Source organism: Strongylocentrotus purpuratus, unplaced genomic scaffold (genome assembly GCF_000002235.5).
Source record: "Strongylocentrotus purpuratus isolate Spur 01 unplaced genomic scaffold, Spur_5.0 spur5_scaffold_20, whole genome shotgun sequence".
Lineage (NCBI taxonomy): Eukaryota > Metazoa > Echinodermata > Echinoidea > Camarodonta > Strongylocentrotidae > Strongylocentrotus > Strongylocentrotus purpuratus.
Genome location: NW_022145606.1, coordinates 47,530,547 through 47,602,635, shown reverse-complemented (window position 1 = coordinate 47,602,635; position 72,089 = coordinate 47,530,547). Strand labels below are relative to the sequence as shown.

The 72,089-nt window shown below is 37.6% G+C and overlaps 4 protein-coding genes across 6 annotated transcripts in view; 1 reads left to right on the top strand and 3 right to left on the bottom strand.

The window, feature by feature from the left end:
- LOC583336 (cubilin-like) overlaps positions 1-2,606 on the top strand; it is a 13,596-nt gene extending 10,990 nt beyond the window's left edge. Inside the window, exons 6-8 of the mRNA XM_030994013.1 lie at positions 752-1,117; positions 1,638-1,748; positions 2,256-2,606. Of these exons, the coding sequence (XP_030849873.1) occupies positions 752-1,117; positions 1,638-1,711 (440 nt within the window). The 3' untranslated portion in view covers positions 1,712-1,748; positions 2,256-2,606. The remainder of the gene's footprint in view (positions 1-751; positions 1,118-1,637; positions 1,749-2,255) is intronic.
- A 10,000-nt stretch (positions 2,607-12,606) lies between these two features.
- Positions 12,607-34,260, bottom strand: LOC591455 (cleavage and polyadenylation specificity factor subunit 3). Its single transcript, XM_030993514.1, is given in 17 exon segments — positions 12,607-12,727; positions 14,188-14,351; positions 14,693-14,780; positions 16,229-16,428; positions 17,222-17,330; positions 18,167-18,319; positions 19,298-19,444; positions 19,786-19,992; positions 21,131-21,258; positions 21,986-22,136; positions 23,504-23,593; positions 24,136-24,176; positions 24,179-24,312; positions 25,322-25,450; positions 27,306-27,403; positions 28,484-28,547; positions 34,089-34,260. Coding segments are annotated over 17 exon segments (2,070 nt in total). The 5' UTR covers positions 34,160-34,260; the 3' UTR covers positions 12,607-12,631.
- Positions 34,261-36,923: 2,663 nt separating this feature from the next.
- On the bottom strand, positions 36,924-56,925 carry LOC100889398 (tyrosine-protein phosphatase Lar). 3 transcript variants are annotated; one of them, XM_003730823.3, is made up of 9 exons: positions 56,561-56,924; positions 55,977-56,012; positions 45,228-45,539; positions 43,058-43,390; positions 41,797-42,135; positions 40,439-40,771; positions 39,178-39,519; positions 38,380-38,506; positions 36,924-37,471 (listed from the first exon to the last, which is right to left on the bottom strand). In XM_003730823.3, exons 1-9 carry the CDS (start codon positions 56,634-56,636, stop codon positions 37,444-37,446), a joined length of 1,926 nt encoding a protein of 641 aa, XP_003730871.2. In that variant the 5' UTR covers positions 56,637-56,924; the 3' UTR covers positions 36,924-37,443. The 3 variants fall into 3 exon arrangements, with proteins under 3 accessions (XP_003730871.2, XP_011669662.2, XP_030849373.1); XM_011671360.2 differs by having other exon boundaries at positions 38,380-38,503; XM_030993513.1 differs by lacking the exon at positions 39,178-39,519 and having other exon boundaries at positions 56,561-56,925.
- Positions 56,926-58,426: 1,501 nt separating this feature from the next.
- LOC115927504 lies at positions 58,427-65,800 on the bottom strand. The gene is made up of 7 exons (XM_030993511.1): positions 65,580-65,800; positions 63,756-63,791; positions 62,994-63,338; positions 62,324-62,665; positions 61,447-61,779; positions 60,333-60,459; positions 58,427-59,443 (listed from the first exon to the last, which is right to left on the bottom strand). Exons 1-7 carry the CDS (start codon positions 65,653-65,655, stop codon positions 59,416-59,418), a joined length of 1,287 nt encoding a protein of 428 aa, XP_030849371.1. The 5' UTR covers positions 65,656-65,800; the 3' UTR covers positions 58,427-59,415.
- Between the last annotated feature and the right edge of the window lie 6,289 nt (positions 65,801-72,089).

Sequence of the window (72,089 nt, the reverse complement as noted above, 5' to 3'; positions counted from 1 at the left end):
GCTGCATTTTAATCTGTTATTTATATTTTCCTCTCATTCTATCTTGATTATACTGTTATTTCATTGCTTTTTTTTCCTTCATTATTACAAACGGAACGGGACAAAATCAAGCTTACCTCAATATCATGTCATGTATATACAGTGGTTAATTGTTTTTAACAAACTTGAGACCAATGAAATGACCTTGTTCCAGTGAAACCTTCTTATACCCGGTCCAGGGCTAGAAACAACAAAAAACAAATAGCTGGGATCGACAAATCACCTTGACCTTGTTTATAACGAGGGTTTGTTATTCTTCACTTTGAGGATTGGCACACTATTATATACAGCAACCACGCAAGCTATATGCATATACACTTCTCATTATTTGAATTTTTTAGAGGGCTTTTCTTTCTGTTTCATGGTAACAACTTCTTAAAGGCACACCATCGGCAGCTTCCATATATAATGTTGTTATGTCATAATTTAAAATAACACCTTACTTGTAGGAATAATATGTGTCTAGCCTACAAAGGCCTACAAGTATCCCACACAGGAAAATTGGATGTCCCACCAATAATTTACTTAACCCCAGTCTGCAAGGGAAATTTATGATGATGAGCTTTCCTTATGTGGCGGTTGGTGAAGGATAAAGTGCTTTACACAGGCCTGTTGGTCGGAAAATGCAGGCGACTCTCACTATTGGTTGGTAACGCCCGAATGTTTTCAAATTCCTAACGAGAAACCATGTTATGATTACTTTCATCTTCAGATTGCAGTGGTCACCTCTCCATCCCACCCGAAGGCTCCATCACAATCGGTTCGCCAAACTTCCCCAACAACTACAACAATGGAGAGACATGTTACTATCATATCATCGGTGCCCCTGGTAAAAGGATACTGGTCAATTTTCTGGAGTTTAACACGGAACGAGATTTCCAAGACGTTATGAACATCGGAGACGGATGCTTCCTGGAGAGCGGGGATATCATTGTCAGAAACCACAGTGGCCATGGCTTACCAGATCCTGGTAGATACTTCTCCCGCAAAAACGCAGTATGGATGACTTTCCAAACCAGTGAGTTTAGCGATGACAAGGGATGGCTCATCAACTTTGCCGACGCCGGAACCCCCGTTTGTAAGAACAAGACTGTCTTTCTATCTTTCGTCCTACATTCTCTTCCTATTTCTCCTCCTCCTCCTCCTACTCCTTCCCCTACTTCTTTTTCTCTAGTGTGTTGACTTCACAATTAATCGTTGTTGATATTTAAACTCATTTTCTTTCTTTCTTTTCCGTATTGTTCTGAAACTTTGCTCATATTATCTTAATCTTACGATTGTGGATTGTCGATATCCCCTGCGCATACCATGCATAAATGATCGCGTGTATGCCTATATCGCCATTGAATATGAGAGTTTATTCATTTTTCCATATGAAACGTATTCAAGTTATTTTGTCATTGTAGTGTTCGCACATTTAAAACAGTGACGTCAAAGTACAGTGAAATTGCATGAGGTTGATTTTTTAAATAGTTGCAATCTTACCTTAGTAGTTCTTCGTTCAACTTGTGTCTTTATGCTCAATGAAATTTTCATCTTTTAAATCCCTTTTTTGTTATGTTTGTTTTCTATTAAATATTCGTGGCCTTTTCCTTCAGATGACGTTGGCGCTCCCTGCGAGGGGTTCGTGCGTGTGGCTGAGGAACGCGTCATTGAGGGCAGTGTCCCGTAAAGATAGGAAGAAACAGAAACTGTTTGCGATAAACAGGGTGAGTTTGGAAAAGAGTCATCTTAATTTTATTCTTTATGACTTAACGATAATAACAACGATGATAATGATAACAATGATTGTGATGATAATCATCATCATCATCATCATCATTATTATTATAATGGTAATACAAAATAATGATTTTATTGTTACTAAGGATAATAATAGTACTACTACTACTACTAATTATAATAATAATAATAATCATCATCATCATTACCATCACCATCGGCTCACCACTCATAAAGCAGTTCTCCCCATGCAAGGGGGATAGTAAAAAAAATTGTCACCCTCTGACGTCACATAGGGCCTTCAAAAAGTAGAAAAGGGGTCGCTGTTTTAGTTAAAAAACATGTATGTTTGATTTCATGATGTGTCCTTAACCGATCCATAAACAAGAAAAAAGGCCCATGCGGAATATGGGATTGGACTTATCGTGGGCCAATCCTTGTTATTCTCGTTAACCATTTTGTTCTTCCGTTATTTTCATTCTGTCCTTATTTAGGGTCACTTCAATCATAGAGACACAAATGTCCATCGGTCGATGTATAGAAAATCAAGGAAGAAACAAAAGCGTTTTGTAAAAACCAGCTACACATTCTCATTGGTTTGTATGATTCCGTGCATGGAGATATTTTATTTAGAGGTTCCGACGTACGTAGTTAGTTTTAGTGGTTTCAAAGCACAGCTCGACAGGAGCTTTGTAGATGCAGTTTCCTTTATTCTTGCATTACGAACATTTCAGACTAGGTAACATGAGTCTGAGTTACCGACTGCCTCTTTTCATTGATAATTTGCAATCTTGTAATATTATTGCTTGACACATTAAAATACAAACACAAAAAAGGGATCGTTTAAGAACATTGTACCAGGATGAGGAGGAGAATAATGTATTAACTGCTCATGCCAATTGAGATTATATCCTAAAATCAGAATTCTAATTCAAAGAACAAACTTCCAATGACGTAAGCAAATGGTTGGCAAATCTTTTCGTAGAAATATCATGTGTAAAAAAGCCTTTTCTCACATGAGTGTATATGTGACTCATTGAGGATTGGCCCTAGAAAATGTAAATCATATCGATAAGCTTAGACTTCTTTTTTATTTTGTGTATTTCTAAGGTAGTTCTCGTTGTTTTTGCTCACATGTATGTTCCTCTTTTAGTTGGTTATTAGACATATTTTTTTAATGTTCTGGGGACCATAGTAGCGAAGTTGCTCAAATATTTTCATGATGAAAAAGAATCTGTTGTAGATACTTAGTCTTTGAGATTGAGACACAAGCTGTTTTGAGGGTATATGTTTCTAATATAGGAACATTTAAAAGCATTGGCATATTCATCTTTTGAAATTTTAACACAAAAAGAAACATTTCAAAATTCTGGTCCATTCTTAAATATTTTTTATATTTTTGTAGTGTGTAACATAGTTGTATTTGTTTTATTTAATAAAATCATTTTTATTCAATATTGCTTTCGACTTTGCATAACATAACAAAACATAGATATATACATATATATATATATATATATACATATATACATATATACATATATATATACATACATACATACATAATATAGCCAATGGAATCAACAACAATCATATAACTGATTATATAGGACATGGTGGTACAGATTTTTTGTAAATTCTTTTTAAAGCAACAACATGTTTTTCCACCTATTATCAAAATATACAAATTTGTTATTGTTAACATAAATGTACTGTGTAAGAGAATTATAATACTTTAGCATGCATTTAAAAGAATTTAGTGATAGTACGCTATTTCTGCATTTGTTTTTGAAAATATATAGTGTTTGACATATAAAATAATACAATTAAATTGAATTCCAACGTTTCCATAAAGTCCAAATAAGAAATTAATTTTATTCAAAGTAACTTTATCCTGTAAAAATGAAATGTTGGACATCCGCAATAAACCTTCTAATGATTGGGCAATCCCAAGGTAAATGTTCTATAGATTCCACGGAGTTATAACAAAATGAACATAAGTCTGACTTTGAAATATTAAAAAAATTAAGATATTTATTAACATCAAATTGTGGTCCATTAATAACTATATATACACTGAACAAATATATTGTTGAATCGTGTACTATAAACAAATTACTTGTGTATTTGTTTTATGTAATTGCTCGTATTTTGATGGTTAGATAGGCTGTTACTTAAGATTCGTGTAAGTAATATTTTTGATTATCTTGTTGTTGATTAGATTAAATTGTGGTATTTTTCCTTTTATTTTCTAAATATTTGTATTCGTCTGAAAAACAGCAAGGAAGTTTATGAACAATAACTCTACTCTTAATGAAGAAAATAAAACGATTATAGGAAATGTAACCAAAATATTGGTAATCAAGATTTTATATTTTGTGTAATCTTTCAATAAAATCGGCCTCACAGCTGAGTACCATGTGTAACGTTGTTTGTGTCTGCTTGTTAAATAGATGTATTCAAAAAACGTGATGATAACTTGCCGGGGGCACACGTTTTTAAAACCTCCCACTTGCAATCAAAACATGATCGTAAAGGTTTCGAAGAATCAAGGCGATGTCAATCGCCGCCTTGTCGATTACCTTTTAGTTTTGAAATATATGTCGCAAACACTACAATGACATTATACCGTAGTCCGATCCTGTTTGCTAAGGCAATACTACATGGTATTTAAAAGCCCAAAATTTGATTTCATGTTCAAAAGGCAACAGAGAAGAACAAAATATGGAATAAAAGGAAAATTGTATCAAACTTTGGGGGTTTTCCTCGAAAATTCTAATGCAAGCAAGCCAAAGAAGTTGGGTCATCACATTTTAAGCAGGAGCCGTGATGACTCCATGGTTTGAAACCAGTCCGATGAGCTGAGCTAGTGCCCTTAGGCTTAGGTAGGACATTATTCCTCATTACCAAGGATTTATGCCGTAAGTCCCCTGGTTGCCTACCTATACACTTGCTCACTTAGCAGTCAGGGTAAACAAAAACTATACAAAACACCCCCAAAAACCCCAGAGATCTTAATTACTCCCAGCCCCTAGATCCGACAACCAATGGTGTATACATGTATTATGGGCTTGGGGTTTTCCAGGAAAGAAAATATCGTCCTTTCCATCTTCTTCTACATCTATTTCTTTCCTTTTTCTTTGTTACTTCTGCTTCTTCTACTTCTTCTTCTTCTTCTTCTTCTTCTTCTTCTTCTTCTTCTTCTTCATTTCGTCTTCTACTTCTTCTTCTTCTTCTTCTTCTTCTTTTTAGTCTTTTTTTCTTCTTTTTCTCTTCTTTTTTTTTTCTTCTTCTTCTTCTTCTTCTTCTTCTTCTTCTTTGTATTCTCCTTCTTCTTCTACTTCTTCTAATTCATCTTCCTCTTCTTCTTCTTCTAATTCTTCTTCTTCTTCTACTACTTCTTCTAATTCTCCTTCTTCTTCTTCTTCTTTTTTTCTTCTAATTCTTCTTCTTCTTCTACTTCTTCTTCTTCTTTTCTTCTTCTTTTTCCTCTTCTTCTTTTTCCTCTTCTTCTTTACCCATGTTACTTTCTTTCGTTACAATGGTTCCACTGGTTCTATCAAGAGTTTGCACCTTTGGCTGGAGCTATTATTAAGCTAGGGCATATTAGTTTTTGTTTGGGGTCTATCAATAACGAACTCAGAATATATAAAGAACGCACATGAATGCATAAGATCCACTCGCTTGAGGCATATTATGTTTGGAAGATTTACATAAAACAACATGTAAATGTACGTAGAATTACATGAGGGCTACGTGTTTTTAAATTTAATTCAGTTCAATTTATTCTCTCATTAAAACCACATAAAATACAAATACAAAAAAGAGTAAAAAATATAAAATTACAAACATCATGACAATAAATACAAATAAAGCTTGGTTTTAAACGAGTTGGGACAAAAGAAAGATTACAAATCTTGTAAATTTCATCCCTACATTGAAAAAGAGACATTTATAAATTAGTTTACTCTCTGAAAATCGAGGAAAAATTACAACTCCAATATCAGTTATTTGGCACAAAAGACAGCTTAGACGGTACAACGGCGACAATATAATGAAAAGGTAAGTAGAGAAAGGGGATAAAGGAAGGGCAAGGAAGTGCAAGAATGAGATATATATATATAGAGAGAGAGAGAGACAGACAGAGAAAGAGACAGAGAGAGACAGAGAGGGGGAGAGAGGGAGAGAGGGAGAGGGATATATGCAGAGAGTGAGCAAGAGAGAACATGGAAGAAAACAGATGGGCAAGAGAATATGATGAATGAACATGAGGAATCAAGATTATTTTCATCACAATGTTCTTATAACAGGATGGGACCTCCTTTCCTCTAATACCCCAACCAGCTCCTTAATATGTTACTATCATGAAATTTCTTTCAAAACTGAGGGAAGACATTTGAAAATAAAGCCCTGCAATCATGAATGGCTCTTCCAGAAGAATCGTGAAATTTCTTTCAAACCTTAGGAAAGCTTTTGGAAATACATTGTATAGTATTGCATTTAGGGGCGGCAATTATGGGGGGCATTCTTTCAAAAATGAGGGAAGACGTGTGAAAATCTAGCAGGGCGGCAATTCCGGGGGAACCAATATTGATGCCAGTAATGGTAGAAGAAATACCAGTGATGGAGAAAAAAAGGGGTATTTTTTTGTTATAGCTGGAATTGAATGTGGGTGATAAAAATAACTGGACGACAAATAAAGCTCCACCGAAAATTCTCCAATGTTATTGAAAAAGAACGTAGCTTTCACGTCTGCCCAACAGTGCAGCAAGTGTGTGTGGGGTATGGGGGCAGCTGCCCCAGAAATTCGCTCTAGCGTTGATACATAGAGTACACACAGCCCCCCCCCCCAACGTCGATGGGCATCAACGATTGTGCTCCCCACCCCCCCCCCCCTCCTCCCCATCCAACCTGGCACGATTTGTGTATACACGGATAGACAAAAATGACAAACCGCGATGACGAAATCGCGCACTTGGATCAAATGTCGCAGGGGTAATTGACCGCAGACAGCAAGAAATTGTGTAAATAATTTGCCTTTGCAGGGAGTCTTGGGGCGGAGCCCCAGGAAGTATTTGAATTTTGTTTAAATTAGGAAATTCGTAATAGTCGTCACGAGCGATATAAATTGTAATTTCCTCCTTTCATTTCATTTTAGAAATAACCTCTTTTTCTCTCTTAAAGGTACTATGTCCCTTTTGCAGCCAACCTCAAATTCTGTAGAACTTTGCAGGAATTATGAATATGACGTGTATGTCCTATCTGTGAAATTTAACCTGTTTACTTGCTAGACTTCACAGTCAGACACTATTGAGTGACTGACTGGCTTTTTTTCTTCTTTGGTAATAACATACATGAAAAGAGTTGTAAAGGGTACATGAGCATTTGTCTACATCAATAACCCACTTCTTGTGATGGCCAAGATTAAACTGATTAAATCTTTGCGCAGCATAAAACGTATGACCATTCTGTACAATTGTCTGAAAATCAAGACTATTACTTTTGGGCTCTATAGCCCTAAAGTCGATTTGACAACTAATAGTCATTATTTTCCCACTTGAAGACATTTTCAAGCCCCACCTTTTTTAGGGAAGTTCTAAATAAGTATTATCTTTCAAATGCAGTTGGAATTTAACTTTTTCATTGTTTTGGCCTGCAAATGGGACATAGTACCTTTAAAGACAATTTTTATATAACTTCTGTTTTCTTTTTGTTGTATACTTTCGTCCGCAGACTTGGGCACATTTCGAGCCAACTCAGTCGGAAATTTACTATTTAGGCCTTCCTCTCTCTGAAAGCCGCCTTTCTCGGAAGGCCGCCTTTGCTAATAAGTGTCTTAATTTATCCCTTTCGATAAATGTCCCCTTTTTCTCTCATCATTAAACGTGCCCCTATAATTTAAAGCGACTAAGAGCAACTTCCCCCAAGGCTCGCTCGCTACGCTCGCTCGCATTTATAAATGATATAATTATATTACTGGCTTATCAAAAGTCATTTCAGTCTTCCGTTATGAGAATGTGTTTATAACCCCATCAGGATTGGGTTTGTTCCTCTTTATAAGATGTAATTTTTCGCACTGCGACCTCACGAATGTTCAAACATCACACCCAACTGCAAAGTAAAATGCTTTATTAAAAGCAATATATGTATAAAGAGAAACAAATATTAAAATCATTCCTGATAATGTAATTACAATGTAGGGGGTATATACCAATGTAAAAAAAAAGGATATTTTCGCTTTGAGATTTCCCATTGTAGGTGCCCTTTTTCCCCAAAAGTGCCCTTTTTTGTTGGTGCCCCCCCCCCCTTTGGAAGTCGCTCGGCCGCCCCTAGTCTGATCTACTACGGAGAGTGACGAGCCGAGCTGCCATGTTCTGAACTCGTTGCAGACGGGCTAATGATTTTGAAGAAGGCCAATATACAACGAATTAGGCCTACACATATCCAAACGACATGTAATAAAAGAATAAACAATCTGCTCAAATATTGTGAAAATGGAATGATGCTGAACTAACAATATTTGAAGTCTGAGACTTCACGGTCATTCCAGCGTCAAACAAAACTCCAAGATTACGAACCTGATTAACACATTTTATTTCTGAATTGTCAATGATGATCTTTTGTGTAGAAAAAATACTTAACTACCTGGCAGATCCTATCAACATTTACTAAGTAACATTTGGAAAAGGCGCTATATAAATCCAATTATTATTATTATTATCATTATTATTAAGTTTTATCTTCATTTAACTTCAGAAAGGTATCATTTATCCACTAACTAACCGACCTAAGGCATGATTCAAGAGTTTTGATAACTATATCAACATTACATTGGGATGGTTTTAACCAAGTACAATTAAGTGTCATGTGCGTAAAAATCGTAATGTACATTGTGCTCCATTATCACATCAAGCAGAGGACTCGTCAATAAGATCCAAAAAAGATCCTTTGGGGAACAGAATAATCTTGATACACAGGTTTAGATAGATAGATAGATGGATAGATAAATGGTATTTATTGATTCATTTCCATGTATCGCAGTTACAAATAACTGAATTGCTCATGAATGAAACATTGATGGCAAATACAATTACACATTTCAAGAGATATCACAGTAGCAAGCAAATGAATTGCACATAAATTGATGGAAGAAAAAACAAGTATATATTTCAAGATATCACACTACAAGGTACATAATTATGAATAGCGTGTATATGTATACTATATATCATTAATCTTTTAAAATATTTTAATTAAAACAATTTGAGTTTTAAAAACAGAGAGATGGGAAAACAGGAGAGAGAGAGACAGGACAGATAGAAAGAGGGGGAACCAATTATGTGCATGCTGATAAAATAAAAAGATACATTGCAAAACAAATATGAATATTATAAGGTGAATACTAGAAATATATTAATATAAATATGCATCGCATACTTCATGTCATAAAATAATACATTGACTTACTTTGTAAAATATCAGACCTCAGATTTATGAATTAATTATATACTAAGGAATATGAAATTGTAATAAAAAAGAAATTTGATAATTTAATTTGTTTCAAAGTATAATACAATCATACAAAACTTATGTTAAACATGCGGATCAAATCTGGGTTGGGGCTATTCTGCATACGTTTACTTTTGCACCTGGGTTCATGGATGTTGTTGGTCCTTCGCAAAGTTCTAGAGATTTAGAGATTAGAGTTTAGAGCTACCGATACGGACATGTGCGCTGAGGGCGATATGATAAATATGATTTAAACCATTTCAAAGCTTGTCCATCTATTCCCAGGTGACTCTTGAGACATGAAAGGAGGAGTTTATGATCTACCGTGTCGCAGGCTAGCCGGGCTGAGATCTAGGAGCACTAGAGCTGATACGTCATCATTATCGAAAGCACACATAATGTCGTTGGAAACACGTAGAAGTAGAAGTGCTTTCTCACAGCCTAGTCAACCGAGTCTTATATGGGTCACAGCCTAGTCAACCGAGTCTTATATGGGTCGATCTTGATATGATGGCAAGGCGGTGATCGTTGTAACAGACGCCAACACAGGTAAGTATTGGTTCTAGAAATTGCCTGAATCGTTAAATGTCTCTGTAATGTTATGTAGTGGCTGACAACTTTCCCATTTGTTCCAAGATACAAAATAACTCAAATTGCAATTTTTCGAAAATGTACGACTCGGCATGGTCGTTTCTTTTTTTGGAGGACCTGGGGGTGTTTCACAAAACTTGTCATCAGTAACAAATGACATTTTTTGTTATAAGCTAATGAAATCCTTGCTTCTGATTGGTCATCAACAGATTTGTCACCGATTTTTGTCATTTGTCACTGAAAAAGGGCTTTGTGAAACGGGCCCCGTACTAGCATACTCTCCATAATATATTTTGAGTGGTTAATGATATTTTTCACACAACAAACGGGAACGTTATCCGTCAGGACGTCACAATCTACTGACAAAATTGCCAATTTGAGATTTGCATAGCTGTAGTGATCTCATATTGCAAACATTCATAACTTTCGCTATCTGGTATTGTTTTTTCTTTCTTCCTCTGCTTCTCTCGTCTCTCTTTTCATCTCCCAACACAAATACACACACCCATATACTTCATCTCTCGCTCTCTACATACTTTGTACTCTTACATTATATTTCTTGTTTTCCCTATTGATTCCTGATTCTCCATATCTCCCTCTCTCTTTCACAAGCCAATGTCAAAGCTACTTCATATGCAGTCAAACCCATCTTATAGGGCGTTGCAAGAAAGTTACGTTTAAACGCAATCCCTTAAATCAAAGGCCGTCTTTCTACAGGGCCACTCTTTGTATTTCCTGTAGGTGGCCTCAATAGACATGTTTGTGTGTGTGTGTGTGTGTGTGTGTGTGTGTGTATACATAAGTCGAACCTGCCTTAGTGACCACCTCTCTTGTCTATAGTAGTAACCCACATGGCCTTCCTTGAGAAGGAAGTGTTTGTTGAAGAACCTGTTCAGAAAGGCCACCTGTCTACAGGACCCACACCCGTAGGGGGCCTTCATAGAAAGGTTTGACTGAACATGTACACACTGTATTTAAAAAAGGGTTGTGGACTATCAAAATTGAAACACATCAAAGCAAAATGTACCTTTTATACTTATTTCATTTATTTGAAGAAAAAAAGTTAATTTACATTTGCCATGAGCATATACAGTGTATGTACAGTACACATTATTGTACAATGATTCATGCAACAAGGTATTCTTAAATACTGTTTTGCAAGATATGTTTTAAAACATAAATGGAATGAGATTTACAGCCTTCTCTGAATCTCTCTCTCTCTCTCCTTTTCTCTGTCTGTCTGTCTCTCTCTCTCTCTCTCTCTCCTTTTCTCTGTCTGTCTGTCTCTCTCTATCTACTTCTCTCTCTCTCTCTCTCTCTCTCTTCTCTCTCTCTCTCTCTTTCCTTCTCTCTCCCTCTCTTCACGCCCCTCATTTTTGCTTCCTCTCCTCTTCTTTCCTAGCTGAACATATGTACAGGGTCAATGACCTAATAATATCTTCCTACCAGGATTAAGCCAGGGGCCTGTTTCATGAAACTTGTTATCTATAACAACTGCTAAATTTCTATGACAAATTTGCTCTCAGCCAATCAAATGCCATGATTTCAGTAGCTTGTAACAGTAGCTGGTAACTTGTTATTGATATCAAGTTTGCTCTCAGTCAATCAGACGCCATGATTTCAGTAGCTTATAACAGTAGCTTGTAACTTGTTATTGATATCAAGTTTGCTCTCAGTCAATCAGACGCCATGATTTCAGTAGCTTATAACAGTAGCTTGTAACTTGTTATTGATATCAAGTTTGCTCTCAGCCAATCAGATGCCTGATTTCAGTAGCTTATAACAGTAGCTGGTAACTTGTTATTGATATCAAGTTTGCTCTCAGCCAATCAGATGCCATGATTTCAGTAGCTTATAACAGTAGCTGGTAACTTGTTATTGATATCAAGTTTGCTCTCAGCCAATCAGATGCCTGATTTCAGTAGCTTATAACAGTAGCTGGTAACTTGTTATTGATATCAAGTTTCATGAAACAGGGCCCAGTCATACGTAGCATTTTGCATGGCTAAGTTAAAGGTAGGCGTTACTACTGCAACTAGAAGGGATTAGACCACACAGCGAGCCAACAAGGTCACTGTGACAGGTGGCTATCTCATTAACTCAGCTCTCATTTAACATAAGAAAAAGAGGATCATGGGGGACCAACAGGCACCGATTTGGGAAGTTTTCTATATAGAGGGAGCAAGTAGCTACAAGTAGGACAGTGTGCCTTTAAAGGGACAAGGTTACAGGTCTTTGATACTAGCTGATTCCTATCTGACGAAAGCAGTAGGGTCGATTGCTTCATGTAATCTCTTCATGGCAGTTGTTACCATGAATCTTGGTACATGGCTCTAAGAGTTTGACGATTCCTTAGTCTAGTTAACGATGGCTACAGGGTCAATTGCTTCATGTAGTCTTTTCATAGCCGTTGTTACCATGAATCTTGGTACATGGCTCTAAGAGTTTGACGATTCCTAAGACTAGTTAACGATGGCTACAGGGTTGATTGCTTCATGCAATCCCTTCATAGCAATCTTCATGAATCTTGGTACATGGTTCTACAAGTTTGACGATTGGCGATTCCTAGTTGACGATAGCAACAGAGTTGATTGCTTCATGTAATCTCTTTGTAGTAGTTAAACAAGAATCTTGGTATATCGTTCTAAGAGTTAGAAGATTGGTGATTCTGGTTGACAATAGCAACATGGCTGATAGCGTCATGTTATCTCTTCACATTAGTCAACGCAAATCCTGTTACGTGGCTCTAAGAGTTTGATGATTGGCGATCCTAGTTAACGATGGCTACAGGGTCGATTGCTTCATGTAATCGCTTCATAGCAGTTGTTACCATGGCTGTCAGCTGCTTGTCTTCACTTTTCACCTCCTGAAACAAAAAATAGTATACACAACATTAAAAGAGAAGGTCGAGTTCTGGAAAGAGGAGGGGGGGGGGGGGGTACATCATACAGTAAAAGGTATAGACCAGTTATGGAAACGCCCCCTTCTCAAAAAATTAAATGGAAGCTCTGATTACCAATCATGTGAAAGAATATGTTTTGACTAATACGTGATGATACAAAATTTGCCGGGAAACCACTACGTATTGACATGTTTGGTAAATGATCATATTTGTCCGGCCTGGATAGATATTGGGTAGTCCCATATACATCTTGTAACTTTACCAAGACTGGGCCAAATATCTTATCATTTTGATGATTCCAGAACCTTGCAGTACACACCAATACTTATATGCTAGATGATCAACCTTTTCTGATCGATTCCACAACGTTTCTTTCACAATGCAATCACATGACCAGAACTGGTCTATACCATTTAAAACTAAATTATTCATACCCTTTGTAAATCTGATGTTTTGTGTTTTTCGTAACTCTAGAATGAAAGGTTGACTGGTTAGATTAGGGCCTTTGTTGAATACTTCTAGATGTACGCTTCAATAAGTCATATTCTCAAGAAACATAATCTATCGGGACAAATAAATTTGTCACATACCCGGTATACAAATTCACCAAAACTTAGTAAGGGTATGAATAATTTAGTTGCTAAGTGTATGTGTGCTTAATTAATTGCTTTTATATTAGTGTGCAAGAGTATAGTAGACAAAATGTCCCCTGAAAAGGATGGCTCTTCAAATGCCCTCCTATTAAAAATATGACAACTACGAGCTAAGGGTCATAGACCAGACCTATTATTGGGTAAACTCCCCAAAACTGTGTCAAATTCCCTTTAGGTCTGCTTCATCAGACCGAAGTTGCAAAATAACCCATTATTTTCACATTTAAGACCGATACGCTCATCACAAACGGGTGCAAATTAGCCTGCTAATCCCCAAATAGCGGGCTATTTTGGAAACAAGACCAATATTTCTCGGGATAATTTTCTCGACCGAATAGCCTGCTAATTACAACTGCGGGCTGATGAAGACTCAAAATAGCTGGCTAATTTGAGATCTTGGGGGTGTTTCACAAAGATCCGAAGTCCAACTTTACTCTAAGTTGGACCTAACAATTATGGAAAGCCATTAGCATCCTTGAAAATATTTTGTATAAGTTATTTTAAAAGGCACAAAATGTTTATTCAAATTATTCATATTTTCTATTATCAAGGAGATTGTATGTTCTTGATGTCAAATTTATAAAAAGTCTAAAATACTTGATTTTTCGATTTTGAATATATTTGTTTTTAAGGCTACAAATGGCTCTCCATAATTTTTAAGTCCAAGTTAGAGTTAAGTTTGACTTAGGATCTTTGTGAAACACCCCCCAGGTTAGTTAAAATAGCGGGTTATTTTGCAACTTTGATGTATGAACTGATGTATGAACTGACCAGTGATTCAATGTTGACCCTGGCCTCTTTGCCGTCCATACAGACGAGGAGGTCATCGGTATCTGCAAAGTTCTTGACCGTACTCTGACCGAACATGTCCCTTAGTAAGACCATGAGGCGCTCGCTGAACACCTGGGCATCGTTCTTCGCTGGTAGCTGCTTGACTACGAAAAGATTAACAAAAAGACAAGAATGTAATACTGGGACTGTTACAGTTAAAACTAAATTATTCATATTCTTATTAAGTTTGTGACGATTTACATTCACCTCAAATGTAATTAAATTGTAATAATATAGGTGGGAGAATTACGGAATTGATCAGCTATAAGTTTATCCCTATTTTTATCATTGATAATAGTCTGTTTTCACTCAAAATTTCAGTTTATCTTTAATTGTACATCTAGCAATGAAGTCACTACATTAGCACCATTTTCTCTCATCTGAACAATGTTACCAAGTCTCTTTAAGCTTGCCATTGCAAATCACTAAATGAGAATAGACTCACATTTCTGTGCGTCCGGATCTGAAGCTACTCTCACTACCACCGTCATCACAGCATCAGCGTACATGTCGTTCTCTGCGTTAGCCACCCACTGTAACAGAAACAAAGTAATAATAATAATAATAATAATAATAATGGTCACATATGTACAGCACTTAAAGATAAAGTTGAGTTCTGGTCATGCGATTGCATTGTGAAAGAAACAGAAAAAGTTGATCATGTAGCATGTAAGTATTGGTGTGCACTTCAAGGTTCTGGAGTCATCAAAATCATAATAAATTTGGCCCAGTCTTGGTAAAGTAACAAGCAACTGTACACAGAAAGATGTATATTGGACTACACAAACATGTGGCACAAAAAGTCAGGCCTCATTTTTAAAAGCTGCTAACTGTCAAATTTAGAATATGAGGGCATTTGAAGAACCATTCTTTTCAGGGGACATTTTACTCTAATGTTCTTCCACACTTGCATAATAACAAAGATAACTATCAAAAATTATTTTTCACCTCTCCCCAGAACTCAACCTTCTCTTTAAAACTGTGTTTGTAAGCGATTTACATTGTAATTATTATCACCCCGATCATTGGATTCAATTGCAAAGCCACACATGATAGCAGACACTTTTCTTTCTCTGGGTAGTATTCCAACCAGGAGCTGTTTTAGAAGTGCACATGTGCCAATCCAGCCACTTTAACTTTCGCATCTTACCGGGTACTCATTAAATACCAGGGTGGAGAGTGGAATATGTAGATTGATGTCTTGCCATAGGACATAAATGCCGCACCAGGGGGGTGTTTCACAAAGATCCTAAGTTGAACTTATCTCTAAGTTGGACTTAAAAGTTATGGAGACCCATTTGTAGCCTTAAAATAAAATAAATTCAAAAAGCAAAAATTGAAGAATTTTTGACTTTTCATTAATTCCACATCAAGAACATGAAATCTCCTTGGCAATAGAAAACATGAATGATTTGAATCATCATTTTGTGCCCTTTGAAATAAATTTTACAAAATATTTTCAAAGATGCTAATGGCTTTCCATAATTGTTAGTCCAACTTAGAGTTAAGTTCAACTTAGGATCTCTTTGAAACACCCCCCAGGACTCCAACCACGAACCATGTGATCCACAGTCCAGCGATGTATCCACTAGACCACGACACGTCTATCAACAGCACTTTCATGTCTTGATGTAACATTTATGTAGAGGTGGTGTGGTTTAGTGGATACATCTTCAAACTGTGGATGACAAGGTTCACGGTTCAATTCCCGCTGCAGCACTTACGTATTATGGCAAGACATCAATCTATACTTGCCACTCTCCACCCAGGTTTTAAATGGGTACCGGTATTTTTAATTTTATGAACAATAATATACATAGAAATCTCTCACTTTTGGATTAACTCTCTTGTGTTTCTGCATTGGTCTAGGTGTCTTTCTCTTCATATCTCTCTACTAGTCTGTCAAATCGTATTTCACTTTCACAAATAATTAATATAGAATAAATATATATCGCCTAAATTAAATCTTAACGACCCTCACCTCGAGTGTGACCAATCTCGCAGGAGGGTCGTGGATGATGTTGATCTCCCCGAAGATGCGCAGAGCCGGCTTGTCGTTGATCTCGGTGTACTCGATGTCGGTGGATAGCTGAGTGAGGTAGTGCGTGAGTAGCGAGAGGGGGGCGTGGTACGCGATGCTCTGGCGCTGGGTCACGTTGCTTACTGCTAGGTCAGTGTACTCTGGAATGATCAAATGGAGAAAGACATTTTTGAGAATGGGAGCAGTGCCAAAGAGATAGCTGGGAAAATAGAGAGAGAGAGAGAGAGAAAGAGGGAGAGAGAAAGAGAGAGAGAGAAAGAGAGAGTAAGAAAGAGAAAGAGAAAGAGAGAAAGAGAGAGAAAGAGAGAGAGAGAGAGAGATAAAACAAGAGAGAAAGAGAAAGTGAGAGAGAGAGAGAGAGAAGAGAGAAAGAGAAAGAGAGAAAGAGAGAGAAGAGAGAGAGAGAGAGAGAGAAGGTGTAAACAAAAAAGGGGGAGGGTGCTTGTATTATGTAATCACGATATATGTAGGTATGTTGATACGCAACTAAAGACTAAAAGAGAGACACATAGAGAAAGACAACAAGATAAACGGGTGGGGGGGGGGGAGGAGAAAGATGGAGAGTTTTACAAAGAGAAAGAAAGAGAGAGAGAGAGAGGAGGGGATACTAAAAAAAGAGGCAAATATAAATTGACAAAGGCCGATAGAGGATCGGGAAACAAGAAGCGAGAGAAACAACAAAAAAGACATAGTACAAATAAAGAGATATGAATAGATGAAGGCATAGAGAGAGAGAGACAGTGGGTGAGACAGAAAGACAGATTCAGAATAAAAGCAGAGAGAAGAAAGTGAAACTAGAATTTTATTTCCATTATTATATCATTAATATTACTCCTTCTGTTGTTTAAGGCGGGGGGGGGGGGGGGGGGGGGGGGGGGTAAAAATATAAGAAAATAAAGAGAAAAATAAGAATTCAAGAGAATGCTTCCATACCTGAGAGATCGGACGGCGCCATGATGTGGTAATTGAAGTTTCTCTTGACGAGGATCCCTGATATCTTGCTGTTATGTCTCGGTCTTTCAGATGCGAGGCTGCCCATTACCTGCAAGAACAACACACATTTAGACAACCTGTCAACCTAATAGTCAACCTGTTTGAAATGTCGAGCCACTCCTACCACCCATCCTCTCAGCCAGCGCTATAGAACTACAAGCCAAGAAAGATAACCAACAGTCCTTTTCAGGACTACACACACTCAAAAAAAAAGATTACAGAGAGTCCTTTTCAGGACTCCCCAATCTTCCCCCCTTTCTCACATGGTGCAACCGCAAGCCTACTGTATAACACACATTTAATTAGGACTAATTAGGGACTGGCATGTTAGAAATGAAGGAATAATGCACATACACGTACTAAGTAAAAGTAATTGTTATTGTGGTCATTGCCATTGTCACTATAATATTATTACCATCATTATCCTCCTCATCAAACCCCATCATTATCATCATCATCATCTTCATCTCTGTCATTTCTGTCGTGATTGCCATGTCAACATCATATCATTATCATTATCATCATTACCATCATCACTATCATCATTGGCACTATTTTTACCCTCATCATCACCACCACACACCAGCACCACCACCGTCACCACCACCACCACCACCATCAACATTATAACCATCTTCCCCACCACTACCACCACCACCACCATGTATCTTCCATACGTTTGCCATTTTCTCTCCTCTGAAGTACAGTTCTACCGCCTGTGTTGTTCGTGGGTTATGAACCTGTATGTATACTCATCATCACCACCACCACCACCACCACCACCACCACCACCACCACCACACCACCACCATCATCATCATCATCATCATCATCACCATCTTCCCCACCACTACCAACCCCACCACCACCATGTATCTTTCATACCTTTGCCATTTTCTCTCCTCTGAAGTACAGTTCTACCGCCTGTGTTGTCCTTGGATTATGAACCTGTATGTTATACTCGTCATCATCCTCGTACTCTCTCAGCACAGCAGCCTTCAGTCTGCTCATCTCATTCGCCTCACCATGAACAAGTACCTTGAAAAAAGAAAAAAAAAAAAAAGAAAAAAAAAAACGGTCATTCATCCGGGATGAAGTTTATTGCATGTCAGAGGATGAAATTGCCGTATACATTATAAAGGACAAATGCAACTGCGTCTCCTATATGCCTCCACCTTCAATTTAGTGTGGGAAATGGATGGAATTATTCATGAAATATCACAATAAAATCAAAAAGTCTATAATCAATTATCAACTGACGACTATAATCTTGACCTACTAGCCCAAAATGTAATTCTTGCTATCGCCAATACCCCCAAACCTCTTGGACATAATATTGAACTAGCTCTGGTACTTACATGCTTGGGTGTATATGGTGCCTTCATGTGACGTGCGCACTTTAGACATATTATGCGTATCCATTTTACGTATCTGAAAGCTCTTGTTGGTTGCTACTGACTTCCTTGTTTTTTGTACAAGTCCATGATTGTTTCAGAAGTATACTTAGGGAATATCACTATATGTCCATCATTTGTAATTGTTCTTTGTTACAATCGTGAAGTGATTTCAAACCTGGCTTGCCTTCTGAGCAAATGTTTCCATGTTGTGCGCTGTGTAGGGTTTGTGGAAATTTTACCCAAATCACATCTCTCATCCAGGGATATCTCTGAATTTTTTTTGGTATATTATCGTAAGATCGTAAGAAATTTATTTCTTACGGCCTCATTAACTCGTTCATTTAAAAATCGACAAAGTGGCCTGGATGTTGTGACCGAGATTTACGTAAGAGCCCTTCTGCTGAGGACGCTGAGGGCTGTAGGTATTATTCTTCATCTTACTTACTATCTGTGGTGGTTTGAGCGATCTGATAAACTCTGACGTCTGCGCGTAGTCAGCATGAGCAGAGAAAGAGAGATAGAGAGAGAGAGAGAGAGAGAGAGAGAGAAAGAGAGATAGAGAGGGAAAGAGAGATAGAGAGAGAGATAGGATGTAGGTAGTATGTTTCATGTTACTTACTATCTGTGGTGGTTTAAGCGATCTGATAAACTCTGATGTCTGCTCATAGTCGGCATGGGCAGAGAAGGAGATGTAATCTACCGTCATCTTCAAAGCAATCTTCTGACCGCTCAGAGTCTGCACTTCCTCTGGGGATGACATCACATGCTATAAATAGAACCAAGGGGATTGATAAATGAAGTATACAACTGTGTATAAAGCTGAAGAGAGATTGTAAACTGGCATCTTCACCAAACTTTTTAAACATTTTCACTGTCACCCTAATCATGACCAATGGCAGAACTTTGTGGACACAATCATCAAAATCAGCACTATCCCTGTAACCATAACCATCATCATCAATATCATAATCCTCCTCCTCCTCATCATAATCCTCCTCCTCCTCATCATCATCATCATCTTCATCACTACCACCATCACCATTTTCATCATCATCACCATCATCACCATCATCACCACCATCATCACCATCATCATCATCTCTGTACCTTTGCCATGGTGCCTTCCACACTGTAACCAGCGATGATGAGACCGTTGCGTCGATCCGTGCACCAGTTCTCAAACAGCTCCCTCGACAGACCAGACTGCATCATACCGGGGCTCGCCATGACGACGGAAGGACCAACGTCATCAAAATGGTCCATGCCGCGAAGATTTGAAATGTGCTTGAATACAAATGGATTGCTGACATTGATCTGAGGAGGGAAAGGAAATAAGGATATTTATTGACACTTCACAGGTTTTTTTTTTCAAGAACAGATACAGTAGTTCCAGAGGTACTCATACCTTTGATCTTAAAATATGGTTTTCATTAAATCTTCCCTCTATCCCATTTACTTTTTATTCTTTTATCTTTACTTCTGGGTGTTTCTAATGCATTCAACGTCCCCTCCCTCTCTCCCTCCATCTCCACTCCCCCTCCCCCCCACCTGTTGTCCCCCTCCTCATCCCTTCCTTCCCTCTCTCTTCTGTCTCCCTCTCTCTCTCTCTCCTGCTTCTCATCTCTCTGCTTCTCACCTCCCTTTCTATCTCTTTCTCACCCGATGTCTGCCTCCCATTCTGTGAACGTTTGGTAGACTGTCATGCAGTTCTCCCCCCCCCCCTCCCGCTTCAACCACCCCCTTCTGTCTACTCTCTCTCTCTCTCTCTCACACACACTGTCTGCCCCCCCCCCTCCTTCTCACTGTCTATTTTTCACCTTATCTTCTCATTCATAGTATCTATGTATGTTTGGTGGACTGCCATGCATTTCTACCCCCTCCCCCCCCCCCCCCCCCCCCCCCCCCCCCCCCCATCCCTCCCCCTCCCCCTCTCTCTGTCAACGTCTCACCTGTCTTCTGATCTTCTCATTCATAGCATCTATGTATGTTTGGTGGACGGCCATGCATTTCTACCCCCCCCCCCCATCCCCTTTCCCCTCCCCCTCTCTCTGTCAACGTCTCACCTGTCTTCTAATCTTCTCATTCATAGCATCTATGTATGTTTGGTGGACTGCCATGCATTTCTACCCCCTCCCCCCCCCCCCCCCCCCCCCCCCCCCATCCCCCCTTCCCCCTCCCCCTCTCTCTGTCAACATCTCACCTGTCTTCTGATCTTCTCATTCATAGCATCTATGTATGTTTGGTGGACTGCCATGCATTTCTACCCCCTCCCCCCCCCCCCCCCCATCCCCTTCCCCCTCCCCCTCTCTCTGTCAACATCTCACCTGTCTTCTGATCTTCTCATTCATAGCATCTATGTATGTTTGGTGGACTGCCATGCATTTCTACCCCCCCCCCCCCCCCCCCCCCCCCCCCATCCCCTTCCCCTCCCCTCTCTCTGTCAACGTCTCACCTGTCTTCTGATTTTCTCATTCATAGCATCTATGTAGGTTTGGTAGACTGCCATGCACTTCTTAGCCAGCGATGAGGCATAGTAGATTGGTATATCATGAAGCTCGGGATGGTTGGACCAATACTCATCTACAGAACAAACCACAAAGAACTGATCACCAGTCTGAACAATGTTACAACCTCTTTTCACTCATGTGCATTTCACAGCTCTACTATAACCATGTTTACAAACTTTGTTCGGACGCTCGTATTATTTTAGCAATTATCCCGGTATAACCGGTTGGCAATAAGCCACCGTTACCTTAGACAGCCAATCAGAGCTCGTTATATTCGTGCCTTGTTCGTTTTAGTTTCCGTTTATATTGATCGATTTTAGTTTTCTGTTTCATTCCTGCGCTTTACTCTGATGTGCAAGTCGAAAAGCTTTAGTATGGCTCTTTTCAACACTATTCTGCGAAAAAGTAAATACAAATTACGGGTAGATTCAGGGCATTTTGTGGTGTTGTGGACTAGCGGATACGTCACACGACTGTCGATCACACGATTCGCGGTTCCAGTCCTGCCGCTGAGCTATTGTCCTTTAGCAAGACATAATCTTCATTTGTCCCCCTCGACTCAGGTGAGGTAAATGGGGTTTTACAATACCTGTTTTGGCTTTTAATAACCAATTTTCAATTCAATTTCAATTTCAATTTATTTATGTTTCCAACAAAACATTACAAATCAATCATGAACATTTACAACAAATGTAGAAATACATATTGGAAACAAAGGGGTCCACTAAAAAGCAATGCTTGTACAGACACCTCAAATGGTACTTAGGAATTATGAGTAATTAGATTTAACAAGACCTTACCAAGAATCAGAAGTAGCTCTTGCGCTCGTCCCAGAGCAAAAACAGGAATCAAACAGCGCCCCCCTCTGTTGACGATATCATGAACCGTGCTGGTGAACCGGGCCTCTCTGTCCTCACGTTTCTCATGTATGTGAGTGCCATAGGTGGCTTCCTATAAGACATGGATGACAATGTATGTGTATGTAATGGCTGGTCTTCAACCAGTTCTTCTGCTACCAGGGGGTGTTTCACAAAGATCCTAAGTTGAACTTATCTCTACGTTGGACTTAACAATTATGGAAAGCCGTTAGCATCTTTAAAAATATTTTGTAAAAGTTATTTTAAAAGGCATAAAAATTTGATTCAAATCAATCATATTTTCTATTATCATGGAGATTTCATGTGGAATTTATGAAAAGTGTAAAACACTTGAATTTTTGCTTTTGAATATTTTTTTTATTAAGGCTACAAATGGCTCTCCATAATTGTTAAGTCCAACTTAAGAGTTAAGTTTGACTTAGGATCTTTGTGAAACACCCCCCTGATTCCCATATGGTCTACACTCAGACCGTCTACTACCCACATGGACTCATGGATGTGAGTGCCATAGGTGCATGTAGCTTCCTGGAAGGCAAGGATGACAATGTACATGTAAAGATACACAGACAGGTGAATTGCCATTTGGTCTACAAGTTCCTCTACTACCCAATTAGGCTATTCCCGTTTGGTCTAAACCCAGCCTGTCCACTATCCACATGGACTCATAACAATTTAATCATCTCTCTGTCTTCACACTTCTCATGGATGTGGGTGCCATAGGTGGCTTCCTAGAAGGCAAGGATGACAGGGTACATGTACGTAATGGCAGGTACAAGACAGGTGTATTGCTGTTTGGTCTACTACCCAATTAGGCTATTACCGTTTGGTCTAAACCCAGCCTGTCCACTATCCACATGGACTCATAATAATTCAATTATGGATAATAATAATCATCAATATCAGAACCTTATGGATGGTAGATAAAATGATTATTTGATCATATGGATGGTAGTATGAAACAGACCATCTTTCTGTGTACAGTGCTTGTAACTTTACGAAGACTGGGCCAAATTTCTTATCATTTTGATGATTCCAGAACCTTGCAGTACACACCAATACTTGTATGCTAGTTGATCAACCTCTCCTGATCGATTCCACAACGTTTCTTTCACAATGCAATCGCATGACCAGAACTGGTCTTTAACTTTAAGCAGAAAAATGGGAGAAACAGATCAGTGAAAGTTTGATTAAAATCCGATGAAAAATAAGAAAAGTAATAGATTTGTTTCACATGTAGGGGTTGTAAAAAAAGCTTTTACGCAGATGAAAGGTTTACAAATAAGAAAAGTAATAGATTTGTTTCACATGTACGGGTTGTAAAAAAAGCTTTTACGCAGATGAAAGGTTTACAAATTCAAGTGATTCACTCTCAGAAATTGAATTGAACGTATTAAAATAAAGGATTAAGAAAAGACTGAACTACTTGCAGCTGCTACTCACAGTAATCAAGATATCTGGTTTGACGTTTGGTATCTCTGCTTGCATCAGATGACGATCTTCTTGACGTGAGAAATCACCAGTATAAAGAATCTGAAACAAAGAAAGTTACTGGTTCAATAAAATGGGCCATGATGATGATGATGATGATGATGATGATGATGATGATAATGATGAGGATGATAATGATAATGATGAGGATGATGATGATGATGATCATAATAATGATGATAATGATGATGATGATGATGATGAGGATGATGAGGATGATGACGTTAATAATAATAATAATAATAATGATAATGAATAAATGATAATAACAATAATAATAATAATTTATAGAGCAAAAATAATAATAATATTAATAATACAAATATTTAAACAGATAAAATAATAACACCAAAAACAACATCAACAACAACAATAATAATAACAAAAATATTGATAACAATAATGATATGTCTTGTTAAGCCAGGGTAGCCTTTTCAGTATTAATAATGTTCTCCCGGAGGGTTCTGCAATCATAATTATTAACCCATCTTTTGCCGAGCTACCATGAAAAGGCGCTCAACCATTTCTTCCTACCGGAAGAGAGGTCACCAAGCGAACAGTTTACAAGAATTCTTGTTTCGTACCTTAACACCAGCGATCTCGATGAGGAACATACACGCCCCAGGACGTGACCGGCGTGGTAGCACGAGAAACGTATCCCGTTTATATCAACCTCCTGATGAAAGTTGACGGTCTCAATGCGGTCCATGCTAGCCTGTAGATCAGCGTCGGTGTAGAGCATCCGCTCGGCCGACAAATTACTGATAGACAAAGCAAACAGAACAAATTAAAACATAAATCTTGGAATAAATTGTCCTTACTCTTCGTGAAAAGACTGTGAAAACATACTATTGTCATGATGAACATTATTGTAATCGTTATCATTATTATTATTATTGTTATTAAAGGGACTTTGTAACATTGTTCAGATGAGAGATAGTGGTGCTAAGGTAGTGACTTCAATGCTAGATATACAATTAAAGATAATCTGAAAACTTGAGTGAAAACGGATCACTATTCATGGTACAAATTGGGAAAAACTGATCTGATCGATTCCTTAATTCTCCCAACTATATTATTCTACTTCTATTCTGCTACTTGTCAAAGCCTGTTCAGCATCAAGACAAGGACAATTTAATTACATTTTAGGTGAATGTAAATCGTCACAAAGCAATAAAATGGCTCTACATTCCATTCCAGACAGTTAAGTGTTGACAGATATTTATAGCCCGTTTTATTTTTTTTTCTCATGGAAAAACGGTTGGGAAAATTTAAAAATGGTTGGGAGAATTTACTATTAATCACTGTTAGAGGGTGCCTCACATCGACGCCTTCAAAGAAAACCATAGATATCTTTGTGGTTTGAGAATTTGTTCAGGATTTCTTGCATGTCAAAGGGTTAGTATAGTAGAAGGAATAAAGTAAGTAACATTTTATACAAAAATTAAGCAATTTTTTTCATCAACCTTCAACAATGTTACCGAGTCACTTTAATGTAGTTATTATTATCATTATTTTTTTTTTATGATTATCATTATCATCACTATTACGAATATCATTAATAGCATTATGACTATCATTACTTTTGTTATCATCATTATCATTCTTCTTTTGTTATTATCATTATTATTATTATCAATGATATAATTATCATTGCTTTTATTATAACTATTATTCCTTTGATCATTATTATCATTACATATTATTATCATTATTGTTAGTATTAACATTTTTATCATCATTATCATCATTATTAACATTATAACTTGCCTGACTTTGACGTAGTCGGACAGGTTCCATCTGTAGATGGCTTTGCTGGCATGGGTCATGAAAACTCGCCCCCGAAACTGAGTATTCTTCAAAAAATATGGCAGGCCTCCACAGTGATCTAAATGAAAGCTGGAGAAAATCACAAAATAATCCAATGGGTAATACTGAGTAAGTAAAAGGTATGAATGAGCTTTAGCACCATTGAGCAACATTGAAGGCAAGAGCAGTCACTGGTTGGTCTGTCTGGTCTGCCATGGGAGACACACACAGACTGTTAATATGATATATGCGTGTCCATAGTTGTATAATATAGCAACTATTATATACCTCATACATAGATTGTCATTCACTGATTGGTCAAGACTATCACATGTCGAGGAGCATTTCGATCTATCAAGTATCATTACGTCAGAGGGGTTGATAGCTACTATCAAACCCTGGGATAGGACCCCTAAAATTGTTTAGTTGCTAGGCTACCGCAGTCGCGCGGTTACGCGCAGTGCATAGGAATTCAATACTCTTGCCTTGGACTTGATGTTGGATTTTCTTATTCTGGTTAGTTAATTCCTCTTGATCTCGTTTCCTGTTTTTAGAGCTACATCTAGACCTACAGCTAGACCTAATCATGAATCAATAAAAAGGATGAGGTATATAAAACAAATATGGACTGCTCTGTAATCGGATGATGGTGGGAACTACCACTCCCTCGGTGGTGTGGACACCACCTTGGGAGTGATAGTTCCCACCATCATCCTCATGAGCAGTCAATATTTGTATACCGGCAAACATGAATAAAAATCTCTTCTCTCTCTCTCTCTCTCTTTCTCTCTTCTTTCCCCCTCGCTCTCTTCTCTCTCTGCCCCTATCTTCTTTCACATTCTCTCGCTCTCTTCTTTCTCTCTGTCTTTCTCTCACTCTCTCTCTCTCTCTTATTTCTCTGCCCCTTCTCTCTCCCTCTCCTCTTCTCTCTCCATGTAAGACTAGATGGAACTTCGACTGCGCGCAGTCGAAAATGATGCCTCCGTCATAGAGCAATTTTACAAACCAAAACAGAAGAAATTTTTCAAATTCAAGTTCAATTGTAATCCATTAACAGGTTTTCAGAATATTGTGATTACAAGCTATTTTTGCATACATAATGAGCCCATGACCTTTGACCTTATGAACCAAGAATCTACTCAGTTCATTGGCTCTGCAAGAAACATACATGACCTAAGTTGGCAGGAATCCATCAATCGGTTCTTGAGATAACGCGATCAAGAGCTGTTTTTGCATACATAATGTGCCCTGTGATCTTTGAACTTTGACCTTGTGACCCCTACATCTAATCAGTTCATCGGCTCTGCAAGTAACATACATGACCTAAGTTTGGCAGCAATCCATCAATCGGTTCTTCAGATAACGCGATCACAAGCTCGTTTTGCATACATAATGAGCCCTGTGGCCTTTGACCTCGTGACCTCAAAATCTAATCAGTTTTTTGGCTTTGCAAGTAACATACATGACCTAAGTTTGGCAGCAATCCATCAATCGGTTCTTCAGATAATGCGATCACGAGCTCGTTTTGCATACATAATGAGCCCTGTGACCTTTGACCTTTGACCTCGTGACCCCAAAATCTAATCAGTTCATCGGCTCTACAAGATACATACATGACCAAAGTTTGGCAGGAATCCATCAACCAGTTCTTCAGATAACGCGATCACGAGCTCGTTTTGCATACATAATGAGCCCTGTGACCTTTGACCTTTGACCTCGTAACCCCAAAATCTAATCAGTTCATCGGCTCTACAAGATACATACATGACCAAAGTTTGGCAGGAATCCATCAACCAGTTCTTCAGATAACGCGATCACGAGAACGGGACGTACGTACGTACAGACGTACGTACGTACGTACGTACGGACGTACGGACGGACGGACAACCCGAAAACATAATGCCTCCGGCTACTTCGTAACGGAGGCATAAAAAGCATAACTTACTGACTGACCAGAAGTAGGTCAATTTCTTCTGGATCAATGAGATCAAAGTAAGGAAGCGAGTCCATTCCTTCACGACCAGGGTGTATTCCACAATCAAGCTGTCGATATGAAAAAAGGGAACGTTTATAATGCATCTGGTATTTATAATAAGGGTCACATTTGTATAGCACTTTATACTACGTTTTTAAGCCCTTTACATTGTAATTATTAATATCCTGGTCATTGCTTTTCAATTGCATGATGCTGCACGCGCTCCGCTTTCTTAGGAGTATTTCGGCCAGGCACCATTTTACAAGGGCACACATGCTAATCCCACCAATTTTACATCTTTGAATTCTTGTTTGTAGAACACCCTACTTTTACTGCTGTTTGAAACACCACAAACAAAAACATTTTACAAATGAGGCATGCGCATACTTCCATTGTCTTAGCCTCTGTGTATTTAACTCTGTCTTGCCTATCATTCCATGCTCTGTGGTTGGGCTTACATGTACATGTACCTGCTTAAGGCCTGTCTTCATCAGACCGAAGTTGCAAAATAACCCACTATTTTAACTAGCCCGATCTGAAATTAGCCAGCTAATTTTCGTCTTCATCAGCACGCAGTTGCGATTAGCAGGCTATTTGGTCAAGAAAATATCCAGAGAAATCTTGTTCTTGTTTCAAAAATAGCCCGCTATTTGGTAAATAGCAGGCTAATTTGCGCCCGTCTGAGCTAGTTTGGAGAAGACACAATTCCTGAGTCTGAGAAAAGTAGGGTATTTTGCAACTTCGGTCTGATGAGGAGTGGTCTTTAGTAACTTTTGATTTACAGCCCATAAAAATATACCCGATGCATGAGTAGAAGGAACAAACAAATGCCAGTAATTTTTAAAATCCTTAAATTGTCAAAAAGTGACAAGGTTAAAAAATATGTTTTTGATAAAAATTGGCAATTTACTAAATTGTTCTCAATATAATAATAGTATGAAGTCGTAGTACATAATAGAGTTTACAAGACAGTAAAAACTGTGGGGCTAGGTAGTTTACACTGTCCAGCACACCCAACAGGCTCTGTAGCCGTTTTTCCCACCCTGTTGTTGTCGTTTTAGTTTTTAGGTGTGTATCATTCAATCACAAATATTTACACCCCAAGACTGGCAGTTATGCTCGTCTCAAGACTTTAAGGAATTACTTACCATGATTTTTTTGCCCTTGAACTCCAGCATTATACATGACCTTCCGACCTCTTGACCAGCTCCCCTGAACAAAGAAAATACAATAATCGTATATTAACAGTGATGATGATGTTGATATCTATAAAAGTACCGTATTTGCCGGCGTAAAGGCCGCAGTATTTTTGGAAGAGAAAATTTTAAAATTGACTTGAAAACACATCGGACAAGATCTAGTCTGAACCACGTCAGCAGCAAATTTGAAGAAGTTATCTTTTTAATCCTTGTGCAACCAAAGAAATAAGAAGAAAAATGACCAGAAACTTGTACTAAAAATCGTACTTGTAAAAATGTCCTTGGCTTAGACAGCGCAAGGCCCGGTAACCAAAATCATACCTCGCTCACACACTCTGTGGTGGGGAGCTACCGGGCTGGGAGTTGCAACAAATCCAACGCAGCTTCGGAGATTCGCGCAATCGTCGGTGTTCTTAACTTTTCAGTAAGATAATTCTGAATTATAATTGAGACTATCTAATTAATTAAAGCGACAAACTAACCTCAGTAGATCTCTAATAACAATACAAAAGCTTGTTTATTTTCTCCATTTGGCGGTACGATAGGGGTAAGACCGGATAACATTATGGCCAAAGCTTGGTTATGGCAGGCCATTCATGTTTCTGTATGCATGCGAAGCGCCCTCTAGTGTCCAATGAATGTGCTAATCTGCCTAAAAATTGATGAAGATTTGCTAAATTACGATCATTTTTTAGGTAAACTTCCTGTAAATTTATAAAATGATTGATAACTTTGGTATTAGTTTGTAGGAAGAATAGAGATTATTTTCTTTGGTCCGTTTTTTTTTTTTTCTTTTTTTTCTCTACGAAATGTCAAAGTTGGGGGTGCGGCCTATGCGGCGGTGCGGCCTTTACGCCGGCAAATACGGTAAGTAATAATAATTTGATAGATCTTAACATGTATTTTAACAAATTTGGGGGCTACTGTTCAACCTTACTTTCATGAAAATAACACTCTTTAATTTGTTTTGCATTGGACTCTACCGATATGCAAATTTTGGGGGGTTCGTTTATGACTTTTGGGGGCTCTTTTTGGCATTTCGAGCCCGTGTATTTTTTTCACTGGTTCCTAAGTGCTCTACATTGTAATAAATATAATAATAATAATAACAATTAATGCAATTTCAAAAGTTCATGACTTTTTTTTTTTTTTGATTTTTGCTCAAACTTTCACTGTTCCTCTCATGTTTACTGCTTCTAATTCTGTTAAAATCAAAGTAATATTTACTTTACGCCTATTTGCCTGTGTGAATAGTGATTTAAACAACACCTAAAATGTGGAAATAATCACACATTCCTGCACACAAAAGTCAAAACACTTTGCAAGATACCTTTAGAGTATACTAGACTACCTAGTACTAGTCAACTCTTCTTTGTTCTCATAAATATATTCATACAATAACAAAGCAATTGGAAATCAGTCAAGAATTGCAATATTTCAAAAGTACAGAACTCTCAGTCTGCAAGAATTTTGTGATGTTCGTTCATTTTATGCGAAAGAAACCCTGGCCTTGGCTAGGCAAATTCATGCAAAAAAATATATTCAAAAAATTGACTTGAAAACACACCAGACAATTAGTCTGAACCGAGTCAAGAGCAAATTTGAAGAAATTAAATTTTTAAATGTTGTAAAACCAAAGATATAAGAAGAAAACTGACCAAGTATCTGTACTAAAAATCGTACATGTAAAATTGGTCGTATACATTCGACAGCTGAAAATGACGCGCACGGTTGCATTGCGTGCGTTCTCGAATCCAAAATCATACCTCACACACACACTCTCGCCATACCGCGAATGGTCCGTCGTGGGGAGCTGGCCGGCTGAGAGTTTGCAGCGATACCAACGCAGCTTCGGAGCTCCGCAGAGCGCCATTTTAGCGAGACTCGGAAAGGTTTGCGATGGGAAGGCAGCGGCCTAGCTTTTTGCCCAAACAACGCTAGATCGGCTGCTGGCAAAATGAAAATAACTACGATCGAGAACATCGTCGGTTTCTTAACTCTTCAGTGAGATAATTCTGAATTCTAATTGAGACTATATAATAAACTAAATCGACAAAGAAACCTCGGTAGAACTCTTATAACTATACAAAAGCTTGTTTATTTCTTCATTTGACATTTTGTTTTCGACCATTTTTTCGTGCGCGAGTCAATGTAAACTATGTATTACCAAACTTTCAACACGCAAGGAACGGGGAACACTCGCGGACCTCGTAACAAATTCGTTGCAAAAAAAAAAATTCAAGGGTGATTTAGAAGCAGTGAAGAACATTGGCGCTGCGATGCGCAGAAATATACTTGAAAGAAACTTAATAAATAATACCTGAATTTTCAGAAAATCGTATTTGTATTAGTGTATCTAGATGTGACTTGTTTATAAATCAGATTTTATGAAGATTTGTCGGGAAAAAATGTCAATTTTTTCCGTTTGGTGGTCATTTCTAGGCTAATATTTTAAAAGTTGCATCAGTAATGGGCCCGATGTTTCTCTTATCGTACTCGCATGTTATTTCTACATAGATTAAACATAGGATGGTTAAGGGTAAGACCAGATAACATTATAAAAAAGATGTATCCTTCCACCCTCCCATATCCAAGTTTTGGGCTGATTATTGCCGACCCACCGCAGCAAGGCCATTCAGATTTTCGTACGCGCGCAAAGCGCCCTCTAGTAGGGTGTCTGATCGCGCACCCAATGTTGTGTGCTAAAACCCTTCCCATAGAGATTGTACGCTTCCCTATGTGGTCTACGTGCATTGCGCGACCATCCAAAATTGGTCAATGATTTTATGAAAAAATTTGAAAATCAAACCTTTATAACAAATGATCCTGAAGGTGAAACTCAATAAATGAGGTGTCATATGAAAGAGCAGGTTTTTCTCCATATTCCCCATAGGGGGCCACCCCCAGAATTCTAAAAATATCTTGGTCAAAACAGCGATTGAAATGTTGTTTGCATCCTAGCTCCAAAATTTGCCACTTTCCTGAGCTGCGCCCCCGCGGCTTAAGCAGGGCTAGACGTAAGGATAATATCCAGATGCTTTTTTTTCGCTAGCCCCAAGGGATCATTTGTTATAACAGTTTGAAAATACCCTTCCCACATTTTTGGAATCAGCTAATTAGGGAGGCGTGAGCTCCGCTCAGTCCAAACCATGGTTACATCGTAACATGTGCGCTTATAGTGAATGAAAGTATGGGTGGCCGATTCTCGCCATAGAACCCGGAAGTGAATACACGTTGTAGTCAATGGCAATATCGCGGAGATTGTCTCCGCGATATTGCCATTGACTACAACGTGTATTCACTTCCGGGTTCTATAGCGGGAACGGCCACCCATACTAGTCAATGGCACATATCGCGGAGACAGCGTGGCTCAAGCTTGCAAGTCGCGCATTGGCTGAGCAACTTGCGTACGATATGCATACGCTTGCATATCGCGCGATACAGCTGTTTGGCTAAATTTAGCAAAACAACATAACTCTGCGTGTACGTCTTTTTCGTCGATTCTGAGCAAAATGCTATGAATATTTCAGCATTTTGAAGGGGCTGTATCTTTTGATAGAAACATCGGCGAGACTTGAAATTTGAAATGTATTATTCTGATTACATTTTTAATTCAAATATCAAACAAAAATGGTGAAAAACGATCCCAAATTGAAAATTGAAAAATCGTTCAGACACCCTACCTCTAGTAGGCAGTTCAGGTGATTTTTTTTTTGTAGGAGATAGGGGGTGATTTCTATATCATTTTAAAGATCACATTTTTATTTACACAATGCACTTTGAGTTGTTCAATTTGGACCAACGGTTCCAGAGATACGGATTTTTAAAATAATTTTCAGAACCATATTGATGAGGACAAAAGATCAAAAGGTCTAACCTATTATAATTGTATTGAAGTCAATTAAACCTGTGTTTAAGCAGTGGCACCATTGTTTTCAGAAGTTTGTGATCTGTTAAGCCTCATAATAGTCATATCTCTTCAATGCGATGACCAAACTCGCTGAAATTTGGCAAATATATTCAGTGATGTTTGGCAAATATGAAATTTAATATCTTTAAACAGCACCGTAATAAAATATGCAAATTTATGCAAATTTATGCAAATTTCCATGTTTTTGTCATCATATTGTTATAAAAGGTAAATAAAAACCCTTTGAATCTAAACTTTTACCAAATGATCTTGTCTATTTATTTCTTTCTTTCTCTCTCTCTCTCTCTCTCTCTCACACACACACACACACACACACTCACGCTTTCTCCCTCTCTCTCTCTCTCTCTGTTTCTTTTTTTCTCTTTTTCTTTTTTTCTCTCTTTCTTTTTTTCTCTCTTTCTTTTTTTCTCTCTTTCTCTCTCTATTTCTTTCTTTCTTTCTCTCTCGGTCTTTCTCTCCTAGTCTCTCTCTCTCTCTCTCTCTCTCTCACACACGCACGCACACACACACACACACACACACAAAAGGATGAGGTGACAAATTGTCTATGTAGTCTATACTTGCAGCAATCTTGCAGTAAATGAACAGTTTTTTCGAAAAAATATTGTTACTTTACCCCAAAATATAACCAATTCATGTTAGATTATTACAATATTTATTCCAAATATTGAAATAAATATCACAATTATCAATAAAATACGACATACAATAAACAAAAATTGAAAAAACAAGTCAATCAAGTCACAAACGGGTCTGAATTCTAAGACTACGAAATGGTCTCGACGTCACTCACACAGCTGTTTCATTCACGTACACACTATGTACACGCATCACGCGTCGCATCGTCAAAATCAGTTCGTGCAATTTTCAAAAACTGCAATCATATTATCATATCTACCATAAGATCTACTCATCATCATTATTTGAAACTTTCAGGAAAGAAGGTAAGATATTTAATTTTGTTAATTACGGAGTTGTAAGTTAGTTGAAAAACTCCTTCCATCTGAATATCATCACATTGTCGGCAGATTTGAGCAAAACCATCTACTACGATGGTTATTCAACGTACAACTCACTTCCGATGTGCATCGATAATTGTCGAAGAGAAATGACGTCATATTTTATTGTTTTAACCAATCAGAAGGCGGGGAAATCCGAAATAAACCGAGTGTTTTTTTTCGGCAGAACCACGAAAGCTCACGAAAGTGTGGCCGAAAGCGCGCTCACCCTTATGTATGTGGATTCGTATAGGGAGCTGAAATGCGCACCTGCGTACGTGAATAAGAAGTTGTCCTCATCGCGAAGGTCTAAACTGAACTGCCTACCTCTAGTGCCCCATGAATGTGCCTACCTTGGCCTTGCTCGGTTTCGGGTAGACAAGTTGAATGTTTTTACAATGATCACAATTAATATTGTAATATAAAGATATATTTCATATCATCTAGCCCTTAATATTCGTTGTGGCTGTGTTATTGTATAAAAATGAATCTAAATTACGCTTCTCCAGCCTCTATTCCAAAACCAACATCAAAATAAATACGTGGGGCAAGAAAATGGGTATTCTATCACGTCCACTAGCTACACACGTATTTCAATTTTCACTAAGATGGCCGATGCACTTACAAAGGACGAACGATCAACCGGTCACTCTCTTCCTCTGGTATCTGGGCATCTGGTTTTCTTTTGGCAGCCATTGTTTATTAGATTTCAAGTTCTCTTTTCATCACTTTTTGTAATAGTCAATGTGTAATCTAAATCGATGTAATTTTAAAACACGAGCCTGCGATTGAGTGAAAGCAAGGAAATGTCGCCCTCCGCGTTTAAAGAAAGAGAAGAGTTGCACTTATTTTCAGAAGAAGAAGAAAGAAAACGAAGTAGAAAAAGATAACGCGTGTCGAAGAAGAAGATTTTTTTAAAAAGAAGAAGAGAAAATAAGAAGAAGGAGATTCAGAAAAGAAAAGGTGGCCCTTTTTTCAGGAACTGTACCGCATAGAGCTGTATATAACATACTTCACCCTCATCTAGATGCTGAACAGGCGTTGGTGAGTATTGGTATTACCATAGAAGTAGAAGAAGTAGAAAAGGAAGAAGAAGAAATAACATAAAGAAGGAACACATATTAATCATAGGTAGAAGAAGAAGAAAAGGAAAAAAATGAGAAGAGAAGTAGAAGAAGCAGAAGAAGAAAAGAAGAACGAAGAAGAAGTTAAATGAAGGAGGAAAAGAAGGAAAATAAAGGGGGGGGGAAGGAAAAAATTAAAGACAAGAACAAGGAGAAGCAAAAGAAAAAAAGGCAAAAATAAAGAAGAAGAAAATAAAAGAAGTACAAGAAGGAGAAGAAAAAGAAGAGCACTTAAGAAGATGAAGAACCTAGTATGACTGCACAAGTGCACGTTAAAATTTGTTTTTATTTGTAAAGAACTTAGCTTTTCTTTCAGCAAAATATTAACCCCCCCCCCTCAAGTTTTTTTTTTAGCTCAAGGGAGAGTAAGAAAAAAAAATGCTCCTTAACCCCCCCCCCCTACTCTAATCCAGCTAACAGTGGAAGTTACAAATTGAGTCACGTCTTTCGGATAGTGACGTTAAAAGGTCGGTCCCCAGATGTAAATAATCACATCTGATTGATACACGTTTGTAAAAACCCTACGAATATTGCACCCCCATGCCTCTATTACAAAATCATGGATTCGCCCCTATACCAAGGCAATCTAAGAAAAGGCGACAACAAAATTTCTTATCACATTTTATTCAAATTCGTATTTGTTTCAGTATATTATGCAATATTTTCCATTATTTTTTCTAATTTGTGTTTAAAAATATAAATAATTATATTGTGGTGTGACCATGTTCATACGTAACCTAAGCTCGCTATCTCAAAAAATCGGTAGGGTTTAACAAATTTGATATTACCAATAAAAAGTGGAACCTAAACTTAACCAGTGACGATTTTTTTTTTTAAGAATTTGGTGTGAAATTATGAAAATATTGACAAAAGATCGGCAAATTTTCAGTCTTTTGCTTAATCCGTTCCGGAAAAATATGAAATTAAAGACAAGGGTCTGGAAATCTTTATTTTGAGAGCAGATGTCATCAAAATTGTAAGTAAAAAGGGATACCAACTCATTGTTAGATACTTGCCTCGCAAAATATGCTATCATCTTATATTTCATTGATCGCTTTTTGTTATATCGTCTGTAAATTGGTTTCGTTTTGTGAATTGCAGCGCTTTCCGATCCGACATCGAATTTTGAGGTCGAGATACACCCATCTCCAAAATTCTTGAACGATAAATTTTCCTAGTTGCACCAATTTGTATTAAATAACTTTGCAGTCCATTCGGTAATAGTTAAACTAAATAAATGTGTTTAGAATATGAGAAATTATGGATCAAATATCACATTTCCTAATATTAAAAAAAATTCGCGAAATTTGGTGAACCCATCATCCATAAATAGCAACCAATTCAAGGTTGATTCCCTACGTCCCAAACATACTCACGCGCGCACACACACACGGACATAAACCTACAATCAATATTCGATTCATTAAAAAAGAATGAAATATTATTTACAAAAAACTACATTCTGACAAATAGCAAAATAACTGTATACACATAAAATGAATGACAATGTATCAATTTGTATCCATACCTAATGATTAAAAAATGATTTAAAACAAATTTGATTACGACTGCATCTTCATTATTAGGGACCTACATTTATATAAAGACTGAGATTTTCACAATAATGTATTAGATAATATATTTTTTTAACACGGAGATTCATGTAATAATAACAATAATGTAGGCTATTAAAACGTCTTTAGAAAAAATATCAATACGCTTTACAATAATAAAACAACAACATTATACATATCTACTTATATTCATGAACTAAAATAATATAAAAAAACAATATTAATCAAAACATTTACATGTATCAACATCAATACAGAGAAATGAAACTAATTATTAAAAAAATACAGTAATATATATTCCCGCCCCCCACCACTCAGTGATATTTAGGGTAAGCATATGCGTGTTCTCAGCACCCCCCCCCCCCCCTTCAGCATAAGTCTGGTGTGTAAAGTCAATACGGGTAGACCTTTTTCTTTTTTTAACGAGCCGGAGATTTTGGGAACACGCATGCGGTTCCTCCCTTCCCGGAGTGGGGGGGGGGGGGGGGTATATATTACGAGACGTGTAGTTTAAATTATGATGAAATACAATGGTGCAGTTGATATTCGAGGGTATTTTTGAACAAGTAACATTTCAGGTTATAATTATTTAAAGGCAGTTTATTGTGTAATGGCTCGGATGGTATTGGAGAGGCTATGGAGTATTGGGTATTGGAGAGGCCAAAGCCTTGAAACTGCAGTTGAGAATCTTCTGAATCCGTATGACTTTGTCATGTCGTTAGTGGGTTCAATGAGGTGTTGATGCAAGGCGTATACTACCCCCCCCCCCCCCCCAGTCCGTGAACGGAGGGGTACAAGACTATAAACTTCTTTTTACCGATTGACCTTTGCCTTTGTGACATTTATCCGATAACAGCTGGAATTCACACGTTGATCTCTCTATGACCATTGTCCTTAGACTTACTTACCCCAAAATTGTATAATAAAACATATACTACCAAGTTGGACGTTTATGATCTTTGATCCCTTCACTAATAATTGACTAACTTATTAATGACTAGACGATGGTTTTGGTAGTATATTCGAGGTCTTTTTCTTAGATGATAACAATCGCCAAATTTAGAGACTGTAGCAATCCATGTATAAGCCATAAAGCGCCACCTGGAATTCGTCGGAAATATCTCAGTTCCATCTGTGAAAGCCCTTTGTCCTATTTCTTCGTAATTCGTACGGGTGCTCGCCATTATCATTTCCAATAGCAACACATTAATTGCTTGGTGTCGAAGCAGTCCATCGGTTAGACGAATACGTAGGCAGGGTGGATGTACACCGCTCCTTCATACTATTCCCCTCTCCTGCTGAGATAGTACCTGATGAAATGGTAGTAAAGAGAAAATGTAGGGAGAGAGCGACGTTTTGTTATCAAATTGAAATGAAGATATGTAAATGGTAACTATATGGACCGGAATCATTTTTATTTGCGGATGTTTTAAATGGCAGCTAGCCTACCAATTTTTATACCCTGGTGCTGCTGGCGCTCCTGCAAGCTGATGTTTCGACAAATTCTACTTCTACTTGGCCGACAATCCTTCTTCCATCACTCTCTATTTTATCCTTTTTCCCTATTTGGGAGACTGTCGAAAAGAGCCTGGGGGCGTAGCCGATTCGACCCCATGGATCCGCCGCTATTCCATGATCACTACTACTACTCTACTACTACTACTACTACTAATAATAATAATAATGATGATATCTGCTGCTGATGGCTGGTCACCAATCTTAAAACCTGATTTATTGTTCTCATTTCTCTCTGTTTCTCTTAAATTGTCTAATCGCTTTTAGATTATTTAATTTCTTTTTTTTTTGTATTCGTTAATATTTGTGTCATTATTGTACCCTTTGGCTTTGGTTTAACGAACTTGAGTTTTGTACGGCAGTCTTTAAGGTATTCTTATTGTGTGTAAACAAATGAAACTAAACAACACAAAAAAGAGACCAGTTCGTAGTTAGCAAGTAGTACAAATGACACCAAATGTCCATAGATCTTTTACACATGGAGAAGTCCCATTTCGAGCATTTTAGAATAATCACTGCCAAAGTCACGGATGGGCATCGTGAATACCTTTTCTTTGCCCTCATCAGTCGAATACGTCCATCTGTATTCCACGAGCACGTATCCAATATTCATATCGGTGGGTTTTACAATGTTGGTACAATTATTGACCTTGATCTGCCCATGCGCAGATTGAATCTACGAACAAGCGTATATAAAACTCACCCCAAAATAAGCAGTACTACTACGACGGTACAATTATGCTCTGGGCAGATCGATGCACCTGATATTGGAACACGTTTTGGCTCTGTCTTCTGTGGTTCGGTGATCAATGGTTCTGTGGTCAGTACTTCTGATAGAAATGATAATGATAAACAAAGTCATGCACATAGCCGGATCCAGAAAAAGGAATGATCACGGAAATTGCTTTCTATACATTATGTCAGGGGTTTGTGTTTTACGAACAACACATGATCAGACAACATTCCGGTAGTTAAATAATAACCCCTGACAACAACCGAGCCCCTTGTTTCCGCAAGTAAGGGCCAGGGACCTGTTTCACAAAGCCTTATATCAAAGACAAATGACAAAAATCAGTGACAAAACTACTTTTGAACTTTCATGGGCAATTTCAATATACTCTTGTATATATCCAATATGAATCATGTTTGAATTTAATACGTATGTTTGGATTTAAAGCCACATTGTCCTACTTGTAGCTACTTGCTCCCTCTATATAGAAAACTTCCCCAATCGGTGCCCGTTGGTCCCCCATGATCCTCTTTTTCTTATGTTAGTTGAGAGCTGAGTTAATGAGATAGCCACCTGTCAGTGACCTCGCTGTGTGGTCTAATCCCTTCTGGCCCAGTAGTATTGACGGTCTTTACTACGTAATGCACCACTGCAATGTTTGCACATTTCAGAAAGTGAGACGCAGGTCTACGGAAATTGCTTGACGTTGATTTTTCGAAAGTAATTGCAATAATTTCTGTTTTAAAGACATGCTTTGAAAGCTGAACGTACCGACTACAGGAACTGTCACAGTCTTGGTGGTGAACTGCAATATTGGTTCCCGTGGACCTTCACGAGCAGATATGCAATTAATCGGAGAAACTGCAACTTGGTAAGGGGTATTCTCCTCTAGATGACCAACATCGTACAGTAGCTCGCTCTCCACCGACACGTACCCGACGCTGCGCCAAGGGTCATCATCATCATCTTCACGGTCTTTGTCGTCGTTGTTCTTGATGTTGATTCCATAACCACAGATTGGCCCGTCCCCTTGATGTTGATTGGTCCATCGGATGGACACGTTTTTAGAGGACAGGTTTGTACTTTCGGGAGCTTCCATCAAGGTTGGTAGAACTATCGAAATTAACGTTAAACAACTTGATAAACATATGGCTCCGGTTGTCTCATTTTCGCTCGCTGGAACATTGCCAGCATAAACCACTGACCTCTACCTCCTAGACGGGTCATCGCCCATTCCCATTCACTATATGTTACGTACTAAAAGGCTGTATTGTCTGACCGTTCATGAATATTCATGTTTTTGCTTACCTCGGCAAAATGTTAGCTTTTACTAAATGGAAAAATGACGGTGGGGGGGGGGGGGGGTTGGATGAAAAGGACTAAATGAACCAAGCAGAAGGGATCTATGATAATTCATGCTTCTTATCCTTCGTGTGCTTGACCTATAATATTCAAATCGCTTGGCAAACTGAGTCTAAAGTTCGACTTGTTTCACATGTGTATTATAGGCAATGACGAGCTTGCAACATATTTTTATAAAATGACGGTGGGTGAACTTTCAAAAGTCAATGGGACATGGGGGTTCCAATGAAAGAGCTAGTGATAACGTATGTCGGGTGGATGTGCTTTTCGTCTAAACAAAAAATGAATTTTTAACGATTTGGGGGTAACATTCCATAGGCTAACATGTTAGGCTGCTGACTCTGACGATAGGGGGCGTTGTGAAATGAGACTAAACGGAGCAATATGATTGAGATTTTGACACGCTTCAGTACTGTTTATATGGCTTTCAAATCCAATGTCGCTCCGATAAAAGTTGCTTGTATAGTGACCTATCGTAATGCATTTAACAATAAATTCCACTATTACTCATAATAATACCGATAATAATATTTCTGGAAATGATAATAATGATTATGATAATGATTCTATGACTGGAATTGATTGGACTAATTAAAGTTACATGCCTAAAAATCAGATGTGCTACGATCGAAGGACTTGAACCAAATCTACAAATAGTTGAAAGACTCACCAATGGAGGGCGTTGTTAGAGAAAGTATCGGCCCCTCGCTAAGTTCAGAGATCCTTGCCCCATCGCAAAGGATAGGTCTCACTGAGACATGATAGTCTGTCTCGGGTTCCAGGCCAGTTATGTTGAATATAAGTTCTTCTCTGGACTGGGATCCTGGTTGCTCAGACACAAAACCAACCGACAACCACGATGTGATATCTTCGTCAAGGCTCCTCCTGTCAATTGTATAGGCACATATTGGTCCATCGCCCGTATGTTGCTCCTGCCACTGGACTACTGCGTAGGACGTTCCAATGGCTGTCGTGTTAGGCGGATGGGACAAACTAGGTAGAACTGACGGTACACAAAATTGAAATTGAAATGAAGTATTTAAAGGGACTTGGTAACATTGTTCAGATGAGAGATATTGGTGCTAAGGTAGTGACTTCAATGCTAGATGTACAATTAACGATATTCTGAAAATTTAAGTGAAAACGGACCATTATTCATGGTACAAATTAGGAAAAACTGATCTGATCGATTCCTTAATTCTCTCAACTATATTAATACAATTTAATTACATTTTAGGTGAATGAAAATCTCACAAAGCAATAAAATGGCTTTACATTCCATTTCAGACATTTAAGTGTTGACAGATTTTCTATAGCCTGTTTTATGTCTTTTTTCATGGAAAAACGGTTGGGAAAATTCAAAAATGGTTGAGAGAATTTACTGTTCATCACTGTTAGAGGGTGTCGTACATCGACGCCTTCAGAGAAAACCATAGATAGCTTCGTGGTTTGAGAATTTGTTCAGGGTGTTTTGCATGTCAGAGGATGAGCAAAGTAGAAGGAATACAGTAAGTAACATTTTATAGAAAAATTAAGCAATTTTTTTGGATCAACCTATCGTTTGCTTTGGAACGTAATCTTTTGTTGTAGTGCGATATGCCACGATAATACACTTTATGTTCAACTGTGTAAGCAAGCAGTAAAGAAATTAAGTAGGAAATTAAAAAACGTATTAAGTCCACACCCTGGACCTCCTAAATCTCATCAAATACGTATACGTTTATGCTAAAAATGTGCTTGTGTGCCTTGTTTAGCGAGTTGGCACTCTCTTATTAATAGTACTCTCTGGTTTTAACACAATTGGCAACTACTTTGAACTTTCAAGGGCAATTTCAATATACTCTTGTATATCTAATATGAATCATGTTTGAAATACGTAATTCACTACTGTAATGTTTGCATATTTCAAAAGGTGACACGCAGTGCTACTGAAAATCTGAAATTGCTTTACCTAGATTTTTTTCGAAAATTGTTGCCACCACTTTTGTTTAACATTTTAAAAAGACATGCATTGAAAGCTGAACGTACCGACCACAGGAACTGTCACAGTCTTGGTGGTGAACTGCAATATTGGTTCCCGTGGACCTTCACGAGCAGATATGCAGTTGATCGGAGAAACTGCAACTTGGTACGTGGTATTTTCCTCTAGATGACCAACATCGTACAGTAGCTCGCTCTCCATCGACACGTACCCGACGCTGCGCCAAGGGTCATCATCATCTTCACGGTCTTTGTCGTCGTTGGTCTTGATGTTGATTCCGTAACCACAGATTGGCCCGTCTCCTTGATGTTGATTGGTCCATCGGATGGACACGTTTTTAGAGGACAGGTTTGTACTTTCGGGAGCTTCCATCAAGGTTGGTAGAACTATCGAAATTAACGTTAAACAACTTGATAAACATATGGCTCCGGTTGTCTCATTTTCGCTCGCTGGAACATTGCCAGCACAAACCACTGAACTCTACCTCCTAGACGGATCGATCATCGCCCATTCCCATTCACTATATGTTACGTACTAAAAGGCTGTATTGTCTGACCGTTCATGAAAATTCATGTTTTTGCTTACCTCGGCAAAATGTTTGCTTTTACTAAATGGAAAAATGACGGTGGGGGTTGGATGAAATGGGCTAAATGAACCAAGCAGAAGGGATCTATGATAATTCATGCTTCTTATCCTTCGTGTGCTTGACCTATAAAATTCAAATCGCTTGGCACACTGAGTCTAAAGTTCGACTTGTTTCACATGTATATTATAGGCAATGACGAGCTTGCAACTTATTTTTAGAAAATGACGGTGGGTGAACATTCAAAAGTCAATGGGACATGGGGGTTCCAATGAAAGAGCTAGTGATAACGTATGTCGGGTGGATGTGCTTTTCGTCTAAACAAAAAATGAATTTGTAACGATTTTGGGGTAACATTCCATAGGCTAACATGTTAGGCTGCTGACTCTGACGATAGGGGGCGTTGTGAAATGAGACTAAACGGAGCAATATGATTGAGATTTTGACACGCTTCAGTACTGTTTATATGGTTTTCAAATCCAATGTCGCTCCGACAGAAGTTGCTTGTATAGTGACCTATTGTTAATGCATTTAACAAAAAAAATCCACTATTACTCATAATAATACCGATAATAATAATTCAGAAAAGGATAATAATGATTATGATAATGATTCTAAGACTGGAATTGATATATACAGCGTTGGACTAAAGTTACATGCCTACACATCAGATGTGCTACGATCGAAGGACTCGAACCAGATCTACGAACAGTTGTAAGACTCACCAATGGAGGGCGTTGTTAGAGAAAGTATCGGCCCCTTGCCAAGTTCAGAGATCCTTGCCCTATCGCAAAGGATAGGTCTCACTGAGACATGATAGTCTGTCTCGGGTTCCAGGTCAGTTAAGTTAAATACAAGCTCTTCTCTGGACTGGGATCCTGGTTGCTCAGACACAAAACCAACCGACAACCACGATGGGACATCTTCGTCGAGGCTCCTCCTATCAATTGCATAGGCACATATGGGCCCATCACCGGTATGTTGTTCTTGCCATCGCACTACTGCGTAGGACGTTCCAATGGATTTCACGTTTGGCGGATGGAACAATCTAGGTAGAACTGACGGTAGATAAAATTGAAATTGAAATTACGTATTAAATGTCCGTTCGAATTCCCTTTTCTGTATGTTTGTGTGTATATACAGTGCGTATCAAAACAAAAGTTTACCCAACTTGTATAGCTTCTACTTAAAAGGTTATTATCTATGTGACCTTCAATCATATTATATTGTAAAGAAGAACTAATACCCTGTCTAAATATACCATTTTCATAGTTGTGCTGCCTGCCAATGATGACTGAAAAGCAGACTTTTAAAAAAGTATTGTCAAAATCCTCTTTTGCCCAGTTTGGGCTGAAGCACTTGTGGTTCAAAAGCCACTCATTCCAAAAGAATTGCTTCTTTTTTTTTAATTGACTATTAGATAGTTGAAATAAAGAAGTGTGTAAATCAACTCAAACTCAAAGAAATGCTTATTACAAGCAAAAAAAAAATGATTTTCTCTTGGTTATGATTACAATATTGCCTACTTTATTGAGTGATACAAAATTGATTACGTTTATCAGGGATGTTACCCTATTTATGAAAGTCTGTTGTCGATTTCTTTGATATTTATCATCATAAATGTTCTTTATTGCATTTGGGTTTAGTAACCTTTGAGTTCTCAATCGCTATTCGAGATAGAACACCTCATGCTACTCACGAGTGTGAAATGGTTCAGTGAGCAGTGAGCAGAGAGAACTTAGATATCATGAGACAAGAAGCTAGTAGGCTTTTGCAAATAATTAAAGGTTATCCTGTCGATTGAAACAAGTTTCTGTAAAAGTCTAACTACAATGCATCATTTCAGAAACAATGAAGCACTATAAAGCACGAGGCACAATTTAACTTTTAAAAAGGATTTAAGACAAAATAAGTGCATGCATGTGGCCTGACCTACATTGGTCCCGGCCTAAAGCCCATACTTGGAACAAGGCGATTTTGACTACTCTTTAAAGCCCCTGGTGCTCATTCACCCGTGGCAGAAATTATTATGAATTGGTATATTGTGCAGGAACTAAGTTACTCTCCATCATAAAGGAAATTCAAAAGTCAAATTGGTTATGACTTTTCAATAATTACGAACTACCAAAGTTGGATCATTTTTGTATTGATACCCCCTGTTTATATCAATTCATATTTGCATTACAGGTACTATGTCCCATTTACAGGCCAACAAAATGAAAAGGTTACATTCTAAAGGCAATCGGAAGATAATACTAATTCAGAACTTCACTCTAAAGAAAACGCTTGAAAATGTATTTGTGTGGGACATTTGTGTGTGTGTGCGCTTGTTTAATTAAATAATCTAGTTTTCGGACCCTTTTACCGAAAGGTCGTACGTTTTGTGCTGCGCAGAAATTTAATCAGTATAATTTTGGCCATTACAAGAAGTAGGTTACTGATGTAGACAAATGCCCATGTACCCTTTACAGCTCATGTTATGTATGTTATTACCAAAGCACAAAAACGTTAGTCAGTCACTCAATAGTGTCTGACAGAAAGTAAACGGGTTTCATTGCATAATCTGAATACTAGGACAGTGCTAACGTTTAAATTTCACAGATAGGATATACGGGACACATTCATAATTCCTGCAAGGCGATCTACAGAATTTAACATCGACTGCAAAACGAATTTACCTTTAAACGAGAAAAAACAAGTACATATATAAAACACCAAAAAATAATCAAATAAAGTTGGATTTGCAAAAGGCCATAGGCATATCAATGGAAAAACCAACTACAATATGAGATCACGCTTCAAGGGAATACAACATAAACATGTCAGGTGCGCAGACATAGGACTCCCCATCATGCTATCTACGAACTGGTCTGCATGCAAGGATATTGAACTCACCATAATCATTTGTTGCCTGATATAATTGATTCCTTTCTCCTTCTCTCCCAGAGCAATGCAGAATTCTAACACTTATACCGTAGAGGGTGCCAGCATCGAGTCGATCGATCGTGAATTGGTAGTCGTTCGTCTCATCAGCGGGAACGAAGCCGACACTCGACCACGATGTGGATGCAGGATATTGAAGATATATATTGTGTCCGCATACCGGTCCATCGCCATCGTGATCGCTATACCATCCTACCCAGATGGACGATGTGGTGACACCCCATACTTCAGGCTGATTAGACAGACTTGGCAAGGCTACATGATCTATACATACGAATTATAGAAGTAGTTTTAGTGGTAATAGTGGTAGTAGTAGTAGTAGTAGTAGTCGTCGTAGTAGTAGAGTAGTAGTAATATAAGTATTGGAAGTATTATTAATAATGGTACATGTAATAGTAATATCAATAGTAGTATAAGTAGTAGTAATAGTAATAGTAGCAGTAATAGTAGTAGTATTAGTCGAAGTAGAAGTAGTTGTGGTAGTAGGTAGTAATAGAAACAAAATTAGTAGTAATAATAGTGGTAGTAGAAGTAGTAGTAGTAGTGGTGGTAGTGGTAAATGCAACGACAATAGTATTATTATTTTCTTCTTTATTCGCCGCATTATAAAAATACACAGAGCAAAGATTATTTAACGCTGGAGAAAAAAAAGGAGAAGAACAAAAAATGGACAGTAATAATACAAAACAAAAAACATGAGGAAAAATACTACTATTATCATTATAATAACAATAATAATGACAATCATGATAATCATCATCATCACGGTCACAATAGCAAGGGTAATAATGAAAATAATTATAAGAAGATATTCATTGTGGCCCATGAAGTAGAAATAACATTTCTCAGCTCTTTTCATAAGATGATTCTAACAATTATTATGTATTCTTGGGAGATCTTTTAAGAACTGTATTGATAACAAAAAGCCATAAAGATCTACCAAGAATAACTCGTATTGTCACATTCCTTTCATGGAAAGAGATAACGAACAACAATGTATGTTAAAGGAAAATCCAAGTTAAATAGTAAACTACTCTAAAACAAAGCAGAACAAATCAGAGAAGCATAGAAGTCTCACCTTGAAAGAAAATGGACAAAAAATGATAAAACTATGTATTGATGAAAGTTATTAACACCTTAGGTAAAGGCACTTCACATCGACTGAATCGGCAGTGTCACTGTGATGAAGTCAATTGCACAACATGACTCAAATTTTATTTTATTTTCTCAAAATGTTTGACTCAGGACTGTCAGGAGGGTCTTTTCTTTTTTAATTCATATTAACACATGCCCTTAGTTTAGGATAACATACATATACTTTTTATTTTTTTTATTTCAAACTTTCGCAAATTTTGTTTCTTTTATATTCCGCTTTCATACGTATAACATGGGTTGGTTTCTCTTTAATATTATTACTATTACTAGTATACGTGTCTTCATTATCACGGAGGCGCGATAGCTCAATCGGTAGAGCAGTGGTTTCGTAATCCGGTGACCCGGGTTCGAAACCAAGTCGGAGCGCTAGTGCCCTTTGGTAAGGCATTAATCCTCATTACCAGGTCCCTCGGAGAGGACCTAAAGCCGTCGGCCGTCTGGTTGCTTACTTACAAGCATTTATGCTTTCTTAGCAGTCAGGTTAAAATTACCACCTTCAACATTATTATCTATCACAATCATTATTATTATTATTAATACCATTACCATCAGCAGCATGATAATTATAACTATTTACTTTTTTGGTAGTTAACGGTGGTGATCTATAATAGGCCTATGTGTAATATGTGTACATGCAGTGGCGTAATGAGCAAAAACGTTTGGGGGGGGGGGCTGGCAAAAAAAAAATCCGCATCACCCCACTCTAACATGCAGGCCCCGCTGAACGTTTTTCAAAGTGGGGTCTAGGGGCAAAGCCCCATCAGGGGGTCAGGGGGCGGAGCCCCCGAAGCTCAATGGGTATGGGCACCAGTGGTGGATCCAGGAGTTTCTTACGGGGGGTGGCATGGGGTGAAATATATGTAAAACCTGATGAAGCGACCGAGCGAGGCTTTAGCGGATAGGGGAACGACCAAGCGGGGATGGGTCTGGGAGGGGGTTTTGACCCCCTCCCAGAGTAGGAAACATTTGCGATTTCAGAACCACATTAGACGCCTTTTCAGGCACTTCCTGGAGTAAAATGACATAAAATTGCTTTCTCCTACCCCCTCCAAGAGTAGGAATCTTTTACAATGTGAGAACCACATTTTGCGCAATAATAGTCCACCGGCACTTCCTGGAAATGAGACGTTGTATTAGGTTCGTTGCCGCACAATGCACAAAGACGGTGGTCCGGTACCAGTTGTACTAAAAATTATATCGAGTGTATAAACTGTGTTGTTATGAGGGGCGTTGCTAGATCTTTTTCAGTGGGGGAGGGGGAGAGGCCACCGATTACCTTCAAAACGAGCCACCAATTACCGACAAATATATTAATGCCAATGTCCCAATGTCTACAAATTTAACCCTGTAAACCCGGGGCCAGGAACTAAGTTATTTTTTCAGTTTTCCCCCTCCCGCGCGCGGAAGGTTTGATACTTCATTAAATTATTAGAAAAAGAATACGATCCGTTGTACCGTTCTAGACTTTTTATTCTTGTTTCGCCCCTCCCGCGCGAAGCGCGGAAGCTATGACGTTTCATTTATTTATTAGAGAAAGAAGACGATTCATTGTACCGTTCTCGACTCTTAATCCTTGCCTGAATTCATTTTCGCCCATCCCGCGCTTAGCGGGGAAGCTTTTACGTTTCATTAAATTATTAGAGAAAGAGGTCGATTCGTTGTACTGTTTTCGACTTACAATCCTTGTCCGAATTCAGTGTCCTCCCTCCCGCGAAAAGCGCGGAAGCTTTGACATATCATTAGATTATTAGAGAAAGAAGACGATTCTTTAAATGATTTTTTTTATTCTTAATCTTTGTCTGAATTCAGTTTCCCCCACCCCCCCCCCCCCCCTCCCGCGCGAAGCGCGGAAGCTTTCGGTGTTTCATTAAATTATAAGAGAATGAAGACGATTTGTGGTACTGATTTCTACTATTAATCCTTGCTTTCACATTTCAGTAAATTATTTGGAAAATATACGATGCGTTTCCTTAAATTTTTACTCTTAATCCTTGTCTGAATAGAGTTTTCCCCTCCCGCGCGTAGCGCGTAAGCTTTGTAGTGTCATTAAATTATTAGGGAAAGAAGACGATTCGTTGTATTGTTTTCGACACTTAATCCTTGTCTGAATTCAGTTTTCGCCCTCCCGCGCCAAGCGCGAGAGCTTTGAAGTTTAATTAAATTATTAGAGAAAGAAGACGATTCGTTGTACTGATTTCCACTCACTTTGTCTGAATTCAGTTTCCCTCCCTCCCGCGCGATGCGCGGAAGCTTTGACGTTTCATTAAATTATCAGAGAAATTGTCTGAATTAATTTTTTCTTTGTCCGATAAAAAGTCACAGTTTGTAGGGAGAAAAAAAATTGCCGGCCGACCGACATTAAACACATACCTGCCAACCCTCCCGCATTTTCCGGGATATTCCGCATTTCTGGAATTTTAGGACCTTAAAATGCGGGAGATTCCGCATTTTGGAAATTTAAGCCAAATTGGGCTTGTATTACCATTTGCCGCGATTTGTGCGAGAGCTCTCGTATAGTATACTGTGTGTGTGTTGATGGCCGCGGAAGCTCATTTGGCTTGTAATGACGATTTTGCAGCGTATTTGTGCCACTGATCTACAGCGTAGAGATCAGCATTATGTGTTTGTGTGTAGCGTCTGGCCTGGCATGTACTCTCCATACACGTACACACACACACACACCAATACAAGCGATGTACAAGAACATGCACACTTCACCAGCGATAAATTTTGAGCGAACGGGTTAGCTTCGACGTGTGATCGTGAATGGTTACTAAACTTGCAAAAAGTTTGTCAGTTTTACTTATAATGTCTTCCAATCCCAAGGAATACGCTTGCTTGATGGATTCATGGAGTTTACCGTACCGTACTAACTTTTCAATTGTCTAATCCAGTATTTGGAAGAAGTGTGTCGGGACTATGGTATACAGAGTGAACGCACGCTGCAGTGCGGTACCGGAGGTGAGTCGGTGCCAGTGGAGTGGGGCAGCGATGGCGAGGCGTACCGTACATGTACTGTGTATAGTTTGATCGATGCATGTCAAATGTTGCCGTAACTGAGCTGTGTTGGACAATCGCTACACCGAATTGAATTCAGCGTACCTGCCAACCCTTCCGAATAATCCGGAATATTCCATTTTCTGGATTTTTAGGACCCCAAAATCCGGAATATTCTGTTTTTTTTCTCAAAATTTCGATTTTTTTTTTTTTTTTTTTTTTTGTTTTGTTTTTTGTGTTGGTGTTGGTGTTGCTTAAGCCAAATTAAGCTTGTTTTATCCTTTGACGCGATGTTAGAGTTCACGTATTGCGTGGGTTGAAGGGCTGCATGATTAAAAACTGCCGCTGCATGTGCTAACGCCTGTTAAGTGTACAGATTTCTTATTTTCGAAGACATACCGCGCTAAAAATTCTTAATTCTCATTTTCAAATGTTGGCAGGTATGTAAACATCTCACCGACTTCAAACTTCTAAATTGATATAGTACACGAGCTAGATAGAGCAAGAATACCGACACAGCGGACCCGACACAGCAACATAATTATCTATGCGTATCTTTCTTGCCCCTTCGACGTGGCGACTCCACCCAACATTCCCTTTGCTCTCTTACTCCCACCCATCTTCTCTTAGGCTCTTAATACCACCCCCTCTCTATCTCTCTCTCTCCTCTCTTTCGTTTGTCTTGTTTTGTTTTGTTTGTTTTCTTATGTTTCCTTTTTCTCCTTTTTTTTCTTTCTCCTTTTTTTTTCTTTCTCCTTTTCTTTCTTTTCTTTCTTTTCCTTTCTTTCCTCTCCTTCCTCTTTTTTTTCCTTCTTTCTTCTCTTCTCTTTCTTTACTTGGTCATGGTTCAATTTTATTGGGGGGGGGGGGGGGACTGGCGCCCCCAAGCCCCCCCCCCCCCCACCAGTACGCCAGTGTGTACATGTGCTTTCAAATGCATATATTTCTCGCATTTAAACACAAATACATAGGCACAGGTTTTTTTTACTTTGTATCTATTATGGCGAAAAAGGAAGAAATTAATTTCTAATATCATTATCATCAAAACTACTTTTAGTTCTACTTTACTACCACCATTGATTTTAATGAATAGACATTGATGATCCGTGTCGGATGAAATATGTTGACAAATATGACATATCCAACCGTCAGAGAAAGAAAATATACAGATTTTATGTCAATTAATCATTAATTACTTATTATTCATCGTGTATGTTTATACATGTTTACATATATATATATATATATATGTGTGTGTGCGTGTGCGTGCGTGTATGTGTGTGTGTGTGTGTGTGCGTGCGTGCGTTTGTGTTCATTCGTCCGACAATTTTGAAATCACACTTCGAAGATTGTAACTTTGTAATTTTATATCCAATTTTCAGGGACCCTTCCTCAGAGATGACAATGCTTGTGTGTGATCTGAATATTTCCAAGTCCCATACAAACGTACAAACGATAATTATATTTATATCTTGGTCTGCGTTTAGAATTATGATAATAATTTGTTATTTATTTATATTTCATATGGGGTCATTTCAACAGGATACCCCCGTCATGATATGTTGAAATCCTTTTATACATGCGAGCTCTGTACAACGTAAAAATTGCAGAAGATAAACCTGTACATATTTGTTAAAAAAATAATCATGATTAGGATGATGATGATGATGATGATGATGATGATAATAATAATGACGATGATGGCATCAAAAGTAGTAAAAATGATAGCCACATTAGTCACACATTTGTGTTATCTGTTTAGAACTGTTAAGCCGAACCGAATAAATTTAACATTGAAATTTTGGAAAACTACATGGGGTATGGACTATGTTGCGTGTTAACTAGTAATCCCACATAATTCCCTTTTTTAATTAAACTACTAAAAAGCAGTATCCCTCCAGACAAGAAAACACTTAATAAATGATCACATCCAGACAAATTGATTATGGTTAAAAACTGGTTCTATATTCTATAATTTCACATAAGATACAATGATTACAGAATTATCAGAAACCTCTTCTGTCTATCTCAACAGTGACAGACAATTAAACTATCACTAGGCCCTTGGTAGTTACTATTAATAATCAAACATAGATAAATTCCAACAGCACATTAATGTAAAGGAGACTCAACTTAGTCACTATGGTATTAATGATTACCGCTGAATACAAGTCTCGAAATATCAGGAGTCTAGCTGTTCAGTACAACTTAAAACAGTACTAAAACAAGTCAGTTAAATATCATTCACACTGCATGAATAATAACAGTCAAGAAAATACTACTCAAATCTAAGCTAGACAGCGTTTAGATTTACTTACATAGGCACGAAATATTGTGGTTCAAGAAACCGCGAAACAAATCTCTACTTGTGTATGTGTACGGAATGCACAACACGAGAATACAACAATATATCGGTGGATCTAGACTATAGCAGATCTAGATCAGTAGACCAGGCATAGGCCTAGAACTAGTGCAATTATAAACATGTAAAATATGTGTTAGTAAGCGTACGCACTCAACAACAGGCACTCAGTCAGTCAAAATAAGGCATCACAATGATAAACAATGCAAAGCATAAATCACAATATAATTAACGTTACGTGAGTCATTGGAGTTGAATTCAAAGTAGATCTTCTTCAAGTTCTAGGTAGATGTAGAAACTAGCTAGTCGAAAACAGTGGTCGACGAGCTGGTTGTCGATCGCGTAGGATATGCAGACGATGATCGACGCTAGGTGAATACCACGATGATGAAGACGATGTTGAAGACAACGATGATGACAACAATGATGAAGACGACGCTGGTGAAGACAGCGATGATGAAGTCGACGATGAAGACGACGCTGGTGAAGACAGCGATGATGAAGACAACGGTGATGAAGACAACGATGATGAATCAGTTAACAGATGAATACAATGATGATGCAGTCAATGTCAATAGAGTAAAGTACCCGGTAATCGGTCAGCTCCGGTATTCGGCCAATTGGTTGGATACATGGTAAAATCACTTTAAAATACATCGCATAATAGCATAACACATATCCCACACATACCATACCATGCCAGTGTCACTGAAGAACCACATTTGCAATGAAAAATATATCCTAAAATATCACATTTTAGCGATGTAATCGGCGGTCCCGCTACCCAAATCTGAAAAATCGAGTTTCTTACGCGTGTATGTAAGAAATAGGGGTACCATAAAATGAGCTTTATTTCAAGTATTTTTCAGATATAGAGCCCGATTTTGTGCTGGTCGCAAGCTCAAAAGTATCTCATCGCATGTATTAAATCAATGCAGCCGCACACCGCGACGCACACACGATATGTCTGTCTAATTCAGATTCCAACTTCCGATCACCGCTGTGCCTGTATTCGGCCAGGCGAGCACCCGGGAGCTCCGGCGTGGGATACCTGCTCCGCCCGCTTGTGCTATACATCAGCGCAAAAACGCACGGCGCGCGCGAGCGCTTCCTATTGACTTTGTACATGCGGCCGTAAACTGAAACGCTCGGCCGATAACCGGCTCCAAAACAGTGAAAATTGAAATGAATATTGTCATGGCAATTCGTGATTTTTTTTTGGGATTCTTTTTTTGTTTAAGTAATAATAATATTTGCTTCATGATTTGAACAAGAAATGATAATAAATAGGAAGTAAAGAGTCCAATAAATAGGATTTTGTCTTAAGTGGCCGAAAACCGGGTACTTTACTCTAGATCAACTTCAGTGACTTGCGATGCAGGTCGAAGAATCAAATGTCGAGACAATATATATGAAGTCGATGATAAAAGGTTGTCAAACAATAATGCAGGTGAGAAAAACGTTAGATCATATTAAATGTTCTATTCTCACTGCTGGTGAATTAAAGTGTCGTCAATGCTGAACATCGAGAGTCAAAATATATCTTGCAAAACGTACAAAATGTAAATAGGTGAGCACGTCCACCGGGAATGGTCCGGGGACGTAGCAGTTCAATCCTCGTTGGATACAATTTTCTAGGTACAATCATCAACACAATAACAGCATGTCTGTATACCAATATTAAAACAGCTCACTGATTCCCGCACAGGAAAATCAGAAGAGCGCCAATCAACTACAGCGCGATTGGTTCAAAACAAGCGCACATGTATGTTAATAAGGCACGTGATCTAAATACTTATGAATAAATACGCGTACATCTATGTTAATTGGTCATGTGATCAAAATACTAATGAATAAACATCGTTATATAATAAATCGAGTTAAAACCAGTTCTGAGGACATGGCGTAATACCAAATCCTCGAACTCTCAATGACTTCTAAAGCGGCCATTTTGGATTAAAAACACAATATGTATACCAGTGAATTATAAATGAATGCACTGTAACATTTGTCGCTACAAATTGATAGCAATGAGATTAATAAGCAAATTAACTGAAAAATATTGTCACATGTTTATTTCTATTCTTAAGTTTCAGGGATTAATCAATAAGTGTAGATTTCAATAACTGTTTTAGCTCTTCTTTTGTGAATTCCGATGTTTTATATCTCACATATTATAATCAAACCGCAACATACATATATACAAATTATACACCATGGATTGCGTGCAATATCAAGGTAGCTAGCAGCATGTACGGGGAATCCCCCGGCCACTATGTCGCAATGCGTGCTTATCAGTTCCATGTATTGCAATTGCAGTGTAATAAAATCACTGGTTCCTGTGGTGATTTATTTTGTTTATTTTTTATGTTAGGTTTGTCATCCCTGAGTTGTGCTGACATTTGCCCTAATCAAATAAAGATTATCCATAGCCATAGAAAGAAAAAAAAAATCATATTTAAGATAATATTCTGTTGAAAATAAATTTGCACAGCGCATTGAAATATAAACGCAACACTCTATATAAATGCGAGATATTATCATGTTTAAAGTTGTTGTTGTTGTGGCACTATCTGTTCTGTTTTTAAAAACTGTGTAAAACGCACATACGGTAAACGTGAAAGTTGGAACGATGTGACACATTTGTAAGAACTTGTAAGGTACAGGGTGAAAGGGCACATTGTTACAGAAGCGTAAACAGAATAGACACCAGACTACAGACATTTTCTCACCGTCGAATTAGGCGCCCCTCCCCCCCCCCCCCCCATGCCGCCGGCTGGATCCGCTCCTGCTTCCCACACATTTTTTGGTTTACCAGCGTTCCCGAATAACGGTAGAATATCAAAACAACTGACGCACAGAACGCACTGAACAGAATTAATCATAATTAGCAATGGCCTAGTTTTCCAAAATAAACAATTATTAAGCAGAATGACATTCAGATTCCCACATAATTTGAAGTGATTGCTTAACTGTGTGCACTGTATTTACACACCGGTGCTTAATAGTATACCACATCTACACAGATCTTTTTGAAAAATGAATACTGAGTTTCAAGAAAAAAGGGTATAGCCGTATTATTATTAAAGGCACCTTGATTTTTGTGAAGCGCATAGATACATGCAATTATGTTCATGTGTTATGCACTAAACGTATACAAAAGCGTTTAAATATGATTATTATTGTAATCACTACAATGTATTATAAAAGTAACAAGGTTTGTCCATATATCGACAAAACAACAATGAGATTAAGAAATCCGTGTAATTAGTTTTAATGCTTTTTTTAACAGCACACTACTCATTATTTTCATTGTTCAGGATCTCCTTTTTAGAGATTTTTTAAAAACTATCTTTCGAACAAAAAAAAATTAATTGTGAAAAAATAATTGGATATGATCATTAAAGTATCTAAGTTGGCAAGTTCATAATCACTATCCTCGTGGAAAAATTGGCAAACTTTTGTTGAATTCAGTAATCTTTGTTCGACTAGGTTCATCTCATCTGCATTCTTATATTTGTGTTAGATTATGTAGGGCTAGAAAATAAGAACAATTGGTGTCAATCGCAAGAGGAAAAGTGATTTATTTAGAATTTTGTTATGAGAGGAAAACTCTGAACTACTTTGGGCTGATTAAAGAACTATGACTACGCAGATAATAGTGACAATAATAGAAATGATAATAATAACAATAATTGTTAAATCACTAATACGTTTCTCTTCGGCTCAAATCTAATAGGCCAGTAAGTTTACGATTAGCACATGTCCCAACTGACCCCGAATATCCACATAGCTTCAAAACATGAAGAGGTCCCACTTTGTACATTTTGAAATAATCACTCATACAGCGATGGAGGTGCTACATGAATAGCCCTTGTTTCCCTTTTCAAGGAATACTTCCACTATGTGTATCATGGAGTGCACTGCTCGTGCATAAATAATGATTCCATAACTTTCATGAGGACATATATATCCAATATTTTGTCTCCGTGTATTTCACAACTTGGTCTGCAATGAATATCTGCTCATGATCAGACTGCAACTATCAACTGGCTTATTAACATGGGTTACGAGCATTACTACACAAATTATACCACCCATTGACCGTGTGCAATCCCGATGTAGGCCGCATATATACGGGGAATACCCACTATTGTATGACTTTATCAAAATATATTAATACTCACTGGGGTTGGTATTTTCCTGCCAGAAATGTAATACCACTGCAGAACGAAATAAATAAACAGAAAATATGTTAACTATTGTTCTTTCACGTAATAGGCCTACATTTTGGTATTGGTCATATCAGTAGAATACTATTCCTCTAATACCAAACAGACTAGACTCAATTAATGTATCATATTCCAATATGACCAATAATCAATAGTGGAGGAATAATCCTTTAGCAATAACGATTAATCAATAGATGAAAATAATGGCAAAATTAGCAATGATAATGACAATAATGACTACAATACTTATGTTTACCGCGGGAATCCTCATCTTGCAACAAAACCGTTCTTCCTTAGGGCCCAGCAATTATTATGTGTCGGGTAGATTGGACTAGGCCGTTTGTAGATGAGAGGGGTTTATTTAACAGAAATTACCCCCGACATTACGTAAGTAAAGGAACATGTTTTCACAAAATGTCAAATAACGCGACCACCCGACCCGACGCGATGACTCGATGATTCAAAGTAAGCCATATCACGACACATCCACAGAACCTGATCTAGATCTACATGTAGATTCGTCAGTAACAAATACTTACCGCTTAGTGCAGCGATGACAATTAAAAGTATACAGTAACAGACAGCATGACAACATCCGCAACTCATTCCCCCCATCTTTAGGGCTCAATTTGATGCTTGTCGATGAAATACGTGTTGAAAACTACTACACATTCGAGAATTATGTCCTTTGTAACACAGGGCCATCAATACAATGGCAAATTACCTATTCTACTCCGCGCAGAATACAATAACATACGCATTGCACAATGACGTACCGGGGATTCCCCTCAAAGGCCATGCCCTCTGAAAACGACTCGCACGAGACAAGCACGCGAGTGGGTTCATTTATTCATTCATTCATTCCTTTCATTGCACAATGACGTGGATGGGATTCCCCGCCCCTCCCAAGACCAATCATTGAGTTATTAATGTAAATATGTATTGCTACTATGGAAATGAAAACCTCGCTTGAGGATAAGAGAAAAAGAAATCTTCCAAATTCTTCGACGATAAATTTTCCTAGTTGCACCAATTTATATTTTAAAAATTTGCAGTCCATTTGATAATAATTAAACTAAATACATTTGTTTAGAATATGAGAAATTATGGATCAAATATCACATTTCCTAATATTCAACAAACTCCCCGAAATTTGGTCACCCATCATACTAAAATAGCAATCAATTCAAGGTACACTCCCTAAGTTACAAACGCACTTATGCGCGCGCACACACACACATACACACACATGGACATAAACTTATAAGCAATATTCGATTTTTTTTTTTTTTTTTTTTTTTTTTTTTAAATCATTTTTGTTAAATAATTTTATTTTTTTTTTTTTTTTTAAAGGATGAAATATTATTTATAAAAACTACATTCTGACAAACAACCATATAACTATTTGTATTAATACAAGATGATCAAAAAATATATGAATACGACTGTATCTCTAATAGGAGCCTACATTTCGGTAAACCATTCTTAACAGACTCCACTACATATTACTGTACAAACACTGAGGTTTTCACAATAATTTATCACATGACCTGTCTTCAAACCCAGTTAACCTTGCATACTAGTTGACATAATACATTCATCTGTGTGTTTTTTAAATTATTTTTTAAAGATTAAGATTCATGTGGTAATATCAATAATGACTTAGGCTTCTATAGCGCTTTACAATAATAACACAACAAAGTTATAGATAACCACTAATTCATGAACTAAAAAAATATCCAAAAGAGAACAAGTTTAATCATTTTGATAGCACTTATTAACATCAATACAGAGAAATGAAAGCGAATTATTAAAAAGTACCCTTATATACAAGACGTGTAGTTTAAATTGTGATGAAATACAATGGTGCAGTTTAAATGACATTAGTAGGTATTTTCAAACAAGTAAGATTTCGAAAATAATATCGCTGGTGATATTCGTTTGTCTCGCAATGTATTGTCAACAAGCTAGGGATCTAAAAGATCACGACGTTTCGTGCGCCGCTGCAACACTTCGTCAGGTGATAAAATATAATGTAAGCAAGTGTGTTTTATACTCTACGGGCGGACCGTCGGTCAAATTATTCGTAGAGTATAAAATACGCTTGCTATTTTATCACCTGACGAAGTGTTGCAGCGGCGCACGAAACGTCGTGATCTTTTAGATCCCTTGTTGACCATACATTGCGAGACAAACGAATATCACTAGCGATATCATTTTCGATACTACGTCCGCAACGATTAATATATTTAGCATTAAGTAATTGACTTAACACACCGGACTTTTGCAGAAAAGGGGGGTGCTGAAAAAGGCTCGTATAACCAAAGGAAAAGGTCGACCCGTATTGACTTTACACACCAGATTTTTGCTGAAAAGAGGGGGGGGGGGGTCGCTGGGAACACGCATATGCGTACCCTAAATAATTCTGAGCTGGGGGGGGGGGTCATTATTAATGCACAAGACTATAAACTTCTTTTTACCGGTTGACCTTTGCCTTTGTGACATTTATCCGATAACAGCTGGAATTCACACGTTTATCTCTCTATGACCGTTGTCCCTTGACCTAATTACCATCAAATTGTATGATGATACTTACTACCAAGTTAAAAGTTAATAGCAAAAGTTATTCTTGGAATATCTTTTAATGAAGCAAAAACGTGTGATTTTATACAGTGACCAGCACAACAAATGATCTTGATGATCTTGTATGATGATACTGACTACCAAGTTAAAAGTTAATAGCACAAGTAATTCTTGGAATATCTTTTAATGAAGCTAAAACGTGTGATTTTATACAGTGACCAGCACAACAAATGATCTTTGATCCCTTAACTATAATTTACGAACTTAGTAATGACGCAGAGATGGTAGTATGGTATGGTAGTTTCAGTAGCATTCGAGGGTTCTTTTCTTAGATGATACATGTATAAACAAAATATGACAAATTTAGAAGCTGTAGCAACCCGTGTATAAGTCACAAAGCACTATCTGGAATTCGTCGAAAATATCTCAGTTCCATCTGTTGGATTCTTTTGTCCTATTGCTACGTACGTACTTCGTACTTTAACAAAAAAAGATGTTATATTGCCCTTTGCGACCGACCCCAAAATCTTGAAATCTACGGTCGGCTTTTTGAAAAAGGTTTAAGTTTTTTAGTGAAAAATATATCAAAGCATTCAAAACTGAGAAATATCAGACAAAAGAGGGGGGGGGAAGGATAAGATTTTTTTTTTTTATTCGACCGACCGACCCATTTTGGGGCATCTAAAGGGCAACACAACATCTTTTGTAATAGGCCTTATCATTTACAATAGCAAACACATTGCTTGGTGACGATGCTGTCCATAGGTTAGAGGAATGCGTAGACAAGGTGGATGTATATAGGTCCTTCGCACTATTCCTCCCTCATGGTGAGATAGTACCTGATAAAATGGTAGTAAAGAGAAAATGTAGAGAGAGCGACGTTTTGTTATCAAATTAAAATGAAGATAATGGTAACTGTATGGACTTGAATCATTTTATGTTCGTATGTTTTTGTAAATGACAGCTAGCCTACCAATTGTGATACCCTGGTGCTGCTGCGTCTACTGCTTCTACTTCTATACTCGGCCGACAATTCTTCTTCCATCACTTTCTATTTTTATCCCTTTTCCCTATTTGGGAGGCTATCGAAAAGAGCCTGGGGGCGTAGCCGATTCGACGTACCCCATGGATCCGCCGCTGTTCCATGACTACTACATGTACTACCACTTCTACTACTTCTACTAATAATAATAACAATGATGATATCTGCTGCTGATGGCTGGTCACCAATCTTAAAACCTGATTTATTGTTCACATTCTCCCCGTTTCTCTTTTATTATCTAATCGCTCTTAGATTTTTTTATTTTTTTATTTTTTTATTCGTAAATATTTGTGTCATTATTGTACCTTTTGGCTTTGGTTTAATTTACTTGAGTTTGGTACAGACTACTTATTATTAAGGTATTTTGATTGTGTGTAAACAAATAAAACTAAACAACAGGGAAAAAAGAGACCGGTTCATAGTTAGCATGTAGTACAAATGACCCCAAATATCCATAGATCTTTTACACGTGGAGAAGTCTCATGTTGAGCATTTAGAATAATCACTGCCAAAGTCACGGATGTGCATCGTGAATACCTTTTCTTTGCATAGATGTTACCGTCGGTGAATAAATATACAACGATCTCATAAATTATACGAGCACGCATCCAATATTCTTCTCGGTGGGTTCTACAATGCCTATGCGCAGATTGAATCTACGCACAAGCGTAATATATAAAACTCACCCCAAAATAAGCAATATTACTACGACGGTACATTTAGGCTTCGTGCAGAACGATGCTTCTGATATTGGAACACGTTTTGGCTCTGTCTTCTGAGGTTCGGTGATCAATGGTTCTGTGGTCACTACTTCTGATAGAAATGATAATGATAAACAAAATCACATAGATCTAGAAAAAGGAATGATCACGGAAATTGCTTTCTATACATTATTCCAGGGTTTGTGTTTTACGAACAACACACGACCAGACAACATTATGTTAACTATTTTATAACCCCTGACATCAACCGAGCCCCTAGTTTCCGCAAGTAAGGACCAGGGACCCGTTCCACAAAGGCTTTTATCAATGACAAATGACAAAAATCAGTGACAAATCTGCTGATAACCAATGAAAAGCCAGGATTTCAGTAGCTTGTAACAGAACATGTAATTTCTCACTGATGACAAGTTTTGTGAAACGGGGCCCCGGTGTCTATTCTTTAAAGGCATTTTAGCCCTCAACTGCACTCCCTACCCAATTTCGACGAAATTGTATGGGTAGAAGATATCTAAAACAATCAACAAATTCCTTACATAAAAAGGCGATAAGATGCATATTCTGTTGCGTATAATTAATGCGATTTGTCGCATATTTCATCACGAGTTTCACAACAAAACTTTATGATTCGGGATGCCCCTAGCTTACGGGCCCCCATATGGTTCCCTACTGCTCCTCAACTGTGTATCAGTGGGTATATAACGTATCCGTTGAAGTGAACTTTTTCAGTTACTTGATTTGATTTGATTTGATTTATCTTTTTCTGTTTGATTTTCTTGCTCTTTTACAAATATACAATTAACAAATCATTACAAATTGTATACATGACAAAGGGTATTTGTAGAATAAAGTAAAGCTGGCTGTAACTAATCAACAACATGAAACAGCAGGGTTGACAAATTAAGCAAAGCTTGATAGCATGATCCCCTCTATGGATACATAATAATACACATATGGAGGAAAACATACTGGTAAAAGGGAATAAGAGAGAGAGAAAAGAAAGAGGGATGTACATTAAAATTCATAGATGTATGTGGTAGTTGGATTTCAATTTGAACCAAATTACAAATAGTAGACTCACCAATGGAGGGCGTTGTTAGATAAAGTATCGGTCCCTCGCCAAGTTTAGATGCCCGTGCCCCATCGCAAAGGATAGGTCTCACTGATACCTGGTAGTCCGTTTCGGGTTCCAGGCCAGTTATGTTGAATACAAGCTCTTCCTTGGACAGTGATCCTGATTGCTCAGACACAAAACCAACCGACAACCACGATGGGACATCTTCGCCGAGGCTCCTCCTATCAATTGCATAGGCACATATGGGCCCATCGCCGGTATGTTGCTCCTGCCACTGGACGACTGCGTAGGACGTTCCGATAGATTTCACGTTAGGCGGATGGGACAATCTAGGTAGAACTGACGGTACATAAAATTGAAATTGAAATGAAGTATTTAAAGTCCATTCGGAATTCGTTTTTTCTGTATGTATGTATACCTCTTCCTCCGCTTCCCACCTCCAATTCTTTCTTCTTTTTTTGGGGGGGGGGGGGGCAGTTGCTTTGGAACGTAATATTTTGTTATAGTTGGATAATAGTTAACAGAGTAAGCAAGCAGTAAAAAAAGTAAATAGGAAATAAGAAACGTCTTAATAATTAAGTAAATACCCTGGACCTCTTAAATCTCATCAAATTCGTAGACATTTATACTAAAATGTACCTGCGTGCCTGCATGGCACTCTCTTATTAATAGGACTATCTGGTTTTAACACAATGGCAACTAATTGTGAACATTCAAGGTCAACTTCGATTTACTCTTCTATCATTTGGATCTAATACGTAATGCACCCCTGCGATGTTCGCACATTTCAAAAGGTGACACGCAGGTCTACGGAAATTGCTTTACGTTGATTTTTCGAAAATAGTCGCAATAATTTTTGTTTAACATTTTACGCTGAACGTACCGACTACAGGAATTGTCACAGGCTTGGTGGTGAACTGCAGTATTGGTTCCCGTGGACTTTCCCGAGCAGATATGCAGTTGATTGGAGAAACTGCGACTTGGTACGTGGTATTCGCCTCTAGATGACCAACATCATACAGTAGCTCACTCTCCACCGACACGTACCCGACGCTGCGCCATGGATCGCTGTCATCATCATCACGGTCTTTGTCGTCGTTTTTCTTGATGTTGATTCCGTAACCACAGATTGGCCCGTCTCCCTGATGTTGATTTGTCCACCGGATGGACACGTGTGTAGAGGACAGGTTTGTACTTTGAGGAGCTTCCATCAAGGTGGGCAGAACTATCAAAATAAACGATAAACAACTTGGTAAAATTGAAACTTTGAAACATGCCTGAGTATTGGTTATATGCTTTTCAAATCCAATGTCGCTCCGATAGAAGTTGCTTGTATAGTGACCTATCGTAATGCATTTAACAATAAATTCCACTATTACTCATGATAATACCGATAATAATATTTCTGAAATTGATAATAACGATTATGATAATAATGATTATGATAATGATTCTATGACTGGAATTGATTGGACTAAAGTTACATGCCTAAAAATCAGATGTGCTACGATCGAAGGACTTGAACCAAATCTACAAATAGTTGTAAAACTCACCAATTGAGAGCGTTGTAAGAGAAAGGGTCGGCCCCTCGCCAAGTTCAGATACCCTTGCGCCATCGCAAAGGATAGGTCTCACTGAGACCTGATAGCCTGTATCGGATTCCAGGCCAGTCATGTTGAATACAAGCTCTTCTCTGGACTGGGATCCTGATTGCTCAGAAACAAAGACAGCCGTTAGCCACGATGGGTTATTTTTATCGAGTCTCCTCCTATCGATTGCATAGGCACATATGGGCCCATCGCCGGAATGTTGTTCATACCATCGGACAACTGCGTAGGACGTTCCAATGGCTGTCGCCTTAGGCGGATAGGACAGTCTAGGTAGAACCTTCGGTAGAGCTTACATAAAATAGAAATTGAAATGAAGTATTTATTAGGAATTCAGAATTCTTTTTCATGCATGTGTGTGAATATACATATACGGTGCGTCCCAGAAAAAACGGAACCGAGAATTATCGATGTTTTATGATAACTTAATCAAAATTTCAATTATTAATTGACATAGCTTAGCAATTTTTTTAGCTTAGATCCTCCTCTTTCATCTGATGCAACTCATATGATGCATTTTTCACGCATGAGTGATTTAAAAGAATTTGAAAAGAGGAAACCAAAAAGTCATTTGGCGGGTGGTATCTGAATTTCAAAGAGAAAATCACATTTCTAGAAAGTTCATTTTTTACCCTTTCATATGACCGTAATCTTTTCGTGGAATGGACATTACGTTTAATACCTTTATCAAAATATATTAATACTTACTTGGGTTGCTTTTTTCCCGGCAGGAATATAAGAGCACTGCAAAACGAAATATAAAGAGGAAATATATGTTGCTCTCTCACATGAACTGAATATTTCTTCAAATATCATCAGAACCATGGTAAGGCTATTTAATGTGCCAAAAAAAAATGAAAATGTGTATTCAATCTAAATACATGTCTTACCCTAGTTTTACTTTAATATTTATGATAACATTATTATAAGCTTTATGAAATTAAGTATATTTATCGGTACGTGATGACAGCCAGAGATTTACCCCCCAAAATTAATTTTCTCCTTCTTAGAATCAATGAACGAAAAACGAAATTGAACATTCATAGATTTTGTTTTGTATGCAGGTGATATTATTATCATTTTGTCTCATAAAAATGATACAAAATTGATAGATATAGCTAATAATGACATTAAAAAAAGGTTTCTAATTGTCTGAAGGCTAAAAGGTTACAAATTGACATGAATAAAAACAAAATATATGATATTTCATTCAGCCAAAATACCTAAAACTGTCAACAACAACAACAAAAAAAGGATTTAGAATAGACAATATATATTAAAATTGCAATCGTTCATAGCATAGGCTTATTTAGGATCATAATCTAAATTGGACAGAGCATGTTAACAATATTCATGGAGAAATAAATATGAATATAGGCATTACTATGTGTAAGCTCCGTTCAGTTATACCTTGCAAATATCTATTTTGTATATAACGTCTTTATCTTGCCATAACTTTTAAAATCTCAATTAGTGAAGTCTTGTTTGGTCAGGGACCAGTGCAAATAATTTGAAACGTTTATACATGTATACAGAACAAAATAAAGCTGTTCGACTTTGCACCAATACCCACTATATCTTGCCCACACCACGGCACTGTTTATTAGCTTAACACTTTTGGGTTATTCTGAATTAAAATTGATACTTCTTATGTTCAAACACGTCAACACATCACTACCTGCCATTTTAGACAATTTCTTTTAAAATAGCATGTTAAAACAGTCCACAGGGTGGGGTAGTGAGCACTAAATGAAAGGAAAAAAAGGTGTGGAATGGATCAGAAAAAGTTGATCGTGTAGCATGTAAGTATTGGTGTGTACCGCAAGGTTCTGGAGTAATCAAAATCATAATAAATTTGGCCAAGTCTTGGTAAAGTAAGAAGCACTGTACACAGAAAGATGTATATCTGACTTACCTTGATTTCCTTATCTTTCTATGCTCTTTACTCAGCCAGTATACATTTTCTACCAAAATTGTTTGGCAAGTGACATTAATTTGTAATCTTGAACATTAAGTGCAAGTTTTGTTTGATTCTGTGAGAATTCATTTTCTTTCTTTACCAGAACTCAAGTTTATCTTTAAACCATGGTAAAAAGTGGCAAATGTAGATTGATGCCTGTCTTGACAAAGGACGTTTATGTTGGGCTTAGATAAGAAACCCTCAACCCTTGTAAAGAGAGGGAGAGAGAGAGAGAGAGAGTCATCAATTGAATGAACCATTATAATCACGACACTGATCAGCCTACACTGTTGCCCTCAAAGTTGGAATAATTTTTCCTGTTTTTGTCGATGAAATGATTGTGACGATATGCATTATTCTTGATAGATACATTTACATAGTTTCAGAACGTTAATGATTAGTCTAAGGAAAAGTCAGAGCGATTGATTAATAAAGTTCTGAGAAGATAAACACTCGACCTATCAAGAATAAACAATATTGTGACAATCATTTCGTGTAAAGAGGTTATGAAAAATCATTCCAACATTATGGGTGACAGTTTACATGTTGATTAGTTATTCACAAATACTTACCGCTTAGTACAGCGATGACAGTATAAAGTGTACCATAACGGATAGCGTGCCAAAACACACACTTCATTTGCCACATATTGAGAGCTCAAAGTTAGGCTTATCGATGAAATATGAGTTGTAATCTATTACACAGTCAAGAATGATATCCGTTAAAACGTAGCAACAGAAGAAGGCATCAGACTCAACACAGAGCGGTCAATACAATGGCGAATTAACCACAATTCGACTCCGCTCAGATTAAATGCATTGCTCAATGGGGATTCCCCCAAATGACAATGCCTTTGGGAATCCCCAGCCTGCAATATTCAACTCAACTCCGCGCAGCTAGATTACAATGCACTGCACAATGACGTACAGGGGATTCCCCTCAAAGGCGATGCCCTTCAACACAAAACGACTCGCACGAGACAAACAGGCGAGCGGGGCCATTTATTCATTCATTCCTTTCATTTATCACCAAATTTCAAATACATTGTACTTTTTGGCATGAATGTAACCAAGAACTTACTAGCCATGTACATGTATAAACAAGTGGCAAATGGAGCCAACACACGCTAATCTAGGTTCTAGCCCAGTACAATGAATCAATCATTAATAATAATTATTGGGTCGCAAAGAAGCCTTTACGATTCCCACTGGTCAAGTTTGAAACAGTTTTATTATTTTGACATATTTACACAAAATAATTATAACTCAAATATATAGCACAAGATAATTGAAATATGTTACAATAATTCGATTTTATTATACAATACATGTAGTACGTGCAGTTTACCTTTCAAGTGACTTGGTAACATTGTTGAAGGTTGATGAAAAAAATTGCTTAATTTTTGTATAAAATGTTACTTACTATATTCCTTCTACTGTACTAACCCTCTGACATGCAGGAAATCCTGAACAAATTTCTCAAACCACGAAGATATCTATGGTTTTCTTTGAAGGAGGCGATGTATGACACCCTCTAACAGTGACAAACAGTAAATTCTTCCAACCATTTTTGAATTTTCCCAACCGTTTTTCCATCAAAAAAAGACATAAAACAGGCTATTAAAAAATCTGATACACTTTAATGTCTGGAATGGAATGTAGAGCCATTTTATTGTTTTCTTACGATTTCCATTCACCTAAAATGTAATTAAATTGTAATAATATAGTTGGGAGAATTAAGGAATCGATCAGATTAGTTTTTCTCAATTTGTACCTTGAATAATGGTCCGTTTCCACTCAAATTTTCAGATTATCATTAATTGTACATCTAGTATTGAAGTCACTACCTTAGAACCAATATCTCTCATCTGAACAATGTTACCAAGTCCCTTTAATACATGAATGGTTAAATGTAAATATAATTATATTACTTCAAACAGATCTCTTTTAAATGTTAAGCTAAAGCTTTTTTCGTTGTTAACACTGTCTATGTTCATTAGACTGAGCATTCCAAATATATGCACAGATTGTTTTCCTGTGCTTGTTATTATTTTTAAAAGATTAATGTAATGATTTTCATAGGTTTTCTTTTTCATTACGATGACTTAGTTAAAGTTAAAATATATATAAAACTAGGAGTGGGTATGTTATTTAAAGACCGTCACCACTACTGGGCCAGAAGGGATTAGACCACACAGAGAGCCATCGAGGTCACTGTGACAGGTGGCTATCTCATTAACTCAGCTCTCATTTAACATAAGAAAAAGAGGATCATGGGGGACCAACAGGCACCGATTGGGGAAGTTTTCTATATAGAGGGAGCCAGTAGCTACAAGTATGGCAGTGTGCCTTTAACAGATAAAGGAAAAGGTTTACAACCAAAAGACGATTCTCAGTTAACCCGTTGACAACTGAATGTATTAATTGCCATGTGCTTAATACAGGGCCCCTCATGTTTCAGGAGGCAATGGGGTATCACGTGTAGTATTTTTATGTAGCATAACATATGGTATATGTTCTCCAATTTGTTATTGGCGATATTCTTTTACTTGTTCATATGTCCTCCCCCCCCCCCTCCCCCTCCCCCCTCCCCCCCCCCGTTAACAAATATATATTCCATTATTTCAAAATCGACACTGCGAGTAATCGTGTGCACAAATCAAACATGAGTTTTCCTTGTAGTTTGTGATATCCGTTACGCGTACGTGTGACATCGCATATAAATAATGCCAGTCGGAGATTCCCCATCTAATTACATGTATTGATCTCGATTTTAAAACATTAATAACTTTCTCATTTATTCTATTTCCGATCTTTCTAATACTTACACCTATCTCCAATAAAAAATGTTCTACTTCCTCTCAAGACAACTTTATACATGTATAAAGGATTCAGTCCTTATCTAATGCAAGGCTACATGTATCTCGCGAGTCATCTCTCGATTGCAATAACTTCTCACTTTTCTCATCTACTAGACGCTCTTGCTTAAATATTCCTCGTTACTTTCTTCAACTTGAGCTCCTACATGATTTCTCCACATTTCCATATATTCCAGTTTATACACTGCATTTCTTTTTCTACTACAGGTAGATGCATATACCCCCCCCCCCCCACTCAGTGTTATTTAGGGTACGCATATGCGTGTTCCAAGCGACCCCCCCCCCCCCCCCCCCTTTCAGCAAAAGTAAGTCCGGTGTGTAAAGTCAATACGGGACGACCTTTTTCTTTTGTTATACGAACCTTTTTCAGCACCTCCCCCCCCCCCTTTCAGCAAAAGTCCGGTGTGCAAAGTCAATACGGGTCGACCTTTTTCTTTTGTTACGAAAAGGACATTTTGGTAACACGCATGGGGTCCGTCCGTTCTCGGAGTGGGGGGCCGGGTGCATATATCACTCAAAATCACTTATATTAATCACATTTAGGACACAGCCAATAACATTGACGAGAATTGCTTCAATCTTTATTTTACTCTTATCATTAATATATAGTTTTACAATGGCTATGGGGATGATAATCTAGGTAATATGTTCATATGTTTGTTAAAATTGTGATAACATGGTGTATCATGTTGGTTTAAAAAAAGTAGGCTATATTTTGAATGTATTAATTAAGTTCATGCCTTTACAAACCAAGGCAGAAATCAATAATTTATATTTGATGCAGAATAATATTAATATTTGAAGATAAGAAACAAAACAGGTTTCATAATCATTCAAGTGTTCTAAGCAAACATTAGCAAATTTTTGTCCTTGATGTAATAATGCTCTCCGATCCAGTCTAGACTCTTTGCGAGTGGTTTCATTCGAATTAATCGAGAAATTCCCTTAGTAAGCGTTTTAAGAAATACGCAATAACAGCCATTATTTCGCGGGGGATTCCACCCAAGGGGTGGGGGCGAATGGAGGGGGGGGGGCTAATTGCCTTGCTAGGAGGACGAAATTTGAATTATCATGGCCGAGAGAAGGTCCTTTGAATGCTCACTTTACCTTCTTTTCCCTATTCGAGGAGGGTGTAGTTAACCTCTCCTTTCTCCCGTAGCTATGCATTTGATTGTAAAACAAGTGGTACGATATGGAATAGGTAAAAGAATACAATATAATCATTACATTAAAAATATATATATTTAGACTCAGCTGTGTACGTCACACGCGTGATTTCGATTAAAGGGAAGGTGTTTCTTTGAAGAGTTTTTAATCTAATGGACGCTGCTCGACCTTCATATATTCATAAGCGTGAGCAGGTGCTAGCTGTCAAAACGATTGTTATCATGATTTATAAGTGCCTTTCAACAACTTTGTTTTCAATTAGAGCTTGTACATTAATTGCCGTGCCCAACTTCTTTTTTGTTAGCAGCTGTTTCTGATTTCATTGAAAAATCAAATACATAATATTCAACCAACAATAATAATATGTAATATAATTGATATGTACAATTTTTGTTTAATGTGACAACTGACGTACAAAAGAGTACGTGGATATTATTGAACACTTGAAAGTATGGAGGGAAATTAAAGAATCTAGATAAATTTAGAGGCCAACTATCATAAGCATGAATGCCTGAGTCAACATATTGACCTCTATTACGCGACTAGTCTTCAAACAAAGAGAGTACAGTCTCTCTGACTCCATAAGCTTTTAATTTACAAAATTGATATACGATGATCTATTGTATCGATCGAATGTCTTCTGTGACCACACCCGTATTCCCACATAGAGCACTTTCATAGAAGAAGAAAAGGGATGAACACAAAGAGAATGAATCAAGCTTATGTTTGCCAGAAAAGAACACTATGTGCTATTACAAACACTCATCCCGGAACTCCCTCTGAACCGCTTAGGGAATTCGATGTACTTACCGTATTTCAAATATTTGTATTGCAAGTTGGATCATTCCTGTATTATGTACAATAATAGTATGTTACCTTCCATGTTTGATGATATGTTCAAAATAACATAGGATGTTCATCCACATTAAACAAGACATGCTAATGATTTATATATTCCATTGCTAAAATACCATACTGCCTTCACGTACATCATTAAAATATTCTGGAGTGATTACTTGGAATGCAATATCCACCGAAATAAAAATATGCCCATCTCTTGCAGCGGCATTCAAACGAAAATATAAACGTCATTAATAAAATATAATCAATGTCTGTTTTTCTGCTAAGCACCCTATCCCTTGGGGCACTACTTAATACGTATTGTGGATAGCAAAGGAAATACATTTGAGTAAACTTGTGTGCTGGAACGAATGGGTCAGTTGTACATCACTTCATCAAGGTGACATTACAGATGCGTCAAATGTCGGATCCCCTAAGGAATAGTGATTACGAAATTATATAAAATACATAATTTCCTCTTTGTTTGTCCAATTTGTTCAAAATTTCGAAACATACTTGTTTTGATCTTGTCTGGCCTCCTTCAGGGGAGTGTTTCACAAAGACTAAGTTAGCCTTAGGCCTACCGGTAACTGTGGCAGGCCGTCCAGTCCACTGTTTGCTCTCACTGTTTACTGGCATTGGTCTCTCAAGGGACGTACAAATCATGGTCACAAATCTACAGAATTTAATTTTTGTTGATAATTCATTATTGAAGAAAACAATATTATCTAAAGATCATAATAGTAAGAGAGAACAGTGGCATGAACTGCCTGTCATAGTTAAAGCTAAAGACCAGATATGGTCATGCAATTGCATAGTGAAAGAAACGTTGTGAAATCGATCAGAAAAGGTTGATCATCTAGCATAGATGTACTGCAAGGTTCTGGAATCATCAAAATTATAAGAAATTTGGCCAAGTCTTCATAAAGTTAGAAGCACTGTACACAGAAAGGTGTATATGGGACTACACACACGTGCGCGACACGTGCATTTGTATCTCTCAACAGTATATAGATATATTAATTTACCAAATATATCAATTGGTAGGCAGTTTCCCGTCAAAATTGTTATCGTCATGTAATATTCAAAACGTATTCTTTCACATGATTGGTAATTAGAGCTTCCATTTCATTTTTTGAAATTGGGGCGTTTCCAATACTGGTCTTTAGCTTTAAGTCCAACTTAAAGTCGATCTTAATCTTTGTTAAGCACTCCCCTGGTCTGTTTTCGTACCCATTCATCCCCCCATACCTTGACACTGACGCCCCTGAGTGAACTTATGAACTTTCGCCATCACTTCTTGAGCTGAAATTTCTCGAGTAATCTGGGCAATTCCCGATTAAATCTGATGAGATGGAAAACCCTAATCCCCCGCTCCAACCAAATTTGTATGCATCAAAATTCCCCATATCTTGATTAGTTACAAACCGAGAAGCACTCAATTCAGATTAAGTTTTTCATTTTAAGTTTTACCTTAAGATTTTTTTTTTTGTCTTTTTTTTTGTTTTGTTGAGGCCACCATCCTTGTCAAGCTTTGCTTATGATTGCGGTCTCCTGCACTTTTCCAACAGAATAGTTCGGATAATACTTTAAATTTATGATCATATGTTATGGAAATAATAAGTTTCGTTATCATATGTACATACATTATTTTAAAAAACATTTTGACATGAAGAAATTATTGTTTGTTTATGTTGTATTATACCTTACATGTATATTATGTTCTTTGTTATTCAATTATATTTTATTTGGAAAAAATGCAGAATAAAATAAAATAAAATAAAATCAAAGATGATATCAGAACAGGAAGACTCTAACCTACCCATCCATCATCAGTTTTTTCTCTTTTTTTTTCTGCATTTTTCCAAATATAATAACTGAATAACAAAGAACATATAAACGTAAGGTATTATACAAAATATACAAACAATAATTACTTCATGTCAAAATGTTTCTTTACAAATATACATATAAAAACGAATCTTAATATTTCTATAACATATTATTATGAATTTAAAATATTATCCAAACTATCTTTGGAAAAAGTGCAGGTGACCGCAATCATAAGCGATGCCTGACTTGGATGGTTGCCTCCACACTAAAAAAATCTTTAGGTGAAATTAAAATGAAAAAGTGTTTAAAGGTAAAGACCAATATTGGAAACGCCGCAATTTCAAAAAATGAAATGGAAGCTCTC

What these genes read in the sequence shown, in the direction of transcription:
- LOC100889398 (XM_003730823.3), bottom strand. Translation starts at nt 56,636, where the DNA reads ATGGGGGGAATGAGTTGCGGATGTTGTCATGCTGTCTGTTACTGTATA. An exon ending in TGTCATCGCTGCACTAAGCG is followed by an intron (nt 56,013 to 56,560) that starts GTAAGTATTTGT and finishes TTCGTTCTGCAG; the next exon opens with TGGTATTACATTTCTGGCAG. An exon ending in GTAGTACTGCTTATTTTGGG is followed by an intron (nt 37,472 to 38,379) that starts GTGAGTTTTATA and finishes CCATTTCATCAG; the next exon opens with GTACTATCTCAGCAGGAGAG.
- LOC115927504 (XM_030993511.1), bottom strand. Translation starts at nt 65,655, where the DNA reads ATGTGGCAAATGAAGTGTGTGTTTTGGCACGCTATCCGTTATGGTACA. An exon ending in TGTCATCGCTGTACTAAGCG is followed by an intron (nt 63,792 to 65,579) that starts GTAAGTATTTGT and finishes TTCGTTTTGCAG; the next exon opens with TGCTCTTATATTCCTGCCGG. An exon ending in TCTTACAACGCTCTCAATTG is followed by an intron (nt 62,666 to 62,993) that starts GTGAGTTTTACA and finishes TTATTTTGATAG; the next exon opens with TTCTGCCCACCTTGATGGAA.